This window comes from Argopecten irradians, chromosome 10 (assembly GCF_041381155.1).
Source record: "Argopecten irradians isolate NY chromosome 10, Ai_NY, whole genome shotgun sequence".
Taxonomy (NCBI): Eukaryota; Metazoa; Mollusca; class Bivalvia; order Pectinida; family Pectinidae; genus Argopecten; species Argopecten irradians.
The window spans coordinates 10,365,957-10,420,422 of NC_091143.1; the positions used below are offsets into that span (position 1 = coordinate 10,365,957).

The following is a 54,466-nucleotide window of genomic DNA, read 5'->3' on the forward strand; positions in this document are numbered from 1 at the left end:
TTGTTTCGGTTTTAAACTCTCAATCTTCTCGAGACCCTGTGATCATGACAATGGTTCGCGCTCTAGTCCTAAAATGTTTACACCATAACATTTTGATAAAAGCTCAACATATTGAAGGTAGAAAAAATATATTGGCTGATGCTCTGTCTCGTTTACAGATAAAGCGGTTCAAAGAGTTGCTGCCTTCTGCAAATCCTCAGCCAACTCCAGTGCATCCTCAGGTGGACCAAACTCTCTTCTTCCCACTTTGTCAACCCTCCTGAATGCTTCTCTGGCCCCAGCATCAAGAAGAATATATGATCGAGCTTTATCAGCGATTTCGCAATTTTCTACTGTCATACTAGGACAACCATTCTGCATACCAGTACCTCATAGTACAGTAGCATTATATGTTGCCCATGCCTACCAAATGGGCAAGGCACCTGGTACTATAACGTCACAGTTGTCAGCTTTAGGCTATGTACATAAGCTAAATGGTTTTTAAACGACCCTACCAAATCCTTCTTTGTTCGCAAGGTCATTCAAGGTGCTACACGTCTGGCCCCTTCTTTCGACACGAGACTGCCCATAACTATTCCAATTTTGCATTCACTTTGTGAACAAATCTGCAAAGTTACTAGTTGCCCACACGAGCAGTCTCTCTTAGCAGCGGTCTTTACACTAGCATTTTATGCGTTAGCTCGTTTAGGGGAATTGCTAGCATATACTTCAGCGCAAGCTAAGAAATTGTTGCAATTAGCAGATGTTGATGTTGAATTTAAAGACAAAAGACCAAATCAAATATTTATCACATTTCGTCATTTTAAGCACAACATCAGTGGGAAACCTCACACTATTCCAGTCAAAGCCATGCCCCAGAAGCATTGTCCAGTGTTATACCTTATCAATTATTTAAAACTTCGTGGTTCTAAAGCAGGATGCCTCTTTCTAACACGCCAAGGACTTCCCTTCCCGCGAAAGCGTTTTGATTCCCTCGTCCAACAATGCTTGTCACTGTGCCACCTTGATGTGTCACGTTTCAAAGGTCACTCCTTCAGAATTGGGGGGGGCATCCTTTGCTGCAAATTCATTAGGTCTTTCTGATTCCCAAATCCGATCTCTAGGTCGTTGGAAAAGCGACGCTTTTAAAGTCTACATTCGTTCACAAGGTTTGGCAAACATTCCGTAACGTAGGGTACTTTGTAGTGGTTGGTCCCCTGTTGATGTATCTGTCTAGCTAAGATTTTACTAGATTGGGTATTTATCATAGGTGAGAACTATGGTGGCGGTACGCCCCAGTTCTGTCTAGTGCTTGATAGTTGATGTAATTGTATCTTATTTCCATGTCCAGCTAGTTCTGATCCATAGTGGCGGTACGCCCCGGTTCAGATTTTTCTGGTCTAATGTTATTTTCAATGTACTTATTATTTGAGAATAGTAGCTGCTCTTGTTTTAATGTTTAGATTACAGTGTTTTATTTTGTTTTTTATTATCTGTTAGATATCCTTTGTGGCGGTACGCCCTGGATCTGGCTGATACTCTTCTAATTAGATTTTGCACGAGCTGTTACATGTGAACAGTAAGACATATTAAGTTAAATTTCTTAAAAAGGTTAAAACTTGTAACCTTACATTATATATGTTTTATATGTTTTTATGCATGTTTTTTATTGTTTAAGGTAATGCTCGGATCTTTTGTGGCGGTACGCCCTAGCTCTAGACTAAACCTTCGATGGGATACAAGTCTACATTAAGTGGTCCCAATTTTATGGGACGTAATAGTTTTGTCTTGTTCATGCAACACTCTCTCCGGTGTTTTTTCTATTTTTGCACTATAATTTATAGCATTCAGTTATTGTTGTAATACACATGCTCAGGCTATCTTAATACCAGTTAGGTAACACAGCTTTTTGTGGCAGTACTCCTCTTTGTTCAACATGCTAGTTGTTGCTGTTTTATACATTTATATTGATTCAATTTGTCGATTATTTTCTTTGTCTAGATCAACAACTATCATTGTGTTGTCGGCTTGAAATAAGTTTGAACAAAATAGTTTATATTCTCCAAACATTTTCACCTATTTAACTTACATTTCTGAAGTTTTAACTTGCTTCACTGTTTCCAGTAAGTTCTAGATTGTTTTTTATTCTTTCCTATTTTGCTTTATGTTTTCCACTGGTATTTTTTCTATAATAATTTTAACTGGTAATCAGGTCTGTAGTTAGTATTTCATTCATACGCAGCAAGGGTGGCGGCAGCTTCATATATTGTGTTATAGGTTATATTTATATGAAGCTTTGTGGCGATTTTAAAGCCGCATATGTATAATGTAGATTTACTATTGTTATTTTATCATTTATTGCATATTGTTCTCTCTCGTAATATTTTGTCACCGCTTTCTTTGTACTTGTATGTGTACCATTTATATGTATATAGATGTATGTTTGCTATTGTTAGCATATTGTTCTCTCTTGTAAAATTTCTGGATATTGTACTGTGTGGCGATTTTAAAGCCGCACCTTCACTCATAGTTTTTTGTAAAACCTTATTTTATTGAAAAACTTTAATTGAAAGATCATATAATAAAACTTATCGGCCATCTTTTTTCATTAAGATGTGCCAAGTATTCGCCATATCCTTGTTGCGTTAATTCCTTGAGTGAACAGAGCTTTGCTGCTTGTTAGTTTGTGGTAGGAAGCACAAACTAGGGATGTTAGTGCCTACTATTTGAGAAGAAGTGGAAAAAATGTTGTTGTCCCGCCCTGGTAGAATAAATAATAACCCAGACCGTAGCCCGAGGTCATTATTTTAAATTATTACAGGGCGGTATTTATACACCATATGAACCGAAACTGAGGTCCTTATTTTTTATACTAGATATTATTTTCTTTGGCACGTATCAAACCATTCTCTAATGTGCATGTTACTCTTACAAGAAAAACATCGACCATAGGACACCACCCTGAAAGAACTCAATGTTTGCGTAATGTAACTTGAGTTGCTTTTATTTACTTTGCACTCGGACCATAGTATTAACACAGGTCAATTACGCTTGAATGTATCATAATTAGCCAAGCCTCTCTTAACCACAAAATTGATCGCTTTGAGAAAGATTAGTATATAATTATGATATTCATTTCGTAAAATGAACACATGTTTTATGTATTAGTACTTTCTAGACCCAGAAAATACGAATTGTGTACATTTTCTTTAATTGAGAAGTTCCATTATATTAAATTTACTGGAATATATCTATGTCAAAATATTTGATTCCACAATTGTATGAATTTTTACTGGTGTTCAAAATTTTTGGTTGTTTCAAACTTTCATTTAAATCTTGCTGTATTATCAAATTTCCTAACAACATTTTTATAAATAAGAATAATATAAACATTATTATTGTGATATTAATGCAATATCAAAATAGATGAACTTTACCAGTAAGATTGGGCAATACCTTAGCTTTCTATCAAAGCTTTTTTGACTAAATGAAAATTTAATGATTTTTTCCATTATCGTTTAAATCAAATTTCTTTATTAGATCTTAAAATTAAGGTTATTTTTGATCCTGCACACATAACCTATTACAGTAATTAGTAATAATAGATAATATTTCGTCTTATCATCCGTGGTTCTCTTCAATTCTTCAAATTGAATAATAAGTTTTAACCGATTAATAACACAATATTTTGTAAATGAGATTTTACAATATTAAGTTGATATACATGTACAATTTGTCCTCTCTGTTACTGTTCATTGTACAAACATTTTGTTCTGTGTTCTGACAATATCCTTTGTTTTGTTAATTATTCAATTAATTTAATATTATGATTTCCGTTAAGTATAATACATTTCAAAAGAGTTTACAATGGGAAAAAAATATATTTTTTTAACAATTTTGAACATCGAATATCTTACAAACACACCAAATATTCACAAGCACTGACTTCAGTTTTCTATATTCAAAGATAGTGGTTATTTCATATGATTTGTCGCATGTGTAAGAGGAAGGCGACAAAATCGACAAACTCGACAACACGACAAGTCGACAACACGACAAGGCGACAACACGACAAGTCCGACAACACGACAAGTCGACATTTAATGGTTACCGCGACAACACGAGATTCTGTACGCGCTAATTAACGTGTTTGAAATGTCGACTTGTCGTGTTGTCGACTTGTCGTCTTGTCGTGTTTGTCGACTTGTCGCGGTTCGAAAACGCGACAAGTCGACATTTTAACTGTTAAATCTCGGGTTGTTGCAGTTTGAGACCGCGACAACTCGACAAGGCGACAACACGACAACGGCGACAACACAACAACACGAGATTGGCCGTAATCAGCCACCATATATAACACAGGAAGGAATTACCGAATTTAAAGATAAAAGCACTGCAGATATACATGCATAAGGAATGTATATATGTTGTTGTCCCGCCCTGGTAGAATAAATAATAAACCCAGACCGTAGTCCCGAGGTCATTATTTTAAATTATACCAGGGCGGTATAACACCATATGAACCGAAACTGAGGTCCTTATTTTTACATTATACTAGATATTATTTTCTTTGGCAAGTATCAAAAACCATTCTCTAATGTGCATGTTACTTACAAGAAAAAACATTGACCATAGGACACCACCCTGAAGAACTCAATGTTTGCGTAATGTAACTTGAGTTGCTTTTATTGACTTTGCACTCGGACCATATTAACACAGGTCAATTACACTTGAATGTATCATAATTAGCCAAGCCTCTCTTAACCACAAATTGATCGCTTTGAGAAAGATTATTATATAATTATGATATTCATTTCGTAAAATGAACACGATGATTTGTGTATTAGGAATTTCTAGACCCAGAAATACTAATTGTGTACTTTTCTTTTGCAAGAGTTCCATTTATTAAATGTCCCACTGGAAGTATCTATTGCTACTGCATTTGATTACTATTGTATGAATTACTGTAGTCAAAATACACAATCAAACTTTCGAGGTTAAATCTTGCTGTATTACAATAAACAAATTTTATAAAAAAAAATATTAACATTATGTACGTTGTTATGCATGCAGATGATCAAAATAGATGAACTAATTACCAGAAAGATGGGGCACAACACCTTATCTGTTCTATAACGCTTTGGACTAAATGAAAGTTTTAATGATTTTTTTTCTTATCGTTTTAAATCAAATTCTTTATATTATCTTAAATTAAGGTTTATTGTTTGATGTACTGCACACATAACCTATTACAGTAATTAGTAATAAATAGATAATATTTCGTCTTATCATCCGTGTTCTTTTCAATTCTTCAAATTGAATAATACGTTTTAACCGATTAATAACACAATATTTTGTAAAGGAGATTTTACAATATTAAGTTGATATACATGTACATTTGTCCTCTCAGTTACTGTTTCATTGTACAAACATTTTTGTTCTGTGTTCTGACAATATCCTTGTTTTGTTAATATTCAATTAATTTAATATTAATAAATTCCGTTAAGTATAAAACATTTTAAAAAGAGTTAACAATGGGGGAAAATATAAATTTAAACAATTTTTGAACATCGAATATCTTACAAACACACCAAATATTCACAAGCACTGACTTCAGTTTTCTATATTCAAAGATAGTGGTTATTTCATATAATTTTGCGCATGTGTTAATAGGAAGGCGACAAGTCGACAACACGACAAGGCGACAACACGACAACACGACGAAGGCGACAACACGAAATTAACACAAGTCGACAAAACACGACAAGTCGAACATTTTACCGCGACAACATATGGTGGTGTGGCTACTTTCCCATTGGTCAATTACGGCCATCTCGTGTTGTGTGTTGTCCGCCTTGTCGTGTTGTCGCCCTTGTCACCGAGTTGTCGCGGTACCTCAAACTGCGACAACCCGAGATTTAACAGTTAAAATGTCGACTTGTCGCGTTTTCGAACGCGACAAGTCGACAACACGACAAGACGGACAAGTCGACAACAGACAAGTCGACATTTCAAACACGCTAATTAGCGCGTACAGAATCTCGTGTTTGTCGCGGTAAAATGTCGACTTGTCGTGTTTTGTCGAGTTGTCGACTTGTCGTGTTGTCGCCTTGTCGTGTTGTCGACTTGTCGTGTTGTCGAGTTGTCGACTTGTCGCCTTCCTGTTACACATGCGCAAACAATGGATAACACTCGCCATATTGGATTGCTTATGAAAAATAATTGTGTGCATGTGGCTGTAGCTAGATGAAGATATTTGTTAACAATTTCTTTACCAAGAGGTTGTCAAAATATTTTTTCCCTCTGAACTATGAATTTCAATAATTTGTTTATTATATGATAATCGTGTAATAATGGTCTGATTAGTAAGCAGTAATCGTCATCTGTTAATTTTAAGGACACTTGAACCGCTAAGGCCTAATAGTTCGAAGGCCCGTTAATCCGAAAATTAAAGAAAATAGTGCAATTATGTAGTTGTTTTACTTCATGTAAATTTATAGTTTTGACATGTTTTCAATAAATTGTGATAAATACATTTTCGGGAATTCTTTAAAATTATTTAAGTGCAAACTTCTATGGACGGCAATGAGTTGTCTGATTTCTTCAATGAGCATTGCATAATAAAAAATAAATCAAAATTTCTAAATAAAAAAAAATCATAAAGAGATAGAAAATAATCTTACATTTTATTAAGATGTCACATAAATATACATTTTATGAATTATCTTACAAACATACCGCCTAATGTAAAGCTTATGTTGTACTGCAATTTGATTGCAATTAGGGATAACATGGCTGCATGAATGGATGATATATATCACCAATTCTAACCTGCCTACATGTTTTGAAATATGTATTTCACGACTTATTTTTTGTGTTTCTTTTTCTTCCTTTTACTTGTTTATTCTCTCCTTTTTCAATGATGAAAATGGTTCGCATAATGGTAATTTCTGGGAAACAAATAAACCAGGATTGCAGTGTAATGTATACACTCTTTCATATCGGATACGTTTAAACGTACATGTATTGCAAGATTATGCTTTTTTTTCACAATTTCATTTCGTTTTTTTGTCGGTGACCCTACGTTACATTTGTGATGATAATTGTAGCGTAGTGCAGTGCAATCATCCGTGGGTCACATAGAGATGATGTCAATCTAGAGTTACACATATCTTAGCAAGTTTACTACTGAGTCTTGTAATTAAGTTGTACATTTATTATCGGTTATCGGACTATCATGACTTTCCGACTAATGGGCCTTAGGACTAACGGTCGTTCGGACTAAGCGGACGTTCAGATTAACAGGCAGTTTCGGACTATTAAGGATAAGGTGGTCACCCAGGCAGCGTGACCTATCGACATCACAATTTTATTTGTCGTCTATCACCATTAATTATAACAATTCGTATCACCTTCTCTTCAACTGGTCCGAATTCAACTAAACCTGTTTAGGGAACATGTTTAGGATAAGTTGAAGTGTAAAAATCAAGCGGCTGATCTCAACAGGGGTAACAGATCTACATATATTGTAATTAAAAAATCTTATAATGTTGCCACGCCTAGGAATCAAAGTTCAATATACGCTATTCGGATATTATATATACATATACCTATATCATAGATGATGTATGACGGCTGGGAACATTTTGTTTTATTAATTACCCGATTTTTTATGTGTTGATTAATAAGTTATATGTGTCGTAACTAGGCATGCAATTTTTTCTTCAAGAATCTATTGAAAACCATCAGGTTGTTTTAAGGTGTGATAATCATTCAAATGATCAGAAAACCATGTACGTGAGGGGGCGGGGGGGCAGGGGGCCGATGCCGGGGGGTGTTGGAGAGGGTGTTGTAAACATTATTTTACAAGTCAGAATTTATGTCCTTATGTATGTTAAATAAATGCATACCTGCAGTAATCACTTTATAATTTCTTATTACTTCATAAAAAATGTTAAATGAAATTGTAGAAACCACATCTTGGCTTTATAGCCTGACCGCATATGTACTGTCAAAATCATTTTCAGTTCTTATTCATACTTGTAAATGTAATTTTCGAAAGGTTGATGGTGAATAAAATATCCAAAAGCTCTTGATTCGTGAGTATGAAAATTACGGCACAAATATACAGCTTTTAAGACCAACTACCTTTCCGAAACGAAGAATTCAATAAGTGTTTGCTTCTTAATTGTTTTTATTTTTTATGATATGAATTAACAAAATAGTAGCACATCTAAAATTAAAAACAAAATCATTTTTTTTTCTTATATTGGTGATCCAATATAGACACAGGATTAATTGTCTACATGTAGATGGCGACCCAATAATTTGGACCCACCAGAGTGTCATGCATTAGACTATTTTAGGACGTTTTAATGAGTTTAAATACAAAAATCGGTAAAATTGTCAATCTACAAGGTGTGATATATATATTGAGAAGGATGGATCGGATCCCGAGACAAACAAAACGTAGTCCACCTGTATGAAGTTTTAGCGGTTAAAATCATATTTATAGTAAATCTTCACAAAAAAACGGTTACTACCGTTGGTAAGAGCAATAATTTCCTCCTTTCAAAATCCTACACAACTATACAAAGTGCTGTCACTAAGACGAAATCAGCCGAAAAATTATGCAAATATTATAAGCCGGATTTGATCTTCATTATATAAATGTTTGCACATTATATAAAGAAGGTTGCACATCATATAAAGAAGTGTGTACAGAATTTAAAGAAATTTGTACCGAATATAAAGTTTAATTTTAGCTACATAATATAAAGGAAAAGGCATCGAATATCTCGATATAACGACGGAGCATAATGGTAAATGTATCGAAATATAACACAGGAATTACTGAATATTATAGATAAAAGCACTGCAGATAAGTACATGCATGTAAAGGCTGTATATAAGTTATTATCCCGCCCTGGTAGAATAAATAATAACCCAGGCCGTACGTAGCCCGAGGTCATTATTTTAAATTATACCAGGGCGGTATAACACCATATGAACCGAAACTGAGGTCCTTATTTTTTATACTAGATATTATTTTCTTTGGCAAGTATCAAACCATTCTCTAATGTGCATGTTACTTACAAGAAAAAACATCGACCATAGGACACCACCCTGAAGAACTCAATGTTTGCGTAATGTAACTTGAGTTGCTTTTATTGACTTTGCACTCGGACCATATTAACACAGGTCAATTATACTTGGATGTATCATAATTAGCCAAGCCTCTCTTAACCACAAATTGATCGCTTTGAGAAAGATTATTATATAATTATGATATTCATTTCGTAAAAATGAACACATGTTTTATGTATTAGGAATTTCTAGACCCAGAAATACTAATTGTGTACTTTTCTTTTGCAAGAGTTCCATTATATTAAATGTCTACTGGAAGTATCTATGCTACAGCATTTGATTACTATTGTATGAATTACTGTAGTCAAAATGCACAATCAAACTTTCGAGGGTTAAATCTTGCTGAATTCCAATAAACAAATTTTATAAATAAGAATATTAACCATTATATACGTTGTGATGCAAGCAGATGATCAAAATAGATGAACTAATTACCAGAAAGATGGGGCACAACACCTTATCTGTTCTATAACGCTTTGGACTAAATGAAAGTTTTAATGATTTTTTTCTTATCGTTTTAAATCAAAATCTTTATTAGATCTTAAATTAAGGTTATTGTTTGATGTACTGCACACATAACCTATTACAGTAATTAGTAATAATAGATAATATTTCGTCTTATCATCCGTGTTCTCTTCAATTCTTCAAATTGAATAATAAGTTTTAACCGATTAATAACACAATATTTTGTAAAGGAGATTTTACAATATTAAGTTGAAGATAAATGTACTTTTGTCCTCTCTGTTACTGTTCATTGTACAAACATTTTTGTTCTGTGTTCTGACAATATCCTTTGTTTTGTTAATATTCAATTAATTTAATATTATGATTTCCGTTAAGTATAATACATTTCAAAAGAGTTAACAATGGGGAAAAATATAATTTTTTAACAATTTTGAACATCGAATATCTTACAAACACACCAAATATTCACAAGCACTGACTTCAGTTTTCTATATTCAAAGATAGTGGTTATTTCATATAATTTGCGCATGTGTAATAGGAAGGCGACAAGTCGACAACTCGACAACACGACAAGTCGACAACACGACAAGGATAAACGACGACAACAACGACAAACCTAACGACAAGTCGACAACCTCGACAACACGACAATGTCAATTATCAATAATACATGTTTACCGCGACAACACGAGAGTCGTCCTTTCTGTACGCGCGCGGTTCGATTAGCAAGTGACATTTTTGAAATGTCGGACTTGTCGCAGTTTGTCGACTTGTCGTGGCCGTTGTCGTGTTGTCGAACTTGTCGACTTGTTCGCATGTCGTGTTGTCGACTTTTTCTGGTTCGAAAACGCGACAGTCGACATTTTAACTGTTAAATCTCGGGTTGTCGCAGTTGAGACCTGCGACAACTCGACAAGGCGACAACACGATAAGGCGACAACACAACAACACGAGATGGCCGTAATCAGCCACCATATTGAGACAGGGGGATATAGTAGATGCAAGATGGAGCTAGATTATTGTAGTAGAACGGTGAAAGACGAAGCGCGAAGCCGATTGCTAATTCATTTATTTTTTCACACATGAAAATATGTGCGTTGCCTTACCTTGGTGCATGCAGTTACATAACGAAGTTTCTCTAAAGCTTGAATCCCAACAAGGCTGTGCAGGTCCTGACTCAATCCTTGTGTAATCTCTGAAGGAAGTATCCATTGAGATATCTACAGCACTAAATTCTCTATTTTCCAAAACTAGCGACCTAAATTCGAACTGATTAGGTACCTGATCACTTAACTTAAATTCCCCGTAGGAAATCATTACAGAAGTTAAGGAAAAATACCCTTAAGTTAATGAGCCTTCTTTCAAGTCTGTAATGTCATCTCCTAATTAGAATTATTTTCTGTTGAGGACTGTTCATGAACCTGGGCCCTGGGGACTGTCGGGTCATCCAGCGACTGTGGGCAACTACGGGCTTCGAGCGTGAGAGGAGAGATGGTAAAACGGAAATTAAATCCTGAGAGGAAGTCTTTTTACATTTACTAATCAAAGAAAGCATTCCCTACAAAGCAGACCACCACTCAACTTTTAAGTTTTCCCATATGAAACGTAGGTGCATGTAGACCAGGCACACAATACATGGCTTTTACCATCCTCAAGACCACTCTCCTGGAATCAACACCACCTACAGAGTAATTAAGAGGGCTTGACCTGTGTCTTTCTACCCGCAAACGTCGACACGTTTCCAGAGAGTCAAATAGAAGGATTACGTCAGTATTCGGATATCACGCGTTGGTTTGGAATGTAGAAGGTGGAAGGAATGCGGAGCTGGCATAGAATAAAAATGAAATGTAGGGGTGCGACTAGACTGAGTAATGTAAAACTAGAAATGGGAAATTGGTCATTGCTAGGTATATGAGAGGGAACCAGTTGTAGGAGATGTGTCTAGTTGTCTAGCTGAATATAGTTTGAAGAAGGGGCTGACTATAGTCAAGGCGCGATATTTGTAGATTTTGAATGATAAGAATATATAGCTAGGTGTAGATAGAAATAGATATAGAAGGAGGAGACAGATGTAAGGGATGAGATGTAGATACAAAGATGTATGTGGTTGTTGGCTAGATATAAAAGGAAAGACTAAGAGTAGGAATCCAGGTTATATTCAGAGGTAAAGTTAGATATAACCCAAGTTGATATAGATGTTTAATGGCGGATCTAGATGCAGAAGATGGTGTTATGCATGGAGATGGACTTACGTAAATACCGGATGTGGGATATTATTTATACAAAAAATGGTATTAAGTATATAATGAAGATAGAAAATACATGTAGACAATGGCGCTAGGTGATTTAAACATATTATAGGAGATTAATCTAGATGGAGATGTATTCGGAGGTGGAGGTTTGAAACTAGATATGAAGCTAATGAGTTATAGTATTAAGAAAGCAACATATATACAGGTAATAAACATTGAAATTAATATGCCTGAGTTGAGCTATATGTGGGAAGCAGAAAAATGATGCAATATAAACACCGGGGCTAATCGTACAAACCGGGTCTGAACGCTATTTTACGCTCGTAGAATGTGTCGTCTAGAGGAGCGTACTTTATAAATATTTGCTCGGCGTTCAACTCACTTGGCCCACGATCCAAGAAAGAGTGTTTCACAAATGCATTCCCATAGAAGCAAATTTGATGTTTTTGTTATATTATAACATTGTCCTTGTTTCGTGCACACAGTATAATGAATTATGTCATATCAAGGTTTAAAAGTGTGATTTTTTGTCATATATCGAAGATAAATATTTATCCAAACTAGAGACAGAGATAAAACTGGATTCAGTTCATAAAATTATGACACATTTCAATAATTAGGTGACTTTGAATGTTCATCAAAACTTTAATTTTTATGGTCATAGTTTATGCGCTGAACTATTTTCAGTTGGCTAGGGTGAGTTACAATTTGAAAACGGGAAATTGCAATTTATTCTTTATATACACTGTATTTCAATTCAACACTATAAATCTTTGCTCGGATGATTTTTAGATGGCAGCACGTTACTTTCTAAACTACTGAATATAATGAGGAAATGAATTTAGGACTACATATGCATGTAGCCACGGCCTTGTATGTTGTTTATATTATACCAGTTAGCGTTTTAGCACACGTTTTTCAGAAAAGCTATAGTTTATATTTTGACAGGAATCTTTCATAAGAAAAATGTTCCCTAATTATATGGTTTGCGGGGTGTTGGGTTGGTTAGTTTGAATGGGTGGGGGGTGAGGCGTGGGGGAGAGGGAGGGGGGAGTGTGTGTGATCAGAGGGGTGTAGAGGCGTTCTCCGTTAAAGACTATATTTATCCCCCACCCCCCCCCCCCCACCAGATTCCAACCACAACAAACATACTATACCCCCCCATTACACTAACAATCCAATAATCTATTGAAATCCATTTCATAGAGATAAATACATGTTGTTTTTCTTGGGCATCTTGAAGTTACAAAGCTTAAACTATTGAAATCAATGAGCTTTCGCTATATACTATTGAGATGAGCTTTCGGACATCATCATGTGTGGAAGACCGAGGTTTTGTTCCCTGACCGAGCCACACAATAATAAAATCTGTAACTGATTATCCTTTAGTATTTAAGTATTTTCCCTAGAAAATGACGATTTGTATGTTTAATTTAGTTAAGCATTATATTCCATATAAAAAAAATATTGAGATAAATGCAATTAACTTAATTCAGATAACTCAATAGGGTAATTATGGTATCCATTTTCGTGATTTTACTTATTTTTACATTAAACAAATGGAGTTGTGGCGCATTGATATCTTAATCCAATAATTCAGTTTGGCCAATGACTGTGGCGCATTTAAAATTTCTCACGAAACCGTTCTGTATGTATGACGTCATAATACTATGACGTTCTATTCTTTCGGCCTATGGAAAATAACCTCAACGATCTCCATCCAATATCTATATTTGTGTAACATATGAAATTAAATTATTTTATCATATTTACGTTCTATTAACGGCCAGGGTCACGTAAGGACGGGTTTCCCATTTACGCAATGTGTGGCATGTATATAGTGCACGGTGTATATGTTTTTGGAGGTTGCGGTACATTCTTGTTGTGGCTTCTTATATAGTGGAACTCTTGCCCTTTTTATGGTACTAATATCATTAAAGCTTACCATCAAAGTGAATATGAAATGTGCTCATCTGCATCCTCCAAAAATGAATATCCACACACGCAACACATTGCACACGTTGAAGTATGCCACAGAACGAATACAATTCACTCTGTCACATTATTCTGTCAAAGGGCAAACCAGTCATTCCACTTTATGTTGGACGCTAGGAATGAGCGGAAGCTACCACATTTGTAGACTAGTGTGTTTGTCAAATAGGGCAAATAGGAAAAATCCCAAAATTAGTCGCCTTTAATCGAAAAAGGCGACTAAATTTGGGATGTTTTTTTCCTTAACGCAGTATATATCCCACCCAGCTGACTATACTGACAACGGAAAAAAACCACTGTTACCCAGGCCAAGTCGCAACACATTATCTATGCGCCTGGACTAGGAAACAGCCTTCCTGACAGGGACGAGTGGCTGATCTCTTGGCAAAAATTCAAAACCTATGAATGAGCAGAAGCTACCACATTTGTAGACTAGTGTGAGTTTGTTTAAATAGGGCAAATAGGAAAAAATCCCAAAATTAGTCGCCTTTAATCGAAAAAGGCGACTAAATTTGGGATGTTTTTTCCTTAACGCAGTATATCCCACCCAGCTGACTATACTGACAACGGAAAAACCACTGTTACCAGGCCAAGTCGCAACACATTATCTATGCGCCTGGACTAGGAAACAGCCTTCCTGACATGGACGAGTGATGATCTCTTGGAAAAAATTTCAAAACCAAAAGTAGTTGTCTTTATCGAGAAGGCGACCTGATTTGGGATATTAAATTGTTTTTCTCTTGCAACGGTTGGCTAATACCTTGAAATGAACGTTGTTCGGCCCACTTAGGATTACACATCACTATAAAATAAGGAATACACATCACTATAAAATAATAAAATTATCACATCCCCGGCGGGATTCGAACCCGCGGCCTCTGGATTAGAAGTCCAGCGCGCTATCCGCTGCGCTACGGGGGGACTATTATGTTTTCTTTTCGATACTCCTTATCATAGCAATCATTGTGTAGCGTATATAAAGATCTATATAGATATATAGAGACTCGCATCTTTTTGAAATAGTGGAGCTGTTGCCATATCTCAATGAAGTATTCTGCAAGAGACACTGAATCTTTAGGCGCAATTCAAGAACAGCAGAATATACCTCTTTTGTATACTATGATGATTCTCGGTCAGATGATAGAACACATGATTTTCCAAACAGGACCGAGAGTTCAACAAGTAGTAAAAATTAAAACGGGTGTCCAGAGACACGTTAGGAAGAACAGAGAATACATAGTCACTAAATTAGACGCCTTTAATCGCAAAAGGTGACTAAATTTGGGATGTTGATTTTTATCCTCTACCAATTCAGTTTTTTTTTTACTTCCTTAACATTGTACACCCCATTCGTTTTTTATACTGACAACGTTACTGTAACCACTCTTTACACCCTCTTTATGCTGAGCGTTAGGCATGAGTAGAAACTACAAATTTAATAAAAGTACAAGTGTTTCTCGACTAGGGAACAGAACCAAGAGCCTTCCTTACAGGAGGAGTGCTGATTTCTTTGACAAAATTGGGACAGTGTCAAGGGAGACCTTACGAAGAAGTGTTTAGTTAGGACGATTACAAAAGACTATACTTTAGTTGCCTCTGGTCGTTAAAGACAATTAAGTTTTAGATTTGAGATGTTGTTTTTCTTCCTTTACAAAGCTTAACTATTGCCTTGAGATGAGCTTTCGGACATCATCATGTGTGGAAGACCGAGGTTTTGTTCCCTGACCGAGCCACACAATAATAAAATCTGTAACTGATTATCCTTTAGTATTTAAGTATTTTCCCTAGAAAATGACGATTTGTATGTTTAATTTAGTTAAGCATTATATTCCATATAAAAAATATTGAGATAAATGCAATTAACTTAATTCAGATAACTCAATAGGGTAATTAGGTATACATTTTCGTGATTTTACTTATTTTTACATTAAAACAAATGGAGTTGTGGCGCATTGATATCTTATCCAATAATTCAGTTTGGCCAATGACTGTGGCGCTTTTAAAATTTCCCACGAAACCGTTCTGTATGTATGACGTCATAATACTTGACGTTCTATTCTTTCGGCCTATGGAAAATAACCTCAACGATCCATCCAATATCTATATTTGTGTAACATATGAAATTAAATTATTTTATCATATTTACGTTCTATTAACGGCCAGGGTCACGTAAGGACGGGTTCCCATTTACGCAATGTGTGGCATGTATATAGTGCACGGTGTATGTTTTTGGAGGTTGCGGTACATTCTTGTTGTGGCTTCTTATATAGTGGAACTCTTGCCCTTTTTATGGTACTATATCATTAAAGCTTACCATCAAAGTGAATATGATGTGCTCATCTGCATCCTCCAAAAATGTATATCCACACACGCAACACATTGCACACGTGAAGTATGCCACAGAACGAATACAATTCACTCTGTCACATTATTCTGTCAAAGGGCAAACCAGTCATTCCACTTTATGTTGGACGCTAGGAATGAGCGGAAGCTACCACATTTGTAGACTAGTGTGTTTGTTAAATAGGGCAAATAGGAAAAATCCCAAAATTAGTCGCCTTTAATCGAAAAAGGCGACTAAATTTGGGATGTTTTTTTCCTTAACGCAGTATATCCCACCCAGCTGACTATACTGACAACGGAAAAACAAAAACCACTGTTACCAGGCCAAGTCGCAACACATTATCTATGCGCCTGGACTAGGAAACAGCCTTCCTGACATGGACGAGTGCTGATCTCTTGGCAAAAATTCAAAACCTATGAATGAGCAGAAGCTACCACATTTGTAGACTAGTGTGTTTGTTAAATAGGGCAAATAGGAAAAATCCCAAAATTAGTCGCCTTTAATCGAAAAAGGCGACTAAATTTGGGATGTTTTTTCCTTAACGCAGTATATCCCACCCAGCTGACTATACTGACAACGGAAAAACCACTGTTACCAGGCCAAGTCGCAACACATTATCTATGCGCCTGGACTAGGAAACAGCCTTCCTGACAGGGACGAGTGCTGATCTCTTGGCAAAAATTCAAAACCTATGAATGAGCAGAAGCTACCACATTTGTAGACTAGTGTGTTTGTTAAATAGGGCAAATAGGAAAAATCCCAAAATTAGTCGCCTTTAATCGAAAAAGGCGACTAAATTTGGGATGTTTTTTCCTTAACGCAGTATATCCCACCCAGCTGACTATACTGACAACGGAAAAACCACTGTTACCAGGCCAAGTCGCAACACATATGCGCCTGGACTAGGAAACAGCCTTCCTGACATGGACGAGTGCTGATCTCTTGGAAAAATTCAAAACCAAAAGTAGCGGTCTTTATCGAGAAGGCGACCTGATTTGGGATATTAAATTGTTTTTCTCTTGCAGCGGTTGGCTAATACCTTGAAATGAACGTTGTTCGGCCCCACTTAGGATTACACATCACTATAAAATAAGGAATACACATCACTATAAAATAATAAAATTATCACATCCCCGGCGGGATTCGAACCCGCGGCCTCTGGATTAGAAGTCCAGCGCGCTATCCGCTGCGCTACGGGGACTATTATGTTTTCTTTTCGATACTCCTTATCATAGCAATCATTGTGTAGCGTATATAAAGATATATATAGATATATAGAGACTCGCATCTTTTTGAAATAGTGGAGCTGTTGCCATATCTCAATGAAGTATTCTGCAAGAGACACTGAATCTTTAGGCGCAATTCAAGAACAGCAGAATATACCTCTTTTGTATACTATGATGATTCTCGGTCAGATGATAGAACACATGATTTTCCAAACAGGACCGAGAGTTCAACAAGTAGTAAAAATTTAAAACGGGTGTCCAGAGACACGTTAGGAAGAACAGAGAATACATAGTCACTAAATTAGACGCCTTTAATCGCAAAAGGTGACTAAATTTGGGATGTTGATTTTTATCCTCTACCAATTCAGTTTTTTTTTACTTCCTTAACATTGTACACCCCATTCGTTTTTTATACTGACAACGTTACTGTAACCACTCTTTACACCCTCTTTATGCTGAGCGTTAGGCATGAGTAGAAACTACAAATTTAATAAAAGTACAAGTGTTTCTCGACTAGGGAACAGAACCAAGAACCTTCCTTACAGGAGGAGTGCTGATTTCTTTGACAAAATTGGGACAGTGTCAAGGGAGACCTTACGAAGAAGTGTTTAGTTAGGACGATTACAAAAGACTATACTTTAGTTGCCTCTGGTCGTTAAAGACAATTAAGTTTTAGATTTGAGATGTTGTTTTTTCTTCCTTTACAAAGCTTAACTATTGCCTTGAGATGAGCTTTCGGACATCATCATGTGTGGAAGACCGAGGTTTTGTTCCCTGACCGAGCCACACAATAATAAAATCTGTAACTGATTATCCTTTAGTATTTAAGTATTTTCCCTAGAAAATGACGATTTGTATGTTTAATTTAGTTAAGCATTATATTCCATATAAAAAAATATTGAGATAAATGCAATTAACTTAATTCAGATAACTCAATAGGGTAATTAGGTATACATTTTCGTGATTTTACTTATTTTTACATTAAAACAAATGGAGTTGTGGCGCATTGATATCTTATCCAATAATTCAGTTTGGCCAATGACTGTGGCGCTTTTAAAATTTCCCACGAAACCGTTCTGTATGTATGACGTCATAATACTTGACGTTCTATTCTTTCGGCCTATGGAAAATAACCTCAACGATCCATCCAATATCTATATTTGTGTAACATATGAAATTAAATTATTTTATCATATTTACGTTCTATTAACGGCCAGGGTCACGTAAGGACGGGTTCCCATTTACGCAATGTGTGGCATGTATATAGTGCACGGTGTATGTTTTTGGAGGTTGCGGTACATTCTTGTTGTGGCTTCTTATATAGTGGAACTCTTGCCCTTTTTATGGTACTATATCATTAAAGCTTACCATCAAAGTGAATATGATGTGCTCATCTGCATCCTCCAAAAATGTATATCCACACACGCAACACATTGCACACGTGAAGTATGCCACAGAACGAATACAATTCACTCTGTCACATTATTCTGTCAAAGGGCAAACCAGTCATTCCACTTTATGTTGGACGCTAGGAATGAGCGGAAGCTACCACATTTGTAGACTAGTGTGTTTTGTCAAATAGGGCAAATAGGAAAAATACCAAAATTAGTCGCCTTTAATCGAAAAAGGCGACTAAATTTGGGATGTTTTTTCCTTAACGCAGTATATCCCACCCAGCTGACTATACTGACAACGGAAAAACCACTGTTACCAGGCCAAGTCGCAACACATTATCTATGCGCCTGGACTAGGAAACAGCCTTCCTGACAGGGACGAGTGCTGATCTCTTGGCAAAAATTCAAAACCTATGAATGAGCAGAAGCTACCACATTTGTAGACTAGTGTGTTTGTTAAATAGGGCAAATAGGAAAAATCCCAAAATTAGTCGCCTTTAATCGAAAAAGGCGACTAAATTTGGGATGTGTTTTTCCTTAACGCAGTATATCCCACCCAGCTGACTATACTGACAACGGAAAAACCACTGTTACCAGGCCAAGTCGCAACACATTATCTATGCGCCTGGACTAGGAAACAGCCTTCCTGACAGGGACGAGTGCTGATCTCTTGGCAAAAATTCAAAACCTATGAATGAGCAGAAGCTACCACATTTGTAGACTAGTGTGTTTGTTAAATAGGGCAAATAGGAAAAATCCCAAAATTAGTCGCCTTTAATCGAAAAAGGCGACTAAATTTGGGATGTTTTTTCCTTAACGCAGTATATCCCACCCAGCTGACTATACTGACAACGGAAAAACCACTGTTACCAGGCCAAGTCGCAACACATTATCTATGCGCCTGGACTAGGAAACAGCCTTCCTGACATGGACGAGTGATGATCTCTTGGAAAAAATTCAAAACCAAAAGTAGTTGTCTTTATCGAGAAGGCGACCTGATTTGGGATATTAAATTGTTTTTCTCTTGCAGCGGTTGGCTAATACCTTGAAATGAACGTTGTTCGGCCCACTTAGGAATACACATCACTATAAAATAATAAAATTATCACATCCCCGGCGGGATTCGAACCCGCGGCCTCTGGATTAGAAGTCCAGCGCGCTATCCGCTGCGCTACGGGGACTATTATGTTTTCTTTTCGATACTCCTTATCATAGCAATCATTGTGTAGCGTATATAAAGATCTATATAGATATATAGAGACTCGCATCTTTTTGAAATAGTGGAGCTGTTGCCATATCTCAATGAAGTATTCTGCAAGAGACACTGAATCTTTAGGCGCAATTCAAGAACAGCAGAATATACCTCTTTTGTATACTATGATGATTCTCGGTCAGATGATAGAACACATGATTTTCCAAACAGGACCGAGAGTTCAACAAGTAGTAAAAATTAAAACGGGTGTCCAGAGACACGTTAGGAAGAACAGAGAATGCATAGTCACTAAATTAGACGCCTTTAATCGCAAAAGGTGACTAAATTTGGGATGTTGATTTTTATCCTCTACCAATTCATTTTTTTTTTTACTTCCTTAACATTGTACACCCCATTCGTTTTTTATACTGACAACGTTACTGTAACCACTCTTTACACCCTCTTTATGCTGAGCGTTAGGCATGAGTAGAAACTACAAATTTAATAAAAGTACAAGTGTTTCTCGACTAGGGAACAGAACCAAGAACCTTCCTTACAGGAGGAGTGCTGATTTCTTTGACAAAAATTGGGACAGTGTCAAGGGAGACCTTACGAAGAAGTGTTTAGTTAGGACGATTACAAAAGACTATACTTTAGTTGCCTCTGGTCGTTAAAGACAATTAAGTTTTAGATTTGAGATGTTGTTTTTCTTCCTTTACAAAGCTTAACTATTGCCTTGAGATGAGCTTTCGGACATCATCATGTGTGGAAGACCGAGGTTTTGTTCCCTGACCGAGCCACACAATAATAAAATCTGTAACTGATTATCCTTTAGTATTTAAGTATTTTCCCTAGAAAATGACGATTTGTATGTTTAATTTAGTTAAGCATTATATTCCATATAAAAAATATTGAGATAAATGCAATTAACTTAATTCAGATAACTCAATAGGGTAATTAGGTATACATTTTCGTGATTTTACTTATTTTTACATTAAAACAAATGGAGTTGGGGCGCATTGATATCTTATCCAACAATTCAGTTTGGCCAATGACTGTGCCGCTTTTAAAATTTCCCACGAAACCGTTCTGTATGTATGACGTCATAATACTTGACGTTCTATTCTTTCGGCCTATGGAAAATAACCTCAACGATCCATCCAATATCTATATTTGTGTAACATATGAAATTAAATTATTTTATCATATTTACGTTCTATTAACGGCCAGGGTCACGTAAGGACGGGTTCCCATTTACGCAATGTGTGGCATGTATATAGTGCACGGTGTATGTTTTTGGAGGTTGCGGTACATTCTTGTTGTGGCTTCTTATATAGTGGAACTCTTGCCCTTTTTATGGTACTATATCATTAAAGCTTACCATCAAAGTGAATATGATGTGCTCATCTGCATCCTCCAAAAATGTATATCCACACACGCAACACATTGCACACGTGAAGTATGCCACAGAACGAATACAATTCACTCTGTCACATTATTCTGTCAAAGGGCAAACCAGTCATTCCACTTTATGTTGGACGTTAGGAATGAGCGGAAGCTACCACATTTGTAGACTAGTGTGTTTGTCAAATAGGGCAAATAGGAAAAATACCAAAATTAGTCGCCTTTAATCGAAAAAGGCGACTAAATTTGGGATGTTTTTTCCTTAACGCAGTATATCCCACCCAGCTGACTATACTGACAACGGAAAAACCACTGTTACCAGGCCAAGTCGCAACACATTATCTATGCGCCTGGACTAGGAAACAGCCTTCCTGACAGGGACGAGTGCTGATCTCTTGGCAAAAATTCAAAACCTATGAATGAGCAGAAGCTACCACATTTGTAGACTAGTGTGTTTGTTAAATAGGGCAAATAGGAAAAATCCCAAAATTAGTCGCCTTTAATCGAAAAAGGCGACTAAATTTGGGATGTTTTTTCCTTAACGCAGTATATCCCACCCAGCTGACTATACTGACAACGGAAAAACCACTGTTACCAGGCCAAGTCGCAACACATTATCTATGCGCCTGGACTAGGAAACAGCCTTCCTGACAGGGACGAGTGCTGATCTCTTGGCAAAAATTCAAAACCTATGAATGAGCAGAAGCTACCACATTTGTAGACTAGTGTGTTTGTTAAATAGGGCAAATAGGAAAAATCCCAAAATTAGTCGCCTTTAATCGAAAAAGGCGACTAAATTTGGGATGTTTTTTCCTTAACGCAGTATATCCCACCCAGCTGACTATACTGACAACGGAAAAAACCACTGTTACCAGGCCAAGTCGCAACACATATGCGCCTGGACTAGGAAACAGCCTTCCTGACATGGACGAGTGATGATCTCTTGGAAAAAATTCAAAACCAAAAGTAGTTGTCTTTATCGAGAAGGCGACCTGATTTGGGATATTAAATTGTTTTTCTCTTGCAGCGGTTGGCTAATACCTTGAAATGAACGTTGTTCGGCCCACTTAGGAATACACATCACTATAAAATAAGGAATACACATCACTATAAAATAATAAAATTATCACATCCCCGGCGGGATTCGAACCCGCGGCCTCTGGATTAGAAGTCCAGCGCGCTATCCGCTGCGCTACGGGGACTATTATGTTTTCTTTTCGATACTCCTTATCATAGCAATCATTGTGTAGCGTATATAAAGATCTATATAGATATATAGAGACTCGCATCTTTTTGAAATAGTGGAGCTGTTGCCATATCTCAATGAAGTATTCTGCAAGAGACACTGAATCTTTAGGCGCAATTCAAGAACAGCAGAATATACCTCTTTTGTATACTATGATTCTCGGTCAGATGATAGAACACATGATTTTCCAAACAGGACCGAGAGTTCAACAAGTAGTAAAAATTAAAACGGGTGTCCAGAAACACGTTAGGAAGAACAGAGAATACATAGTCACTAAATTAGACGCCTTTAATCGCAAAAGGTGACTAAATTTGGGATGTTGATTTTTATCCTCTACCAAATCAGTTTTTTTTTTACTTCCTTAACATTGTACACCCCATTCGTTTTTTTTATACTGACAACATTACTGTTACCACTCTTTACACCCTCTTTATGCTGAGCGTTAGGCATGAGTAGAAACTACAAATTTAATAAAAGTACAAGTGTTTCTCGACTAGGGAACAGAACCAAGAGCCTTCCTTACAGGAGGAGTGCTGATTTCTTTGACAAAATTGGGACATTTCTTTGACAAAAAGGGAGACCTTACGAAGAAGTGTTTAGTTAGGACGATTACAAAAGACTATACTTTAGTTGCCTCTGGTCGTTAAAGACAATTAAGTTTTAGATTTGAGATGTTGTTTTTCTTCCTTTACAAAGCTTAACTATTGCCTTGAGATGAGCTTTCGGACATCATCATGTGTGGAAGACCGAGGTTTTGTTCCCTGACCGAGCCACACAATAATAAAATCTGTAACTGATTATCCTTTAGTATTTAAGTATTTTCCCTAGAAAATGACGATTTGTATGTTTAATTTAGTTAAGCATTATATTCCATATAAAAAATATTGAGATAAATGCAATTAACTTAATTCAGATAACTCAATAGGGTAATTAGGTATACATTTTCGTGATTTTACTTATTTTTACATTAAAACAAATGGAGTTGTGGCGCATTGATATCTTATCCAATAATTCAGTTTGGCCAATGACTGTGGCGCTTTTAAAATTTCCCACGAAACCGTTCTGTATGTATGACGTCATAATACTTGACGTTCTATTCTTTCGGCCTATGGAAAATAACCTCAACGATCCATCCAATATCTATATTTGTGTAACATATGAAATTAAATTATTTTATCATATTTACGTTCTATTAACGGCCAGGGTCACGTAAGGACGGGTTCCCATTTACGCAATGTGTGGCATGTATATAGTGCACGGTGTATGTTTTTGGAGGTTGCGGTACATTCTTAGTTGTGGCTTCTTATATAGTGGAACTCTTGCCCTTTTTTTATGGTACTATATCATTAAAGCTTACCATCAAAGTGAATATGATGTGCTCATCTGCATCCTCCAAAAATGTATATCCACACACGCAACACATTGCACACGTGAAGTATGCCACAGAACGAATACAATTCACTCTGTCACATTATTCTGTCAAAGGGCAAACCAGTCATTCCACTTTATGTTGGACGCTAGGAATGAGCGGAAGCTACCACATTTGTAGACTAGTGTGTTTGTCAAATAGGGCAAATAGGAAAAATACCAAAATTAGTCGCCTTTAATCGAAAAAGGCGACTAAATTTGGGATGTTTTTTCCTTAACGCAGTATATCCCACCCAGCTGACTATACTGACAACGGAAAAACCACTGTTACCAGGCCAAGTCGCAACACATTATCTATGCGCCTGGACTAGGAAACAGCCTTCCTGACAGGGACGAGTGCTGATCTCTTGGCAAAAATTCAAAACCTATGAATGAGCAGAAGCTACCACATTTGTAGACTAGTGTGTTTGTTAAATAGGGCAAATAGGAAAAATCCCAAAATTAGTCGCCTTTAATCGAAAAAGGCGACTAAATTTGGGATGTTTTTTCCTTAACGCAGTATATCCCACCCAGCTGACTATACTGACAACGGAAAAACCACTGTTACCAGGCCAAGTCGCAACACATTATCTATGCGCCTGGACTAGGAAACAGCCTTCCTGACAGGGACGAGTGCTGATCTCTTGGAAAAATTCAAAACCAAAAGTAGCGGTCTTTATCGAGAAGGGGACCTGATTTGGGATATTAAATTGTTTTTCTCTTGCAGCGGTTGGCTAATACCTTGAAATGAACGTTGTTCGGCCCACTTAGGAATACACATCACTATAAAATAATAAAATTATCACATCCCCGGCGGGATTCGAACCCGCGGCCTCTGTATTAGAAGTCCAGCGCGCTATCCGCTGCGCTACGGGGACTATTATGTTTTCTTTTCGATACTCCTTATCATAGCAATCATTGTGTAGCGTATATAAAGATATATATAGATATATAGAGACTCGCATCTTTTTGAAATAGTGGAGCTGTTGCCATATCTCAATGAAGTATTCTGCAAGAGACACTGAATCTTTAGGCGCAATTCAAGAACAGCAGAATATACCTCTTTTGTATACTATGATGATTCTCGGTCAGATGATAGAACACATGATTTTCCAAACAGGACCGAGAGTTCAACAAGTAGTAAAAATTAAAACGGGTGTCCAGAGACACGTTAGGAAGAACAGAGAATACATAGTCACTAAATTAGACGCCTTTAATCGCAAAAGGTGACTAAATTTGGGATGTTGATTTTTATCCTCTACCAATTCAGTTTTTTTTTTTACTTCCTTAACATTGTACACCCCATTCGTTTTTTATACTGACAACGTTACTGTAACCACTCTTTACACCCTCTTTATGCTGAGCGTTAGGCATGAGTAGAAACTACAAATTTAATAAAAGTACAAGTGTTTCTCGACTAGGGAACAGAACCAAGAGCCTTCCTTACAGGAGGAGTGCTGATTTCTTTGACAAAATTGGGACAGTGTCAAGGGAGACCTTACGAAGAAGTGTTTAGTTAGGACGATTACAAAAGACTATACTTTAGTTGCCTCTGGTCGTTAAAGACAATTAAGTTTTAGATTTGAGATGTTGTTTTTCTTCCTTTACAAAGCTTAACTATTGCCTTGAGATGAGCTTTCGGACATCATCATGTGTGGAAGACCGAGGTTTTGTTCCCTGACCGAGCCACACAATAATAAAATCTGTAACTGATTATCCTTTAGTATTTAAGTATTTTCCCTAGAAAATGACGATTTGTATGTTTAATTTAGTTAAGCATTATATTCCATATAAAAAATATTGAGATAAATGCAATTAACTTAATTCAGATAACTCAATAGGGTAATTAGGTATACATTTTCGTGATTTTACTTATTTTTACATTAAAACAAATGGAGTTGTGGCGCATTGAATGACTGTGGCGCTACATTTAAACAAATTCAGTTGTGGCGCATTGAATGACTGTGGCGCTTTTAAAAATTTCCCACGAAATCGTTCTGTATGTATGACGTCATAATACTTGACGTTCTATTCTTTCGGCCTATGGAAAATAACCTCAACGATCCATCCAATATCTATATTTGTGTAACATATGAAATTAAATTATTTTATCATATTTACGTTCTATTAACGGCCAGGGTCACGTAAGGACGGGTTCCCATTTACGCAATGTGTGGCATGTATATAGTGCACGGTGTATGTTTTTGGAGGTTGCGGTACATTCTTGTTGTGGCTTCTTATATAGTGGAACTCTTGCCCTTTTTATGGTACTATATCATTAAAGCTTACCATCAAAGTGAATATGATGTGCTCATCTGCATCCTCCAAAAATGTATATCCACACACGCAACACATTGCACACGTGAAGTATGCCACAGAACGAATACAATTCACTCTGTCACATTATTCTGTCAAAGGGCAAACCAGTCATTCCACTTTATGTTGGACGCTAGGAATGAGCGGAAGCTACCACATTTGTAGACTAGTGTGTTTGTCAAATAGGGCAAATAGGAAAAATACCAAAATTAGTCGCCTTTAATCGAAAAAGGCGACTAAATTTGGGATGTTTTTTCCTTAACGCAGTATATCCCACCCAGCTGACTATACTGACAACGGAAAAACCACTGTTACCAGGCCAAGTCGCAACACATTATCTATGCGCCTGGACTAGGAAACAGCCTTCCTGACAGGGACGAGTGCTGATCTCTTGGCAAAAATTCAAAACCTATGAATGAGCAGAAGCTACCACATTTGTAGACTAGTGTGTTTGTTAAATAGGGCAAATAGGAAAAATCCCAAAATTAGTCGCCTTTAATCGAAAAAGGCGACTAAATTTGGGATGTTTTTTCCTTAACGCAGTATATCCCACCCAGCTGACTATACTGACAACGGAAAAACCACTGTTACCAGGCCAAGTCGCAACACATTATCTATGCGCCTGGACTAGGAAACAGCCTTCCTGACAGGGACGAGTGCTGATCTCTTGGCAAAAATTCAAAACCTATGAATGAGCAGAAGCTACCACATTTGTAGACTAGTGTGTTTGTTAAATAGGGCAAATCGGAAAAATCCCAAAATTAGTCGCCTTTAATCGAAAAAGGCGACTAAATTTGGGATGTTTTTTCCTTAACGCAGTATATCCCACCCAGCTGACTATACTGACAACGGAAAAACCACTGTTACCAGGCCAAGTCGCAACACATTATCTATGCGCCTGGACTAGGAAACAGCCTTCCTGACATGGACGAGTGATGATCTCTTGGAAAAAATTCAAAACCAAAAGTAGTTGTCTTTATCGAGAAGGCGACCTGATTTGGGATATTAAATTGTTTTTCTCTTGCAGCGGTTGGCTAATACCTTGAAATGAACGTTGTTCGGCCCACTTAGGATTACACATCACTATAAAATAAGGAATACACATCACTATAAAATAATAAAATTATCACATCCCCGGCGGGATTCGAACCCGCGGCCTCTGGATTAGAAGTCCAGCGCGCTATCCGCTGCGCTACGGGGACTATTATGTTTTCTTTTCGATACTCCTTATCATAGCAATCATTGTGTAGCGTATATAAAGATATATATATAGATATATAGAGACTCGCATCTTTTTGAAATAGTGGAGCTGTTGCCATATCTCAATGAAGTATTCTGCAAGAGACACTGAATCTTTAGGCGCAGTTCAAGAACAGCAGAATATACCCCTTTTGTATACTATGATGATTCTCGGTCAGATGATAGAACACATGATTTTCCAAACAGGACCGAGAGTTCAACAAGTAGTAAAAATTAAAACGGGTGTCCAGAGACACGTTAGGAAGAACAGAGAATACATAGTCACTAAATTAGACGCCTTTAATCGCAAAAGGTGACTAAATTTGGGATGTTGATTTTTATCCTCTACCAATTCAGTTTTTTTTTACTTCCTTAACATTGTACACCCCATTCGTTTTTTATACTGACAACGTTACTGTAACCACTCTTTACACCCTCTTTATGCTGAGCGTTAGGCATGAGTAGAAACTACAAATTTAATAAAAGTACAAGTGTTTCTCGACTAGGGAACAGAACCAAGAGCCTTCCTTACAGGAGGAGTGCTGATTTCTTTGACAAAATTGGGACAGTGTCAAGGGAGACCTTACGAAGAAGTGTTTAGTTAGGACGATTACAAAAGACTATACTTTAGTTGCCTCTGGTCGTTAAAGACAATTAAGTTTTAGATTTGAGATGTTGTTTTTCTTCCTTTACAAAGCTTAACTATTGCCTTGAGATGAGCTTTCGGACATCATCATGTGTGGAAGACCGAGGTTTTGTTCCCTGACCGAGCCACACAATAATAAAATCTGTAACTGATTATCCTTTAGTATTTAAGTATTTTCCCTAGAAAATGACGATTTGTATGTTTAATTTAGTTAAGCATTATATTCCATATAAAAAATATTGAGATAAATGCAATTAACTTAATTCAGATAACTCAATAGGGTAATTAGGTATACATTTTCGTGATTTTACTTATTTTTACATTAAAACAAATGGAGTTGTGGCGCATTGATATCTTATCCAATAATTCAGTTTGGCCAATGACTGTGGCGCTTTTAAAATTTCCCACGAAACCGTTCTGTATGTATGACGTCATAATACTTGACGTTCTATTCTTTCGGCCTATGGAAAATAACCTCAACGATCCATCCAATATCTATATTTGTGTAACATATGAAATTAAATTATTTTATCATATTTACGTTCTATTAACGGCCAGGGTCACGTAAGGACGGGTTCCCATTTACGCAATGTGTGGCATGTATATAGTGCACGGTGTATGTTTTTGGAGGTTGCGGTACATTCTTGTTGTGGCTTCTTATGTAGTGGAACTCTTGCCCTTTTTATGGTACTATATCATTAAAGCTTACCATCAAAGTGAATATGATGTGCTCATCTGCATCCTCCAACAAGATATCCACACACGCAACACATTGCACACGTGAAGTATGCCACAGAACGAATACAATTCACTCTGTCACATTATTCTGTCAAAGGGCAAACCAGTCATTCCACTTGATGTTGGACGTTAGGAATGAGCAGAAGCTACCCCATTTGTAGACTAGTGTGTTTGTCAAATAAGACAAATAGGAAAAATACCAAAATTAGTCGCCTTTAATCGAAAAGGGCGACTAAATTTGGGATGTTTTTTCCTTAACGCAGCATATCCCACCCAGCTGACTATACTGACAACGGAAAAAACACTGTTACCAGGCCAAGTCGCAACACATTATCTATGCGCCTGGACTAGGAAACAGCCTTCCTGACAGGGACGAGTGCTGATCTCTTGGCAAAAATTCAAAACCTATGAATGAGCAGAAGCTACCACATTTGTAGACTAGTGTGTTTGTTAAATAGGGCAAATAGGAAAAATCCCAAAATTAGTCGCCTTTAATCGAAAAAGGCGACTAAATTTGGGATGTTTTTTCCTTAACGCAGTATATCCCACCCAGCTGACTATACTGACAACGGAAAAACCACTGTTACCAGGCCAAGTCGCAACACATTATCTATGCGCCTGGACTAGGAAACAGCCTTCCTGACAGGGACGAGTGCTGATCTCTTGGCAAAAATTCAAAACCTATGAATGAGCAGAAGCTACCACATTTGTAGACTAGGTGTTTGTTAAATAGGGCAAATAGGAAAAATCCCAAAATTAGTCGCCTTTAATCGAAAAAGGCGACTAAATTTGGGATGTTTTTTCCTTAACGCAGTATACCCACCCAGCTGACTATACTGACAACGGAAAAAACCACTGTTACCAGGCCAAGTCGCAAACACATTATCTATGCGCCTGGACTAGGAAACAGCCTTCCTGACAGGGACGAGTGCTGATCTCTTCCACTTTATGTTGGACGCTAGGAATGAGCAGAAGCTACCACATTTGTAGACTAGTGTGTTTGTTAAATAGGGCAAATAGGAAAAATCCCAAAATTAGTCGCCTTTAATCGAAAAAGGCGACTAAATTTGGGATGTTTTTTCCTTAACGCAGTATATCCCACCCAGCTGACTATACTGACAACGGAAAAACCACTGTTACCAGGCCAAGTCGCAACACATTATCTATGCGCCTGGACTAGGAAACAGCCTTCCTGACATGGACGAGTGATGATCTCTTGGAAAAAATTCAAAACCAAAAGTAGTTGTCTTTATCGAGAAGGCGACCTGATTTGGGATATTAAATTGTTTTTCTCTTGCAGCGGTTGGCTAATACCTTGAAATGAACGTTGTTCGGCCCACTTAGGATTACACATCACTATAAAATAAGGAATACACATCACTATAAAATAATAAAATTATCACATCCCCGGCGGGATTCGAACCCGCGGCCTCTGGATTAGAAGTCCAGCGCGCTATCCGCTGCGCTACGGGGACTATTATGTTTTCTTTTCGATACTCCTTATCATAGCAATCATTGTGTAGCGTATATAAAGATCTATATAGATATATAGAGACTCGCATCTTTTTGAAATAGTGGAGCTGTTGCCATATCTCAATGAAGTATTCTGCAAGAGACACTGAATCTTTAGGCGCAATTCAAGAACAGCAGAATATACCTCTTTTGTATACTATGATGATTCTCGGTCAGATGATAGAACACATGATTTTCCAAACAGGACCGAGAGTTCAACAAGTAGTAAAAATTAAAACGGGTGTCCAGAGACACGTTAGGAAGAACAGAGAATACATAGTCACTAAATTAGACGCCTTTAATCGCAAAAGGTGACTAAATTTGGGATGTTGATTTTTTATCCTCTACCAATTCAGTTTTTTTTTACTTCCTTAACATTGTACACCCCATTCGTTTTTTATACTGACAACGTTACTGTAACCACTCTTTACACCCTCTTTATGCTGAGCGTTAGGCATGAGTAGAAACTACAAATTTAATAAAAGTACAAGTGTGTTCTCGGCTAGGGAACAGAACCAAGGGCCTTACAGGAGGAGTGCTGATTTCTTTGACAAATTGGGACAGTGTCAAGGGAGACCTTACGAAGAAGTGTTTAGTTAGGACGATTACAAAAGACTATACTTTAGTTGCCTCTGGTCGTTAAAGACAATTAAGTTTTAGATTTGAGATGTTGTTTTTCTTCCTTTACAAAGCTTAACTATTGCCTTGAGATGAGCTTTCGGACATCATCATGTGTGGAAGACCGAGGTTTTGTTCCCTGACCGAGCCACACAATAATAAAATCTGTAACTGATTATCCTTTAGTATTTAAGTATTTTCCCTAGAAAATGACGATTTGTATGTTTAATTTAGTTAAGCATTATATTCCATATAAAAAATATTGAGATAAATGCAATTAACTTAATTCAGATAACTCAATAGGGTAATTAGGTATACATTTTCGTGATTTTACTTATTTTTACATTAAAACAAATGGAGTTGTGGCGCATTGATATCTTATCCAATAATTCAGTTTGGCCAATGACTGTGGCGCTTTTAAAATTTCCCACGAAACCGTTCTGTATGTATGACGTCATAATACTTGACGTTCTATTCTTTCGGCCTATGGAAAATAACCTCAACGATCCATCCAATATCTATATTTGTGTAACATATGAAATTAAATTATTTTATCATATTTACGTTCTATTAACGGCCAGGGTCACGTAAGGACGGGTTCCCATTTACGCAATGTGTGGCATGTATATAGTGCACGGTGTATGTTTTTGGAGGTTGCGGTACATTCTTGTTGTGGCTTCTTATATAGTGGAACTCTTGCCCTTTTTATGGTACTATATCATTAAAGCTTACCATCAAAGTGAATATGATGTGCTCATCTGCATCCTCCAAAAATGTATATCCACACACGCAACACATTGCACACGTGAAGTATGCCACAGAACGAATACAATTCACTCTGTCACATTATTCTGTCAAAGGGCAAACCAGTCATTCCACTTTATGTTGGACGCTAGGAATGAGCGGAAGCTACCACATTTGTAGACTAGTGTGTTTGTCAAATAGGGCAAATAGGAAAAATACCAAAATTAGTCGCCTTTAATCGAAAAAGGCGACTAAATTTGGGATGTTTTTTCCTTAACGCAGTATATCCCACCCAGCTGACTATACTGACAACGGAAAAACCACTGTTACCAGGCCAAGTCGCAACACATTATCTATGCGCCTGGACTAGGAAACAGCCTTCCTGACAGGGACGAGTGCTGATCTCTTGGCAAAAATTCAAAACCTATGAATGAGCAGAAGCTACCACATTTGTAGACTAGTGTGTTTGTTAAATAGGGCAAATAGGAAAAATCCCAAAATTAGTCGCCTTTAATCGAAAAAGGCGACTAAATTTGGGATGTTTTTTTCCTTAACGCAGTATATCCCACCCAGCTGACTATACTGACAACGGAAAAACCACTGTTACCAGGCCAAGTCGCAACACATTATCTATGCGCCTGGACTAGGAAACAGCCTTCCTGACAGGGACGAGTGCTGATCTCTTGGCAAAAATTCAAAACCAAAAGTAGTTGTCTTTATCGAGAAGGCGACCTGATTTGGGATATTAAATTGTTTTTCTCTTGCAGCGGTTGGCTAATACCTTGAAATGAACGTTGTTCGGCCCACTTAGGAATACACATCACTATAAAATAAGGAATACACATCACTATAAAATAATAAAATTATCACATCCCCGGCGGGATTCGAACCCGCGGCCTCTGGATTAGAAGTCCAGCGCGCTATCCGCTGCGCTACGGGGACTATTATGTTTTCTTTTCGATACTCCTTATCATAGCAATCATTGTGTAGCGTATATAAAGATCTATATAGATATATAGAGACTCGCATCTTTTTGAAATAGTGGAGCTGTTGCCATATCTCAATGAAGTATTCTGCAAGAGACACTGAATCTTTAGGCGCAATTCAAGAACAGCAGAATATACCTCTTTTGTATACTATGATGATTCTCGGTCAGATGATAGAACACATGATTTTCCAAACAGGACCGAGAGTTCAACAAGTAGTAAAAATTTAAAACGGGTGTCCAGAGACACGTTAGGAAGAACAGAGAATACATAGTCACTAAATTAGACGCCCTTTAATCGCAAAAGGTGACTAAATTTGGGATGTTGATTTTTATCCTCTACCAATTCAGTTTTTTTTTTACTTCCTTAACATTGTACACCCCATTCGTTTTTTATACTGACAACGTTACTGTAACCACTCTTTACACCCTCTTTATGCTGAGCGTTAGGCATGAGTAGAAACTACAAATTTAATAAAAGTACAAGTGTTTCTCGACTAGGGAACAGAACCAAGAGCCTTCCTTACAGGAGGAGTGCTGATTTCTTTGACAAAATTGGGACAGTGTCAAGGGAGACCTTACGAAGAAGTGTTTAGTTAGGACGATTACAAAAGACTATACTTTAGTTGCCTCTGGTCGTTAAAGACAATTAAGTTTTAGATTTGAGATGTTGTTTTTCTTCCTTTACAAAGCTTAACTATTGCCTTGAGATGAGCTTTCGGACATCATCATGTGTGGAAGACCGAGGTTTTGTTCCCTGACCGAGCCACACAATAATAAAATCTGTAACTGATTATCCTTTAGTATTTAAGTATTTTCCCTAGAAAATGACGATTTGTATGTTTAATTTAGTTAAGCATTATATTCCATATAAAAAATATTGAGATAAATGCAATTAACTTAATTCAGATAACTCAATAGGGTAATTAGGTATACATTTTCGTGATTTTACTTATTTTTACATTAAAACAAATGGAGTTGTGGCGCATTGATATCTTATCCAATAATTCAGTTTGTGCCAATGACTGTGGCGCTTTTAAAATTTCCCACGAAACCGTTTCTGTATGTATGACGTCATAATACTTGACGTTCTATTCTTTCGGCCTATGGAAAATAACCTCAACGATCCATCCAATATCTATATTTGTGTAACATATGAAATTAAATTATTTTATCATATTTACGTTCTATTAACGGCCAGGGTCACGTAAGGACGGGTTCCCATTTACGCAATGTGTGGCATGTATATAGTGCACGGTGTATGTTTTTGGAGGTTGCGGTACATTCTTCTTGTTGTGGCTTCTTATATAGTGGAACTCTTTGCCCTTTTTATGGTACTATATCATTAAAGCTTACCATCAAAGTGAATATGATGTGCTCATCTGCATCCTCCAAAAATGTATATCCACACACGCAACACATTGCACACGTGAAGTATGCCACAGAACGAATACAATTCACTCTGTCACATTATTCTGTCAAAGGGCAAACCAGTCATTCCACTTTATGTTGGACGTTAGGAATGAGCGGAAGCTACCACATTTGTAGACTAGTGTGTTTGTCAAATAGGGCAAATAGGAAAAATACCAAATTAGTCGCCTTTAATCGAAAAAGGCGACTAAATTTGGGATGTTTTTTCCTTAACGCAGTATATCCCACCCAGCTGACTATACTGACAACGTAAAAAACCACTGTTACCAGGCCAAGTCGCAACACCTATGCGCCTGACTAGGAAACAGACCCTTCCTGACAGGGACGAGTGCTGATCTCTTGCAAAAATTCAAAACCTATGAATGAGCAAAGCTACCACATTTGTAGACTAGTGTGTTTGTTAAATAGTGGCAAATAGGAAAAATACCAAAATTAGTCGCCTTTAATCGAAAAAAGGCGACTAAATTTGGGATTTTTTTCCTTAACGCAGTTATATCCCACCCAGCTGACTATACTGACAACGGAAAAACCACTGTTACCACCCAGCCAAGTCGCAACACATTACTATGCGCCTGGACTAGGAAACAGCCTTCCTGACAGGGACGAGTGCTGATCTCTTGGCAAAAATTCAAAACCAAAAGTAGTTGTCTTTATCGAGAAGGTCGACCTGATTTGGGATATTAAATTGTTTTTCTCTTGCAGCGGTTGGCTAATACCTTGAAATGAACGTTGTTCGGCCCACTTAGGAATACACATCACTTATAAAAATAAGGAAATACACAACTATAAAATAATAAAAATTATCACATCCCCCGGCGGGATTCGAACCCGCGGCCTCTGGATTAGAAGTCCAGCGCGCTATCCGCTGCGCTACGGGGACTATTATGTTTTCTTTTCGATACTCCTTATCATAGCAATCATTGTGTAGCGTATATAAAGATATATATAGATATATTGAGACTCGCATCTATTTTTGAAATAGTGGAGCTGTTGCCATATCTCAATGAAGTATTCTGCAAGAGACACTGAATCTTTAGGCGCAATTCAAGAACAGCAGAATATACCTCTTTTGTATACTAGATGATTCTCGGTCAATGATATAGAACACATGATTTTCCAAACAGGACCGAGAGTTCAACAAGTAGTAAAAATTAAAACGGGTGTCCAGAGACACGTTAGGAAGAACAGAGAATACATAGTCACTAAATTAGACGCCTTTAATCGCAAAAGGTGACTAAATTTTGGGATGTTGATTTTTATCCTCTACCAATTCAGTTTTTTTTTTTACTTCCTTAACATTGTACAACCCCATTCGTTTTTTATACTGACAACGTTACTGTAACCACTCTTTACACCCTCTTTATGCTGAGCGTTAGGCATGAGTAGAAACTACAAATTTAATAAAAGTACAAGTGTTTTCTCGACTAGGGAACAGAACCAAGAGCCTTCCTTACAGGAGGAGTGCTGATTTCTTCGACAAAATTGGGACAGTGTCAAGGGAGACCTTAGGGAAAATACTTAAATACTAAAGGATAATCAGTTACAGAATTTTATTATTGTGTGGCTCGGTCAGGGAACAAAACCTCGGTCTTCCACACATGATGATGTCCGAAAGCTCATCTCAAGGCAATAGTTAAGCTTTGTAAAGGAAGAAAAACAACATCTCAAATCTAAAACTTAATTGTCTTTAACGACCAGAGGCAACTAAAGTATAGTCTTTTGTAATCGTCCTAACTAAACACTTCTTCGTAAGGTCTCCCTTGACACTGTCCCAATTTTGTCAAAGAAATCAGCACTCCTCCTGTAAGGAAGGCTCTTGGTTCTGTTCCCTAGTCGAGAAACACTTGTACTTTTATTAAATTTGTAGTTTCTAACTCATGCCTAACGCTCAGCATAAAGAGGGTGTAAAGAGTGGTTACAGTAACGTTGTCAGTATAAAAAACGAATGGGGTGTACAATGTTAAGGAAGTAAAAAAAAAACTGAATTGGTAGAGGATAAAAATCAACATCCCAAATTTAGTCACCTTTTGCGATTAAAGGCGTCTAATTTAGTGACTATGTATTCTCTGTTCTTCCTAACGTGTCTCTGGACACCCGTTTTAATTTTTACTACTTGTTGAACTCTCGGTCCTGTTTGGAAAATCATGTGTTCTATCATCTGACCGAGAATCATCATAGTATACAAAAGAGGTATATTCTGCTGTTCTTGAATTGCGCCTAAAGATTCAGTGTCTCTTGCAGAATACTTCATTGAGATATGGCAACAGCTCCACTATTTCAAAAAGATGCGAGTCTCTATATATCTATATATAGATCTTTATATACGCTACACAATGATTGCTATGATAAGGAGTATCGAAAAGAAAACATAATAGTCCCCTAGCGCAGCGGATAGCGCGCTGGACTTCTAATCCAGAGGCCGCGGGTTCGAATCCCGCCGGGGATGTGATAATTTTATTATTTTATAGTGATGTGTATTCCTTATTTTATAGTGATGTGTATTCCTAAGTGGGCCGAACAACGTTCATTTCAAGGTATTAGCCAACCGCTGCAAGAGAAAAACAATTTAATATCCCAAATCAGGTCCCCTTCTCGATAAAGACCGCTACTTTTGGTTTTGAATTTTTGCCAAGAGATCAGCACTCGTCCCTGTCAGGAAGGCTGTTTCCTAGTCCAGGCGCATAGATAATGTGTTGCGACTTGGCCTGGTAACAGTGGTTTTTCCGTTGTCAGTATAGTCAGCTGGGTGGGATATACTGCGTTAAGGAAAAAACATCCCAAATTTAGTCGCCTTTTTCGATTAAAGGCGACTAATTTTGGGATTTTTCCTATTTGCCCTATTTAACAAACACACTAGTCTACAAATGTGGTAGCTTCTGCTCATTCATAGGTTTTGAATTTTTGCCAAGAGATCAGCACTCGTCCCTGTCAGGAAGGCTGTTTCCTAGTCCAGGCGCATAGATAATGTGTTGCGACTTGGCCTGGTAACAGTGGTTTTTCCGTTGTCAGTATAGTCAGCTGGGTGGGATATACTGCGTTAAGGAAAAAACATCCCAAATTTAGTCGCCTTTTTCGATTAAAGGCGACTAATTTTGGTATTTTTCCTATTTGCCCTATTTGACAAACACACTAGTCTACAAATGTGGTAGCTTCCGCTCATTCCTAGCGTCCAACATAAAGTGGAATGACTGGTTTGCCCTTTGACAGAATAATGTGACAGAGTGAATTGTATTCGTTCTGTGGCATACTTCACGTGTGCAATGTGTTGCGTGTGTGGATATACATTTTTGGAGGATGCAGATGAGCACATCATATTCACTTTGATGGTAAGCTTTAATGATATAGTACCATAAAAAGGGCAAGAGTTCCACTATATAAGAAGCCAAAACAAGAATGTACCGCAACCTCCAAAAACATACACCGTGCACTATATACATGCCACACATTGCGTAAATGGGAACCCGTCCTTACGTGACCCTGGCCGTTAATAGAACGTAAATATGATAAAATAATTTAATTTCATATGTTACACAAATATGGATATTGGATGGATCGTTGAGGTTATTTTCCATAGGCCGAAAGAATAGAACGTCAAGTATTATGACGTCATATATACAGAACGGTTTCGTGGGAAATTTTAAAAGCGCCACAGTCATTCAATGCGCCACAACTCCATTTGTTTTAATGTATCAATGCGCCACAACTCCATTTGTTTTAATGTAAAAATAAGTAAAATCACGAAAATGTATACCTAATTACCCTATTGAGTTATCTGAATTAAGTTAATTGCATTTATCTCAATATTTTTTTATATGGAATATAATGCTTAACTAAATTAAACATACAAATCGTCATTTTCTAGGGAAAATACTTAAATACTAAAGGATAATCAGTTACAGATTTTATTATTGTGTGGCTCGGTCAGGGAACAAAACCTCGGTCTTCCACACATGATGATGTCCGAAAGCTCATCTCAAGGCAATAGTTAAGCTTTGTAAAGGAAGAAAAACAACATCTCAAATCTAAAACTTAATTGTCTTTAACGACCAGAGGCAACTAAAGTATAGTCTTTTGTAATCGTCCTAACTAAACACTTCTTCGTAAGGTCTCCCTTGACACTGTCCCAATTTTGTCAAAGAAATCAGCACTCCTCCTGTAAGGAAGGCTCTTGGTTCTGTTCCCTAGTCGAGAAACACTTGTACTTTTATTAAATTTGTAGTTTCTACTCATGCCTAACGCTCAGCATAAAGAGGGTGTAAAGAGTGGTAACAGTAATGTTGTCAGTATAAAAAAAACGAATGGGGTGTACAATGTTAAGGAAGTAAAAAAAAAACTGAATTGGTAGAGGATAAAAATCAACATCCCAAATTTAGTCACCTTTTGCGATTAAAGGCGTCTAATTTAGTGACTATGTATTCTCTGTTCTTCCTAACGTGTCTCTGGACACCCGTTTTAATTTTTACTACTTGTTGAACTCTCGGTCCTGTTTGGAAAATCATGTGTTCTATCATCTGACCGAGAATCATCATAGTATACAAAAGAGGTATATTCTGCTGTTCTTGAACTGCGCCTAAAGATTCAGTGTCTCTTGCAGAATACTTCATTGAGATATGGCAACAGCTCCACTATTTCAAAAAGATGCGAGTCTCTATATATCTATATATATCTTTATATACGCTACACAATGATTGCTATGATAAGGAGTATCGAAAAGAAAACATAATAGTCCCCCGTAGCGCAGCGGATAGCGCGCTGGACTTCTAATCCAGAGGCCGCGGGTTCGAATCCCGCCGGGGATGTGATAATTTTATTATTTTATAGTGATGTGTATTCCTTATTTTATAGTGATGTGTAATCCTAAGTGGGCCGAACAACGTTCATTTCAAGGTATTAGCCAACCGCTGCAAGAGAAAAACAATTTAATATCCCAAATCAGGTCACCTTCTCGATAAAGACCGCTACTTTTGGTTTTGAATTTTTTCCAAGAGATCAGCACTCGTCCCTGTCAGGAAGGCTGTTTCCTAGTCCAGGCGCATAGATAATGTGTTGCGACTTGGCCTGGTAACAGTGGTTTTTCCGTTGTCAGTATAGTCAGCTGGGTGGGATATACTGCGTTAAGGAAAAAACATCCCAAATTTAGTCGCCTTTTTCGATTAAAGGCGACTAATTTTGGGATTTTTCCTATTTGCCCTATTTAACAAACACACTAGTCTACAAATGTGGTAGCTTCTGCTCATTCATAGGTTTTGAATTTTTGCCAAGAGATCAGCACTCGTCCCTGTCAGGAAGGCTGTTTCCTAGTCCAGGCGCATAGATAATGTGTTGCGACTTGGCCTGGTAACAGTGGTTTTTCCGTTGTCAGTATAGTCAGCTGGGTGGGATATACTGCGTTAAGGAAAAAACATCCCAAATTTAGTCGCCTTTTTCGATTAAAGGCGACTAATTTTGGTATTTTTCCTATTTGCCCTATTTGACAAACACACTAGTCTACAAATGTGGTAGCTTCCGCTCATTCCTAGCGTCCAACATAAAGTGGAATGACTGGTTTGCCCTTTGACAGAATAATGTGACAGAGTGAATTGTATTCGTTCTGTGGCATACTTCACGTGTGCAATGTGTTGCGTGTGTGGATATACATTTTTGGAGGATGCAGATGAGCACATCATATTCACTTTGATGGTAAGCTTTAATGATATAGTACCATAAAAAGGGCAAGAGTTCCACTATATAAGAAGCCACAACAAGAATGTACCGCAACCTCCAAAAACATACACCGTGCACTATATACATGCCACACATTGCGTAAATGGGAACCCGTCCTTACGTGACCCTGGCCGTTAATAGAACGTAAATATGATAAAATAATTTAATTTCATATGTTACACAAATATAGATATTGGATGGATCGTTGAGGTTATTTTCCATAGGCCGAAAGAATAGAACGTCAAGTATTATGACGTCATACATACAGAACGGTTTCGTGGGAAATTTTAAAAGCGCCACAGTCATTGGCCAAACTGAATTATTGGATAAGATATCAATGCGCCACAACTCCATTTGTTTTAATGTAAAAATAAGTAAAATCACGAAAATGTATACCTAATTACCCTATTGAGTTATCTGAATTAAGTTAATTGCATTTATCTCAATATTTTTTTATATGGAATATAATGCTTAACTAAATTAAACATACAAATCGTCATTTTCTAGGGAAAATACTTAAATACTAAAGGATAATCAGTTACAGATTTTATTATTGTGTGGCTCGGTCAGGGAACAAAACCTCGGTCTTCCACACATGATGATGTCCGAAAGCTCATCTCAAGGCAATAGTTAAGCTTTGTAAAGGAAGAAAAACAACATCTCAAATCTAAAACTTAATTGTCTTTAACGACCAGAGGCAACTAAAGTATAGTCTTTTGTAATCGTCCTAACTAAACACTTCTTCGTAAGGTCTCCCTTGACACTGTCCCAATTTTGTCAAAGAAATCAGCACTCCTCCTGTAAGGAAGGCTCTTGGTTCTGTTCCCTAGTCGAGAAACACTTGTACTTTTATTAAATTTGTAGTTTCTACTCATGCCTAACGCTCAGCATAAAGAGGGTGTAAAGAGTGGTTACAGTAACGTTGTCAGTATAAAAAACGAATGGGGTGTACAATGTTAAGGAAGTAAAAAAAAAACTGAATTGGTAGAGGATAAAAAATCAACATCCCAAATTTAGTCACCTTTTGCGATTAAAGGCGTCTAATTTAGTGACTATGTATTCTCTGTTCTTCCTAACGTGTCTCTGGACACCCGTTTTAATTTTTACTACTTGTTGAACTCTCGGTCCTGTTTGGAAAATCATGTGTTCTATCATCTGACCGAGAATCATCATAGTATACAAAAGAGGTATATTCTGCTGTTCTTGAATTGCGCCTAAAGATTCAGTGTCTCTTGCAGAATACTTCATTGAGATATGGCAACAGCTCCACTATTTCAAAAAGATGCGAGTCTCTATATATCTATATAGATCTTTATATACGCTACACAATGATTGCTATGATAAGGAGTATCGAAAAGAAAACATAATAGTCCCCGTAGCGCAGCGGATAGCGCGCTGGACTTCTAATCCAGAGGCCGCGGGTTCGAATCCCGCCGGGGATGTGATAATTTTATTATTTTATAGTGATGTGTATTCCTTATTTTATAGTGATGTGTATTCCTAAGTGGGCCGAACAACGTTCATTTCAAGGTATTAGCCAACCGCTGCAAGAGAAAAACAATTTAATATCCCAAATCAGGTCGCCTTCTCGATAAAGACAACTACTTTTGGTTTTGAATTTTTCCAAGAGATCATCACTCGTCCATGTCAGGAAGGCTGTTTCCTAGTCCAGGCGCATATGTGTTGCGACTTGGCCTGGTAACAGTGGTTTTTCCGTTGTCAGTATAGTCAGCTGGGTGGGATATACTGCGTTAAGGAAAAAACATCCCAAATTTAGTCGCCTTTTACGATTAAAGGCGACTAATTTTGGGATTTTTCCTATTTGCCCTATTTAACAAACACACTAGTCTACAAATGTGGTAGCTTCTGCTCATTCATAGGTTTTGAATTTTTGCCGAGAGATCTTCACTCGTCCATGTCAGGAAGGCTGTTTCCTAGTCCAGGCGCATATGTGTTGCGACTTGGCCTGGTAACAGTGGTTTTTGTTTTTCCATTGTCAGTATAGTCAGCTGGGTGGGATATACTGCGTTAAGGAAAAAACATCCCAAATTTAGTCGCCTTTTTCGATTAAAGGCGACTAATTTTGGTATTTTTCCTATTTGCCCTATTTGACAAACACACTAGTCTACAAATGTGGTAGCTTCCGCTCATTCCTAGCGTCCAACATAAAGTGGAATGACTGGTTTGCCCTTTGACAGAATAATGTGACAGAGTGAATTGTATTCGTTCTGTGGCATACTTCACGTGTGCAATGTGTTGCGTGTGTGGATATACATTTTTGGAGGATGCAGATGAGCACATCATATTCACTTTGATGGTAAGCTTTAATGATATAGTACCATAAAAAGGGCAAGAGTTCCACTATATAAGAAGCCACAACAAGAATGTACCGCAACCTCCAAAAACATACACCGTGCACTATATACATGCCACACATTGCGTAAATGGGAACCCGTCCTTACGTGACCCTGGCCGTTAATAGAACGTAAATATGATAAAATAATTTAATTTCATATGTTACACAAATATAGATATTGGATGGATCGTTGAGGTTATTTTCCATAGGCCGAAAGAATAGAACGTCAAGTATTATGACGTCATACATACAGAACGGTTTCGTGGGAAATTTTAAAAGCGCCACAGTCATTGGCCAAACTGAATTATTGGATAAGATATCAATGCGCCACAACTCCATTTGTTTTAATGTAAAAATAAGTAAAATCACGAAAATGTATACCTAATTACCCTATTGAGTTATCTGAATTAAGTTAATTGCATTTATCTCAATATTTTTTATATGGAATATAATGCTTAACTAAATTAAACATACAAATCGTCATTTTCTAGGGAAAATACTTAAATACTAAAGGATAATCAGTTACAGATTTTATTATTGTGTGGCTCGGTCAGGGAACAAAACCTCGGTCTTCCACACATGATGATGTCCGAAAGCTCATCTCAAGGCAATAGTTAAGCTTTAAAGGAAGAAAAACAACATCTCAAATCTAAAACTTAATTGTCTTTAACGACCAGAGGCAACTAAAGTATAGTCTTTTGTAATCGTCCTAACTAAACACTTCTTCGTAAGGTCTCCCTTGACACTGTCCCAATTTTGTCAAAGAAATCAGCACTCCTCCTGTAAGGAAGGCCCTTGGTTCTGTTCCCTAGCCGAGAACACATTATACTTTTATTAAATTTGTAGTTTCTACTCATGCCTAACGCTCAGCATAAAAGAGGGTGTAAAGAGTGGTTACAGTAACGTTGTCAGTATAAAAAACGAATGGGGTGTACAATGTTAAGGAAGTAAAAAAAAAACTGAATTGGTAGAGGATAAAAATCAACATCCCAAATTTAGTCACCTTTTGCGATTAAAGGCGTCTAATTTAGTGACTATGTATTCTCTGTTCTTCCTAACGTGTCTCTGGACACCCGTTTTAATTTTTACTACTTGTTGAACTCTCGGTCCTGTTTGGAAAATCATGTGTTCTATCATCTGACCGAGAATCATCATAGTATACAAAAGAGGTATATTCTGCTGTTCTTGAATTGCGCCTAAAGATTCAGTGTCTCTTGCAGAATACTTCATTGAGATATGGCAACAGCTCCACTATTTCAAAAAGATGCGAGTCTCTATATATCTATATAGATCTTTATATACGCTACACAATGATTGCTATGATAAGGAGTATCGAAAAGAAAACATAATAGTCCCCGTAGCGCAGCGGATAGCGCGCTGGACTTCTAATCCAGAGGCCGCGGGTTCGAATCCCGCCGGGGATGTGATAATTTTATTATTTTATAGTGATGTGTATTCCTTATTTTATAGTGATGTGTATTCCTAAGTGGGCCGAACAACGTTCATTTCAAGGTATTAGCCAACCGCTGCAAGAGAAAAACAATTTAATATCCCAAATCAGGTCGCCTTCTCGATAAAGACAACTACTTTTGGTTTTGAATTTTTTCCAAGAGATCATCACTCGTCCATGTCAGGAAGGCTGTTTCCTAGTCCAGGCGCATATGTGTTGCGACTTGGCCTGGTAACAGTGGTTTTTCCGTTGTCAGTATAGTCAGCTGGGTGGGATATACTGCGTTAAGGAAAAAAACATCCCAAATTTAGTCGCCTTTTTCGATTAAAGGCGACTAATTTTGGGATTTTTCCTATTTGCCCTATTTAACAAACACACTAGTCTACAAATGTGGTAGCTTCTGCTCATTCATAGGTTTTGAATTTTTGCCAAGAGATCAGCACTCGTCCCTGTCAGGAAGGCTGTTTCCTAGTCCAGGCGCATAGATAATGTGTTGCGACTTGGCCTGGTAACAGTGGTTTTTCCGTTGTCAGTATAGTCAGCTGGGTGGGATATACTGCGTTAAGGAAAAAACATCCCAAATTTAGTCGCCTTTTTCGATTAAAGGCGACTAATTTTGGGATTTTTCCTATTTGCCCTATTTAACAAACACACTAGTCTACAAATGTGGTAGCTTCTGCTCATTCATAGTTTTTTGGTTTTGAATTTTTGCCAAGAGATCAGCACTCGTCCCTGTCAGGAAGGCTGTTTCCTAGTCCAGGCGCATAGATAATGTGTTGCGACTTGGCCTGGTAACAGTGGTTTTTCCGTTGTCAGTATAGTCAGCTGGGTGGGATATACTGCGTTAAGGAAAAAACATCCCAAATTTAGTCGCCTTTTTCGATTAAAGGCGACTAATTTTGGTATTTTTCCTATTTGCCCTATTTGACAAACACACTAGTCTACAAATGTGGTAGCTTCCGCTCATTCCTAGCGTCCAACATAAAGTGGAATGACTGGTTTGCCCTTTGACAGAATAATGTGACAGAGTGAATTGTATTCGTTCTGTGGCATACTTCACGTGTGCAATGTGTTGCGTGTGTGGATATACATTTTTGGAGGATGCAGATGAGCACATCATATTCACTTTGATGGTAAGCTTTAATGATATAGTACCATAAAAAGGGCAAGAGTTCCACTATATAAGAAGCCACAACAAGAATGTACCGCAACCTCCAAAAACATACACCGTGCACTATATACATGCCACACATTGCGTAAATGGGAACCCGTCCTTACGTGACCCTGGCCGTTAATAGAACGTAAATATGATAAAATAATTTAATTTCATATGTTACACTAATTTCTATTGGATGGATCTTTGAGGTTATTTTCCATAGACCGAAAGAATGGAACGTCAAGTATTATGCCGTCATACATACAGAACGGTTTCGCGGGGAATGTTAAAAGCGTTACAGTCATTGGCCAAACTGAATTATTGGATAAGATATCAATGCGCCACAACTCCATTTGTTTTTAATGTAAAAGAAAGCAAAATTACGAAAATGTATACCTAATTACCCTATTGAGTTATCTGAATTAAGTTAATTGCATTTATCTCAATATTTTTTATATGGAATATAATGCTTAACTAAATTAAACATACAAATCGTCATTTTCTAGGGAAAATACTTAAATACTAAAGGATAATCAGTTACAGATTTTATTATTGTGTGGCTCGGTCAGGGAACAAAACCTCGGTCTTCCACACATGATGATGTCCGAAAGCTCATCTCAAGGCAATAGTTAAGCTTTGTAAAGGAAGAAAAACAACATCTCAAATCTAAAACTTAATTGTCTTTAACGACCAGAGGCAACTAAAGTATAGTCTTTTGTAATCGTCCTAACTAAACACTTCTTCGTAAGGTCTCCCTTGACACTGTCCCAATTTTGTCAAAGAAATCAGCACTCCTCCTGTAAGGAAGGCTCTTGGTTCTGTTCCCTAGTCGAGAAACACTTGTACTTTTATTAAATTTGTAGTTTCTACTCATGCCTAACGCTCAGCATAAAGAGGGTGTAAAGAGTGGTTACAGTAACGTTGTCAGTATAAAAAACGAATGGGGTGTACAATGTTAAGGAAGTAAAAAAAAAACTGAATTGGTAGAGGATAAAAATCAACATCCCAAATTTAGTCACCTTTTGCGATTAAAGGCGTCTAATTTAGTGACTATGTATTCTCTGTTCTTCCTAACGTGTCTCTGGACACCCGTTTTAATTTTTACTACTTGTTGAACTCTCGGTCCTGTTTGGAAAATCATGTGTTCTATCATCTGACCGAGAATCATCATAGTATACAAAAGAGGTATATTCTGCTGTTCTTGAATTGCGCCTAAAGATTCAGTGTCTCTTGCAGAATACTTCATTGAGATATGGCAACAGCTCCACTATTTCAAAAAGATGCGAGTCTCTATATATCTATATAGATCTTTATATACGCTACACAATGATTGCTATGATAAGGAGTATCGAAAAGAAAACATAATAGTCCCCGTAGCGCAGCGGATAGCGCGCTGGACTTCTAATCCAGAGGCCGCGGGTTCGAATCCCGCCGGGGATGTGATAATTTTATTATTTTATAGTGATGTGTATTCCTTATTTTATAGTGATGTGTATTCCTAAGTGGGCCGAACAACGTTCATTTCAAGGTATTAGCCAACCGCTGCAAGAGAAAAACAATTTAATATCCCAAATCAGGTCGCCTTCTCGATAAAGACAACTACTTTTGGTTTTGAATTTTTTCCAAGAGATCATCACTCGTCCATGTCAGGAAGGCTGTTTCCTAGTCCAGGCGCATATGTGTTGCGACTTGGCCTGGTAACAGTGGTTTTTCCGTTGTCAGTATAGTCAGCTGGGTGGGATATACTGCGTTAAGGAAAAAACATCCCAAATTTAGTCGCCTTTTTCGATTAAAGGCGACTAATTTTGGGATTTTTCCTATTTGCCCTATTTAACAAACACACTAGTCTACAAATGTGGTAGCTTCTGCTCATTCATAGGTTTTGAATTTTTGCCAAGAGATCAGCACTCGTCCCTGTCAGGAAGGCTGTTTCCTAGTCCAGGCGCATAGATAATGTGTTGCGACTTGGCCTGGTAACAGTGGTTTTTCCGTTGTCAGTATAGTCAGCTGGGTGGGATATACTGCGTTAAGGAAAAAACATCCCAAATTTAGTCGCCTTTTTCGATTAAAGGCGACTAATTTTGGTATTTTTCCTATTTGCCCTATTTGACAAACACACTAGTCTACAAATGTGGTAGCTTCCGCTCATTCCTAGCGTCCAACATAAAGTGGAATGACTGGTTTGCCCTTTGACAGAATAATGTGACAGAGTGAATTGTATTCGTTCTGTGGCATACTTCACGTGTGCAATGTGTTGCGTGTGTGGATATACATTTTTGGAGGATGCAGATGAGCACATCATATTCACTTTGATGGTAAGCTTTAATGATATAGTACCATAAAAAGGGCAAGAGTTCCACTATAAAAAAAGCCACAACAAGAATGTACCGCAACCTCCAAAAACATACACCGTGCACTATATACATGCCACACATTGCGTAAATGGGAACCCGTCCTTACGTGACCCTGGCCGTTAATAGAACGTAAATATGATAAAATAATTTAATTTCATATGTTACACAAATATAGATATTGGATGGATCGTTGAGGTTATTTTCCATAGGCCGAAAGAATAGAACGTCAAGTATTATGACGTCATACATACAGAACGGTTTCGTGGGAAATTTTAAAAGCGCCACAGTCATTGGCCAAACTGAATTATTGGATAAGATATCAATGCGCCACAACTCCATTTGTTTTAATGTAAAAATAAGTAAAATCACGAAAATGTATACCTAATTACCCTATTGAGTTATCTGAATTAAGTTAATTGCATTTATCTCAATATTTTTTATATGGAATATAATGCTTAACTAAATTAAACATACAAATCGTCATTTTCTAGGGAAAATACTTAAATACTAAAGGATAATCAGTTACAGATTTTATTATTGTGTGGCTCGGTCAGGGAACAAAACCTCGGTCTTCCACACATGATGATGTCCGAAAGCTCATCTCAAGGCAATAGTTAAGCTTTGTAAAGGAAGAAAAACAACATCTCAAATCTAAAACTTAATTGTCTTTAACGACCAGAGCAACAACTAAAGTATAGTCTTTTGTAATCGTCCTAACTAAACACTTCTTCGTAAGGTCTCCCTTGACACTGTCCCAATTTTGTCGAAGAAATCAGCACTCCTCCTGTAAGGAAGGCTCTTGGTTCTGTTCCCTAGTCGAGAAACACTTGTACTTTTATTAAATTTGTAGTTTCTACTCATGCCTAACGCTCAGCATAAAGAGGGTGTAAAGAGTGGTTACAGTAACGTTGTCAGTATAAAAACGAATGGGGTGTACAATGTTAAGGAAGTAAAAAAAAAACTGAATTGGTAGAGGATAAAAATCAACATCCCAAATTTAGTCACCTTTTGCGATTAAAGGCGTCTAATTTAGTGACTATGTATTCTCTGTTCTTCCTAACGTGTCTCTGGACACCCGTTTTAAATTTTTACTACTTGTTGAACTCTCGGTCCTGTTTGGAAAATCATGTGTTCTTTCATCTGACCGAGAATCATCATAGTATAAAAAAAGAGATATATTCTGCTGTTCTTGAATTGCGCCTAAAGATTCAGTGTCTCTTGCAGAATACTTCATTGAGATATGGCAACAGCTCCACTATTTCAAAAAGATGCGAGTCTCTATATATCTATATAGATCTTTACATACGCTACACAATGATTGCTATGATAAGGAGTATCGAAAAGAAAACATAATAGTCCCCGTAGCGCAGCGGATAGCGCGCTGGACTTCTAATCCAGAGGCCGCGGGTTCGAATCCCGCCGGGGATGTGATAATTTTATTATTTTATAGTGATGTGTATTCCTTATTTTATAGTGATGTGTATTCCTAAGTGGGCCGAACAACGTTCATTTCAAGGTATTAGCCAACCGCTGCAAGAGAAAAACAATTTAATATCCCAAATCAGGTCGCCTTCTCGATAAAGACAACTACTTTTGGTTTTGAATTTTTTCCAAGAGATCATCACTCGTCCATGTCAGGAAGGCTGTTTCCTAGTCCAGGCGCATATGTGTTGCGACTTGGCCTGGTAACAGTGGTTTTTCCGTTGTCAGTATAGTCAGCTGGGTGGGATATACTGCGTTAAGGAAAAAACATCCCAAATTTAGTCGCCTTTTTCGATTAAAGGCGACTAATTTTGGGATTTTTCCTATTTGCCCTATTTAACAAACACACTAGTCTACAAATGTGGTAGCTTCTGCTCATTCATAGGTTTTGAATTTTTGCCAAGAGATCAGCACTCGTCCCTGTCAGGAAGGCTGTTTCCTAGTCCAGGCGCATAGATAATGTGTTGCGACTTGGCCTGGTAACAGTGGTTTTTCCGTTGTCAGTATAGTCAGCTGGGTGGGATATACTGCGTTAAGGAAAAAACATCCCAAATTTAGTCGCCTTTTTCGATTAAAGGCGACTAATTTTGGGATTTTTCCTATTTGCCCTATTTAACAAACACACTAGTCTACAAATGTGGTAGCTTCTGCTCATTCATAGGTTTTGAATTTTTGCCAAGAGATCAGCACTCGTCCCTGTCAGGAAGGCTGTTTCCTAGTCCAGGCGCATAGATAATGTGTTGCGACTTGGCCTGGTAACAGTGGTTTTTCCGTTGTCAGTATAGTCAGCTGGGTGGGATATACTGCGTTAAGGAAAAAACATCCCAAATTTAGTCGCCTTTTTCGATTAAAGGCGACTAATTTTGGGATTTTTCCTATTTGCCCTATTTAACAAACACACTAGTCTACAAATGTGGTAGCTTCCGCTCATTCCTAGCGTCCAACATAAAGTGGAATGACTGGTTTGCCCTTTGACAGAATAATGTGACAGAGTGAATTGTATTCGTTCTGTGGCATACTTCACGTGTGCAATGTGTTGCGTGTGTGGATATACATTTTTGGAGGATGCAGATGAGCACATCATATTCACTTTGATGGTAAGCTTTAATGATATAGTACCATAAAAAGGGCAAGAGTTCCACTATATAAGAAGCCACAACAAGAATGTACCGCAACCTCCAAAAACATACACCGTGCACTATATACATGCCACACATTGCGTAAATGGGAACCCGTCCTTACGTGACCCTGGCCGTTAATAGAACGTAAATATGATAAAATAATTTAATTTCATATGTTACACAAATATAGATATTGGATGGATCGTTGAGGTTATTTTCCATAGGCCGAAAGAATAGAACGTCAAGTATTATGACGTCATACATACAGAACGGTTTCGTGGGAAATTTTAAAAGCGCCACAGTCATTGGCCAAACTGAATTATTGGATAAGATATCAATGCGCCACAACTCCATTTGTTTTAATGTAAAAATAAGTAAAATCACGAAAATGTATACCTAATTACCCTATTGAGTTATCTGAATTAAGTTAATTGCATTTATCTCAATATTTTTTATATGGAATATAATGCTTAACTAAATTAAACATACAAATCGTCATTTTCTAGGGAAAATACTTAAATACTAAAGGATAATCAGTTACAGATTTTATTATTGTGTGGCTCGGTCAGGGAACAAAACCTCGGTCTTCCACACATGATGATGTCCGAAAGCTCATCTCAAGGCAATAGTTAAGCTTTGTAAAGGAAGAAAAACAACATCTCAAATCTAAAACTTAATTGTCTTTAACGACCAGAGGCAACTAAAGTATAGTCTTTTGTAATCGTCCTAACTAAACACTTCTTCGTAAGGTCTCCCTTGACACTGTCCCAATTTTGTCAAAGAAATCAGCACTCCTCCTGTAAGGAAGGCTCTTGGTTCTGTTCCCTAGTCGAGAAACACTTGTACTTTTATTAAATTTGTAGTTTCTACTCATGCCTAACGCTCAGCATAAAGAGGGTGTAAAGAGTGGTTACAGTAACGTTGTCAGTATAAAAAAAACGAATGGGGTGTACAATGTTAAGGAAGTAAAAAAAAAACTGAATTGGTAGAGGATAAAAATCAACATCCCAAATTTAGTCACCTTTTGCGATTAAAGGCGTCTAATTTAGTGACTATGTATTCTCTGTTCTTCCTAACGTGTCTCTGGACACCCGTTTTAATTTTTACTACTTGTTGAACTCTCGGTCCTGTTTGGAAAATCATGTGTTCTATCATCTGACCGAGAATCATCATAGTATACAAAAGAGGTATATTCTGCTGTTCTTGAATTGCGCCTAAAGATTCAGTGTCTCTTGCAGAATACTTCATTGAGATATGGCAACAGCTCCACTATTTCAAAAAGATGCGAGTCTCTATATATCTATATAGATCTTTATATACGCTACACAATGATTGCTATGATAAGGAGTATCGAAAAGAAAACATAATAGTCCCCGTAGCGCAGCGGATAGCGCGCTGGACTTCTAATCCAGAGGCCGCGGGTTCGAATCCCGCCGGGGATGTGATAATTTTATTATTTTATAGTGATGTGTATTCCTTATTTTATAGTGATGTGTATTCCTAAGTGGGCCGAACAACGTTCATTTCAAGGTATTAGCCAACCCTGCAAGAGAAAAACAATTTAATATCCCAAATCAGGTCGCCTTCTCGATAAAGACAACTACTTTTGGTTTTGAATTTTTTCCAAGAGATCATCACTCGTCCATGTCAGGAAGGCTGTTTCCTAGTCCAGGCGCATATGTGTTGCGACTTGGCCTGGTAACAGTGGTTTTTTCCGTTGTCAGTATAGTCAGCTGGGTGGGATATACTGCGTTAAGGAAAAAACATCCCAAATTTAGTCGCCTTTTTCGATTAAAGGCGACTAATTTTGGGATTTTTCCTATTTGCCCTATTTAACAAACACACTAGTCTACAAATGTGGTAGCTTCTGCTCATTCATAGGTTTTGAATTTTTGCCAAGAGATCAGCACTCGTCCCTGTCAGGAAGGCTGTTTCCTAGTCCAGGCGCATAGATAATGTGTTGCGACTTGGCCTGGTAACAGTGGTTTTTCCGTTGTCAGTATAGTCAGCTGGGTGGGATATACTGCGTTAAGGAAAAAACATCCCAAATTTAGTCGCCTTTTTCGATTAAAGGCGACTAATTTTGGGATTTTTCCTATTTGCCCTATTTAACAAACACACTAGTCTACAAATGTGGTAGCTTCTGCTCATTCATAGGTTTTGAATTTTTGCCAAGAGATCAGCACTCGTCCCTGTCAGGAAGGCTGTTTCCTAGTCCAGGCGCATAGATAATGTGTTGCGACTTGGCCTGGTAACAGTGGTTTTTCCGTTGTCAGTATAGTCAGCTGGGTGGGATATACTGCGTTAAGGAAAAAACATCCCAAATTTAGTCGCCTTTTTCGATTAAAGGCGACTAATTTTGGTATTTTTCCTATTTGCCCTATTTGACAAAACACACTAGTCTACAAATGTGGTAGCTTCCGCTCATTCCTAGCGTCCAACATAAAGTGGAATGACTGGTTTGCCCTTTGACAGAATAATGTGACAGAGTGAATTGTATTCGTTCTGTGGCATACTTCACGTGTGCAATGTGTTGCGTGTGTGGATATACATTTTTGGAGGATGCAGATGAGCACATCATATTCACTTTGATGGTAAGCTTTAATGATATAGTACCATAAAAAGGGCAAGAGTTCCACTATATAAGAAGCCACAACAAGAATGTACCGCAACCTCCAAAAACATACACCGTGCACTATATACATGCCACACATTGCGTAAATGGGAACCCGTCCTTACGTGACCCTGGCCGTTAATAGAACGTAAATATGATAAAATAATTTAATTTCATATGTTACACAAATATAGATATTGGATGGATCGTTGAGGTTATTTTCCATATGCCGAAAGAATAGAACGTCAAGTATTATGACGTCATACATACAGAACGATTTCGTGGGAAATTTTTAAAAGCGCCACAGTCATTGGCCAAACTGAATTATTGGATAAGATATCAATGCGCCACAACTCCATTTGTTTTAATGTAAAAATAAGTAAAATCACGAAAATGTATACCTAATTACCCTATTGAGTTATCTGAATTAAGTTAATTGCATTTATCTCAATATTTTTTATATGGAATATAATGCTTAACTAAATTAAACATACAAATCGTCATTTTCTAGGGAAAATACTTAAATACTAAAGGATAATCAGTTACAGATTTTATTATTGTGTGGCTCAGTCAGGGAACAAAACCTCGGTCTTCCACACATGATGATGTCCGAAAGCTCATCTCAAGGCAATAGTTAAGCTTTGTAAAGGAAGAAAAACAACATCTCAAATCTAAAACTTAATTGTCTTTAACGACCAGAGGCAACTAAAGTATAGTCTTTTGTAATCGTCCTAACTAAACACTTCTTCGTAAGGTCTCCCTTGACACTGTCCCAATTTTGTCGAAGAAATCAGCACTCCTCCTGTAAGGAAGGCTCTTGGTTCTGTTCCCTAGTCGAGAAACACTTGTACTTTTATTAAATTTGTAGTTTCTACTCATGCCTAACGCTCAGCATAAAGAGGGTGTAAAGAGTGGTTACAGTAACGTTGTCAGTATAAAAAACGAATGGGGTGTACAATGTTAAGGAAGTAAAAAAAAAAAACTGAATTGGTAGAGGATAAAAATCAACATCCCAAATTTAGTCACCTTTTGCGATTAAAGGCGTCTAATTTAGTGACTATGTATTCTCTGTTCTTCCTAACGTGTCTCTGGACACCCGTTTTAATTTTTACTACTTGTTGAACTCTCGGTCCTGTTTGGAAAATCATGTGTTCTATCATCTGACCGAGAATCATCATAGTATACAAAAGAGGTATATTCTGCTGTTCTTGAATTGCGCCTAAAGATTCAGTGTCTCTTGCAGAATACTTCATTGAGATATGGCAACAGCTCCACTATTTCAAAAAGATGCGAGTCTCTATATATCTATATAGATCTTTATATACGCTACACAATGATTGCTATGATAAGGAGTATCGAAAAGAAAACATAATAGTCCCCGTAGCGCAGCGGATAGCGCGCTGGACTTCTAATCCAGAGGCCGCGGGTTCGAATCCCGCCGGGGATGTGATAATTTTATTATTTTATAGTGATGTGTATTCCTTATTTTATAGTGATGTGTATTCCTAAGTGGGCCGAACAACGTTCATTTCAAGGTATTAGCCAACCGCTGCAAGAGAAAAACAATTTAATATCCCAAATCAGGTCGCCTTCTCGATAAAGACAACTACTTTTGGTTTTGAATTTTTTCCAAGAGATCATCACTCGTCCATGTCAGGAAGGCTGTTTCCTAGTCCAGGCGCATATGTGTTGCGACTTGGCCTGGTAACAGTGGTTTTTTCCGTTGTCAGTATAGTCAGCTGGGTGGGATATACTGCGTTAAGGAAAAAACATCCCAAATTTAGTCGCCTTTTTCGATTAAAGGCGACTAATTTTGGGATTTTTCCTATTTGCCCTATTTAACAAACACACTAGTCTACAAATGTGGTAGCTTCTGCTCATTCATAGGTTTTGAATTTTTGCCAAGAGATCAGCACTCGTCCCTGTCAGGAAGGCTGTTTCCTAGTCCAGGCG

General features: G+C 37.5%; 17 non-coding genes across 17 annotated transcripts; 8 read left to right on the forward strand and 9 right to left on the reverse strand.

The window, feature by feature from the left end:
• Window positions 1-14,683: 14,683 nt before the first annotated feature.
• On the reverse strand, window positions 14,684-14,758 carry Trnar-ucu (transfer RNA arginine (anticodon UCU)). Its single transcript has one exon. It is a non-coding gene; the product is annotated as a tRNA-Arg (tRNA).
• A 2,549-nt stretch (window positions 14,759-17,307) lies between these two features.
• Trnar-ucu (transfer RNA arginine (anticodon UCU)) lies at window positions 17,308-17,380 on the reverse strand. Its single transcript has one exon. It is a non-coding gene; the product is annotated as a tRNA-Arg (tRNA).
• A 2,527-nt stretch (window positions 17,381-19,907) lies between these two features.
• Window positions 19,908-19,980, reverse strand: Trnar-ucu (transfer RNA arginine (anticodon UCU)). The gene has a single exon. It is a non-coding gene; the product is annotated as a tRNA-Arg (tRNA).
• Window positions 19,981-22,524: 2,544 nt separating this feature from the next.
• On the reverse strand, window positions 22,525-22,597 carry Trnar-ucu (transfer RNA arginine (anticodon UCU)). The gene has a single exon. It is a non-coding gene; the product is annotated as a tRNA-Arg (tRNA).
• Window positions 22,598-24,853: 2,256 nt separating this feature from the next.
• On the reverse strand, window positions 24,854-24,926 carry Trnar-ucu (transfer RNA arginine (anticodon UCU)). The gene has a single exon. It is a non-coding gene; the product is annotated as a tRNA-Arg (tRNA).
• A 2,567-nt stretch (window positions 24,927-27,493) lies between these two features.
• Trnar-ucu (transfer RNA arginine (anticodon UCU)) lies at window positions 27,494-27,566 on the reverse strand. Its single transcript has one exon. It is a non-coding gene; the product is annotated as a tRNA-Arg (tRNA).
• A 2,823-nt stretch (window positions 27,567-30,389) lies between these two features.
• Window positions 30,390-30,462, reverse strand: Trnar-ucu (transfer RNA arginine (anticodon UCU)). The gene has a single exon. It is a non-coding gene; the product is annotated as a tRNA-Arg (tRNA).
• Window positions 30,463-32,730: 2,268 nt separating this feature from the next.
• On the reverse strand, window positions 32,731-32,803 carry Trnar-ucu (transfer RNA arginine (anticodon UCU)). The gene has a single exon. It is a non-coding gene; the product is annotated as a tRNA-Arg (tRNA).
• Window positions 32,804-35,083: 2,280 nt separating this feature from the next.
• Window positions 35,084-35,157, reverse strand: Trnar-ucu (transfer RNA arginine (anticodon UCU)). Its single transcript has one exon. It is a non-coding gene; the product is annotated as a tRNA-Arg (tRNA).
• A 1,493-nt stretch (window positions 35,158-36,650) lies between these two features.
• On the forward strand, window positions 36,651-36,724 carry Trnar-ucu (transfer RNA arginine (anticodon UCU)). Its single transcript has one exon. It is a non-coding gene; the product is annotated as a tRNA-Arg (tRNA).
• A 2,278-nt stretch (window positions 36,725-39,002) lies between these two features.
• Trnar-ucu (transfer RNA arginine (anticodon UCU)) lies at window positions 39,003-39,076 on the forward strand. Its single transcript has one exon. It is a non-coding gene; the product is annotated as a tRNA-Arg (tRNA).
• Window positions 39,077-41,349: 2,273 nt separating this feature from the next.
• On the forward strand, window positions 41,350-41,422 carry Trnar-ucu (transfer RNA arginine (anticodon UCU)). Its single transcript has one exon. It is a non-coding gene; the product is annotated as a tRNA-Arg (tRNA).
• Window positions 41,423-43,687: 2,265 nt separating this feature from the next.
• On the forward strand, window positions 43,688-43,760 carry Trnar-ucu (transfer RNA arginine (anticodon UCU)). Its single transcript has one exon. It is a non-coding gene; the product is annotated as a tRNA-Arg (tRNA).
• Window positions 43,761-46,309: 2,549 nt separating this feature from the next.
• Trnar-ucu (transfer RNA arginine (anticodon UCU)) lies at window positions 46,310-46,382 on the forward strand. Its single transcript has one exon. It is a non-coding gene; the product is annotated as a tRNA-Arg (tRNA).
• Window positions 46,383-48,651: 2,269 nt separating this feature from the next.
• On the forward strand, window positions 48,652-48,724 carry Trnar-ucu (transfer RNA arginine (anticodon UCU)). The gene has a single exon. It is a non-coding gene; the product is annotated as a tRNA-Arg (tRNA).
• Window positions 48,725-51,268: 2,544 nt separating this feature from the next.
• On the forward strand, window positions 51,269-51,341 carry Trnar-ucu (transfer RNA arginine (anticodon UCU)). The gene has a single exon. It is a non-coding gene; the product is annotated as a tRNA-Arg (tRNA).
• A 2,546-nt stretch (window positions 51,342-53,887) lies between these two features.
• Trnar-ucu (transfer RNA arginine (anticodon UCU)) lies at window positions 53,888-53,960 on the forward strand. The gene has a single exon. It is a non-coding gene; the product is annotated as a tRNA-Arg (tRNA).
• The last annotated feature ends 506 nt before the right edge of the window (window positions 53,961-54,466 follow it).